Raw genomic sequence first — 72,089 nt, 5'->3', positions numbered from 1 at the left:
GAAGTGGGTTGTAGCAAATGAAGTTTAAACGCCGATTTTCATACAGGTGATTTCTAGAACGGAGTGTTTAAATTCCGGCAAGGGCTTGAAACATTTAGAGAGCATTAAGGAGCGGCTAGAACAGCTCCATCAAGAACGTCCTCGAGGCGCCGTGGTTTGAGCGCTCGGTGAAAAAATACCTCATGGGCGAGAAGCGATCAAAACGGGACTTAGCGGACTAAAAGCGATACGCACTACGGAATTAAAGAGCTGAAAGTGAATTAAAGGGCGTTAGAAGCACGGGTCACCTAGAATCTAGTGGGCGTTTCTAGCGTATACTAGGCAGCATTTTGAAGCGCAATTTCAATGACGATGGAGCTTTATTTGTGGTAAGCGTTTCGAATCGCTGCCGCAGTTACAGGAAGAAGATAGGGAAATTTGTCTCAGCCGTCCACTCTTCAGCATATCGAACGGGTACTAGACGACCTGTCAAACTCGAAAACGCCGAGACCCTATGAGATGATACACCCCATTGGGTTTCTGCGTTGTCCATTTTAAACGCGGCACGCTTTAAAAACAAAAAGAAAATAGCAAGGGCGCACTCGTCATTTTGTTGTTTACAATTCTCTTTAAGCTTATGAACGAAAGAATTACCGCCGTCTTGTATGCGAGAGCGCTCTTCGCCTTGGTATTCTTCAACAAATAGAACATATTGTAGTCACACGAAATGGCGTAACTCGTGCTATTCATAGACTTCTGCCCAAATTCTATCACGGGACCTGATGGAATCAGTACTTAACTTCCTAAACTCGCATCCCATATACCTACTTTTTTATTATCTTTAGTGTTCCAACAGCCTGTAGATGCAGGTTGCGTGCCCGACGGTTTGAAAAGTGCACATGTCATACCTATGTTTAAATCGGGGCATAACAGCCGTCCGAACAGTTATCGACCTATCTCTCCTACCTTCGTGTGTTACAAATATATAGAACATTGTATTTGTACCCATAACATGGTTCACCTAAACGCTTATAACTCACTGTTCTAGAACCAGTATGGGTTTAGTTAGAAACGCTTATGCCAAACACAATTAATTAAGTTTGTTACACCCCTCCATGGTACCATACACAAGTCCCTTTAAAACGATGCAACTATCATTGATTTCAAAAGGCCTTTGATTGAGCGCATCATAAATGCCTTCTGCAAAAAGTGTCTAACCTTCAAATCGACCATAATACTACTCGGTAGATTAATTAATTTTTATCTAACTGCTATCAATAATCTCCATTATTTATTGCATAACTAATAGCCGGCGCGTAAGTTCAGGAATTCAACGGAGGTCCGTGATTGGCCTTTGCTATTTTAATATACAGTAACGGACTGGCGACTAACAAAGTTTCGTCAATACATATTTTAGCTGACAATTGCGTTTTTACAGGCAAATAACTGACAATGACGTTATCATTTGCAGACCGATCAGACTAAGTTGTCCCAGTTGTGCAATAAGTGGAAAATGGAAATAAACGTAGATAAGACTCAACATATGCCTTTTTCTACGCTTTCAAGCACCTCAATTTACTTTTATAGGATAAGCAACAGCCTGGTCGAACGCTTATCCTCTTTCAAACATGTGGTGCCCTTTTTACTCCCGATTTCAGTTGGAACCCTTACGCAGATTACATAAGTAGGAGGGCCATAAAAATAGCTAGGTTTTCTTAAATGCTGTTTGCACCATGATAATGCAGAAAAAAGACTCCATGTGTGTACCGAATTAATCGGATCAACGTTGGAGAATGATTCAATTGAGTTGAATCCACACCAAATTAATCTAACAAGTCGTCTCAAATCAGGACAAAATAAGGCTGGACTCTTCATCTTCAGGTCCTCTTCACGCCATCAGAGGGTGTCTAAACTTAAACACTCTCTTAACGTTTCAAATCTTGACATTACAAGAAAGTTTATTCACTTTTCATCGTTTGACTCTCTTTACTACGGTGACTCATCATTCGCAGATTCTAATATTCCGTCAGCGAATCGCCTTTCTGCCCGTACTGAACATGAACCGAGGGTTTTACTAGTATTCGCCATCACATAATTCTAAGTGAAGAGCGACAAAACAAAATTGAAAAATAAACTTCTCTCCAACCTGTACCACACGAGGTATAACATTTTTAAACCAATTCATGAAAACCGAAATATCTTTTTAAGTAAATGTTAATTAAAGGAAGAGGAGAAGCGCGACCACCCCTGTAACGAGCTTGCAGCATCTGCGGTGCATTCATTGTTTTACTTTGTAACATTACATATATAGATATACACACATACGCATGTACATATTATTTTTTTTGTTAACTCCTGCTTCTTGTTTCTTCAACTGCTGTCCTTTTTTTGTTCGTTTTTTAGGTTTTCTAGATCTTCAGTTGATGATCTTTGCTGCAAGAAATCAATGGGATGGAATAGACAATGAATAACAATTTAGATATATGTTTGGGTATTCATATTTATAAAAATATTATGTAGAATGATTTTTGTTGTTTATATTTAACGAAATAGTTATTTTTTTTTACCTAACGACTATGCATTCCAGCTGCATGCGTAATATTTAAATGGAACTCCGCCGATTATTGGATTTATCTAATCGAAAGGCATGATATGAATCCGAATGGTTTCATGATTCTGAATTGATACCTCCTTTCTCGAGATTCACCCTAAATATTAAAAAAGTGATATTTTGTTTGCTGCTGAAAGCAATACACTGTTCTGTTCAGTTTTCATTTTTTTTCAGCTTGTTTGTTATCTTAAAGTGAAGTCACAGCGGCCAGCGAGGGGCGTGGCCAGCAATCGGGTACGCTCGCGTCCCCTTTCTTGCGTCAAACAGCGAAAGAAAACAGATGCGTTCGTGCTATGCAAGTTTAAAATATTTTCTAGTCGCACAAAATATGACCTTGGCCTGCGTGTCAAATTAAGATAAAGAAAAAAAAAATTATTTTGAGAAAACCGTTTTTGTAACTCGGTATACTCTGAAGCCGCCGCTCGCCAGTTTCGAAAAACCGCCAGCCAACACCCTCTCCTTTTTTTCAGGATCTGGAAATTGCGCTGGTGAAGAAAGGTCAAAAAGAAAAGCGATACATAATTTGACAAATTACCAAGCTCCACGGAGATTGCCTGAACAAACGTGACATTTGTTTCAGGTTATCTTTTGAAAAGTTACTGTTGCAGATACACTCACGCCTAACTACTCTTGTGGAATGCATTTGCTTTCTGGTGCTTAAGTAATTTAGCAAAAGATATATAGACCCCTCCAGAAAAGCGCTTCTGTTGGTGCATTTTTACCGCTCGTTCGCTAGGCGCGTACCTTGCTCACCTTTCAAAATGACGAACACACGCGTTTCGGCCTGTGACCTAACACATGAAGACTGGGATTCACGTAAGGATTTTGCTAAAATGGCAATGCGAGAAAACTTGTAACCACCAAGGCAAACATCAAGGTGTAATTAAATGCGAATAAAACCCACAAATACACTATTCATCTTCAATTAAAATATATTTGCTTGAAGATACAATAGTTAAGAAAATTTACTAAAAAAATGTTAAATATTTTTTTTTTACTGTCGGAGTAGAACGCGCTTAAACACCCGTCCATGAGTACTCATGGGAAGGGGGAAATTCATTTGATTTGTTTTGCTAAATTAAGTTTTGGTTTTGCACTGTTTTCACAAGCTGTAAATTTACATGCCTAGCTCAACGACAATTAAAGTGTCATGGTCTTAAAAATGTTAGGCCCAGTATAACGTTTCTTCGATATAGGATAAAATAAATTTGTCTTCATCACCTCTTCTTATAAGATAATATTGCACGCCACCCATTTGCCAAATCAGGCAACGGCGCTATAGCATGTTAATGCAGTTCAACGCCTCCTCCATAAACCAGAGTAATGCTAGACACGAATAGCATTGTGTCGAAAGTCATGTCTAAACTCAGACTTGAATTTTGCTTAAGCTTTTTAACTTTTAGTCTAAAACAGGTCGGCAGCATGAGTGGAACTCTGATGGTAGCCTGAGCTAGATTTAATGTTCAAGAAAGGATATAGTGTTTATTAAATAAACTCACTGAAGCAATTGTGAAAAATAAATGTGACATCGCCAAATGTCTGACTATAGTGCTAGGGTGTGCGCTAGTTTTCTAGATATTATTAGCACTCCTTTTTGGACGGATATAGGAGTGGTCAGAGTCGGCTTGAGTCCGCAATTCACGCACTTGAAGCTCTTATAGCTGCAGAGGGAAAGGCAACTCGCTGCACGCGAATATAAAGTTTTCCAAGCATAAGTGGGAGTGTTGTATGCGACACTGTAGTACGTTGCAACTCAAGACGAGCGGGAGATGAATCCCGTCTCGAGGACTAAGTCTCGAGCTGTTCTTGGGTTGGAACGGACTATAGTGCTCTCGGCGCAGAGCTCGCGCAAAAGCACTTTTACGTGGCTGGCCGCCATTGCTGACGGGAAGCGCATTTGTTTTTTCTCGCATAAAAAAGGGTAAAAAGAAAAGCTTCTCTCGGCACTGTTTACGGTCTACCGCGGAGCACAGATTGCTACGGATGGCAAAGAAACTTTCTGCCTTGAAGCTGGGAAGAAAAAATAATTTCCACCGCTGGCCCCCGGAAAGCCACGTCGCGGCTGTTCGGGTCGCTGGTCCGCTTGCCCACCGGTGGCGTACACTGGTAGAGAAAAATTGTGATTTTTTTATTATTGCTCGTTGAGAGTCGCCTCCTGGGACGCTCGTGGCCGGCGTAAATTTAAAAAAAAAAAAGCTATTAACTTCACAGAAACTATTTAAATTTTACAAAAAAATTTGGATATCAGTCGACCAATGGTTATTGATGCGGTCCACAATTTTCAGCCAAATCGAAGACTATAAAAAATCAGCGGAGTTCCATTTTTCAGCCTGAAAGGCGGCAGGACTGCTGACTTCCAGGCTGCAGTCGCCTCGCTCCTCGGAGCTGAAATTGATATGTAGCCCTCCCTCCCCCTTCCCCTCTGTCACCCTTTTCTTTTATTATAATTTTTTGCCATTTTGCTTTTGAAGCTGTATTTCAATATTAGTTTCTTGTTTTAGTTTTTTGGAGAATTGAATGTGTTTTCTGTATCATTGAATAAACTGATGTAGCACTTGTTTTAGCTCACTTTTTTGTTTCTCAATATGTTCTATGACGATTCAAAGTATTTTTGACTGTTTTTGAATGGTATTCTTGGTTTGTGATGAAATTCTCGTTCGACTGTTTTTACAGTAACCTCCTCCCCCCCCCCCCCCCCCCCCCCCTCAACCCCTCTGTATGTAACGCCACTTGGGACCTTAGGGGTTTCTGAAATAAATTTAAAAAAAAAATAAACGCTGTATTAATCCCTAAAGGTGGCAATGCCAAGAAACTTCGTAGAGTCACGGTTTGCCGCCCGATCTATCAATGTAACTCTGTTTACAAAGTTTTGTGAAAGATTAGAGCGTGGTGGTTTTCAAGTGTCGCCTGTAAGGTTATCGGTGAACACGAAACATGTACGATCCAAGGTAAAACTATCATGACAAATGTGCACGTCACGCGCCACTTGTGAGAAGCGTGTGAAGGGTGTATGGGCTATGCTACCAATGAGCGTAAGACGTTCGACCATGTCAAACTGAACGTTCTTTTTGATGTTAAAATCTTTAAACGAGGGTGATGTCATCTTGAAGGGCGTCAAAATGGCCTATGAAATGTGGTCATATATCAGAGTAGCGATGTGGGCGAGTTGGTTCATGCTTAGAAATAATGGAAACAGCGCGCAAACGACAAGGACGGGAGGAAAAGGAGTACACAGGACGAGCGCTGTTGTCAGTTCAGCGCTCGTCCTGTGTACTCCTTTTCCTCCCGTCCTTGTCGTTTGCGCGCTGTTTCCATTATTTCTAGGTCATATATCGTTAATATAGGTTCCGTTAACATGGCCGTTAACATTACGGATTAAATTTTCGCCTACCGAACTTCGCCTTGCAATTTTGCCCGATAAATATTACAATTTGCCGTCCTGACAATGGGAACCTATTTGGAGAAAGAATTGGGTAAATAAAAGAAGTTTTCTCTCGTTATTACAAACGCAAAGACCCCCCTTTTTTTGAGGTTTAAAAACTTTTTGGAGCTATCTATAAACCCAAGAGGTCACCGTGCTCACAGGCGTTCGCTGCTTGTCTTGCGAAAAGAGCGGCACATTAAAAGATGTTTGTTTTGTCTTTTCATAAATGGGTCATTACCGCTTCAGTCCTTTGTTGCTTGTATGACCTACAACTGCAAACTAAAAACGGAAGGCTTTTACATATCTCTGCAATGCGAAACCAGTGCGCAGCTTTTGAGGAGGACGAGGGGAGGGTAAGGAAAGGAGTGCATGCCCCTCCTCCTCCTTCTCTGCTCCCCTTCTCCTCCTACGTTCCTCCTCCTCTCCTCCTGCCGCTGAATTTCTTCATGGGTGACGTGACACGAAGTCGCGACGTCATTTTCCCGCTAAGTTCAGCGGGAAAACTGAAATGGTGCTGAGGTCACCTGAAGTCGAATTGCCCGCTAACTCTATCTGGAAAATTTGTCCGCTAATCTTTAGCGGCGAAATGTTTCCGAGAAATTTATGGAGAAAATTTGAGGAAATATTTTCCCGCTATATTTAGTGGAAAAAGTTCCTCGGTAACTTATGCGAGGAAACGTCTCATAATCAAGGCGCGCGGTTACGCCGACGCCGCTCAATCCGGAAAGGGGCGCCTAAGAGCTGCGCTCAGAATGAACCCTAAAGCAGCTAGGTAATCTCACTGCAGATCTTCTCACTGTTTGGGGAACGGGACAGAAGCTCTGGACTTTCCAAGCTCATTTCTCCTATAGCTTGGGGAGCGAGGGGAGAAGGCGTGCTCATTGCCGTTAAACGCAACATTCGCTGTTTCTTAGTTAAGTGCGATTGCTTTCTTGAATTGCTCTGGATTTGTCTGGAATCGGACTTCCGCCATGCTTTGATGTGTATCTGTTACCGCCCTACAAACTCAAACCCCGGAGTCTTTAACGATGATTTCTACACATGCCTTAGTAGAGTAAGAAGTGCGTACTGAAGCGATATCCTTATATTACTCAAGATTTTAATTTTACTGGAATAAACTGGGAACCAATGTAACCCTATCCTACTTTTTTTTTTTCTGCATTCGGATAATTTAGGTGGGTTTCTTTGTCGGCTGGAAATGTTTCAAATAGCACCGATCGTAAAGGTTTCTGCATGGGGCAATGGAACGCTGGATTTGTTTTGGTTTCTAACCCTTAACATGTGAATTCAACTAACGTTATCCACCTCATCAGGGATGACACCACTGTTCATGTTGAAACACAGTTTACCTTACAGCGGCTGAAACACTACACAAGCTCATTCATAATTAAACTCGCACTCATGTTGGCGCCTTGAATGCAGAACTGGCCTAGTTCTCCGACCAATACACCATGAATTGCATATATCGTTCGGTAAACGATAACTAGACTGAAATAAGAACTACAAAGCAGCTTTTTTTTTTCAGTCTACGTTCCCATATTTAAAACTATATCCAATTCACTTTTACCTTGGTTTACGACAAACTTAAAACACGCACTGAATAAAAAAAAGTATAATTGCGAAAGCGAAAAACAGCGGTGATGACAGTCAAGGGTCTCCTTGTCTCGCATTTTTGAGGCGAACTACTATCGCTGTAAAAATAGATTAGAAGGATTTTTATGGACTCAAATTATCACAACTACTTTATACAGGACCTCGTAAGTTTTGGAGGGCCATCAATTCGAGTCATGCTCGGAATGAACCTGTGCTTGGAGTCAATCAGAATCGACATATGAAAAACAAAATGAGGCATCAAATGTTATTCACTTGTTTTTTCCCTGCATTTTGACAGAGGAACACTTCCCTTTCGTTACTTAATCTGTCATCCCTGTTATTACTATCGCCCCTCCCCCCCTCCCCCCCCCCCAATGAATTAAGAGGGCATAGTACCTCCAAGCGCCTTAGAAAATATATGTAGATTTTCGACGTTTTCAAAATATTCCTACATGAGAACCGCTTTTTGTATTTGCTTGAAACGTTTACGATAAAGTGATTAATACTTAATTGTTTCATTGGCGCGGATCATATCTCTCAGTATTTAGTACAAATATATATTTTTAAATCGTGAAATCGACCTAAAACGGTAGTTTTGACACTTTTGGGTTTAATGACATTTTACATAATCTACTAATTTTTAGAAAACAGTTGTGTTCGCGCAAGTGCCTCTAAAATTTAATACGGAATCGATTGGTGCCAAAATAATTAGTTTAGGTTAATCCGTTTCGGAACTACAGCGATATTTCCGAAAACGAGTTTCTTTCTTTCGGAAAAGAAAACAAAAAAAAAATTTTGGTGTGTTTTGCATTTTGTTTTTTTTCCCGCTAGATGGCGGTCTCTGTCCGTAGTTCCTGTAAATCGGTGCACACTTTTTTTTTTTTTTTTGTATTCATACGCGATCTGCTTTCGTTCGAGCGACAGCGAACGCGGTTCAGTTCAACGCTGCGGCGCTTGGCGTTTAGTGCGTTCGAATTTTTGCTGTTCGGAAGTGTTGCATTCGCCTCTGGCGTCATGGGTCGAAAGCAGGCTTCCTACGGAAAGCGAAAGCTAAAGAAGTCCCTGATTGAGAATACTCGTAAGCGACAGTTTGTGGAAGCTTCGCACGTTGAGGTTCCTGGTGAGATCGAGCCACCGTGTTCCAGCCTGGATAGATTTGTTAGCGAGAGGAGCGAAGGTGGTCCTCAAGCCGCGACCGTGCGAGGCTCGCCGTAAAATGTTCTTCTGCGGTCGTATTCCGCGCACGTATCCTGTTTCATTGCGCACGCCGAGGCGTCAGTGTGCGTGTCTCGCTTTCCTGGTTCTCCGTGTTTTCGCACGTGGCAAATTCACCTTGGAGCTTGCGGGAATCTTCTAGCTCCGATTCTCACTAACCTTGTCTCCGGATGAATATGACACTTCAATATTTCGCTCTCGGCAAAAGGGTTTATTCACTCACTCATTGCCTTGGGGGGGGGTTTCGGGACCGGAGAACGGTCATCAGCGAGGCCGGGGGAAAGTCCGCTGCCACTGCAGCTTCTAGTGCCAGCGGTGGTCGTCCCCACCACGTCATGGGGACGTCGTCTAGGGTCGCTGTCCGGTCCGTTTGTCGAGTCCGCCACTCGACGTCTTGCCCGCAGTCTCCCCGCGCCTGCGTCCGTCTCCCACCAGATCCCGCGCCAGCGTCCTCGTCTCCTTGTCACCGCTGCACCATCCTTCCGTGTCCACCGTTCGAGAGCGCTGCCGTCCAAGAGCGGCTTCCTTTGTCCGGCTTCCCCTTTTCAAGCCTTGGGTCCATTCTTCTGGGAAGCCAGTTCCGTGACGTCAGACGGCTTAGGGCAGTGGTCCAGCCGGACCTTGTGCTGCGCGAGGCCATGGCCGGTCCCCCCGAGGCATGACGCATGTCGGAGGCATCGAGTGCGAGTTGCCGGAAATTGGGGTCCGGAGGTTTGGCGCGGGGGAGGGCAGCCAGATCTCCACAAGCTATGGGTCGAAGACAACCGTCCTATGGCAAGCGGACCGCGAGGTGTTCCACAACCTCGTGGTCCGTCAATGCGTTGTGCTTGTTCGTACTTTTTTTTTTATGACGCAAAGTTTTATTTTTGTTGTTATCTTTCACACAAACGTCCTTCCGCCTTGGGGTCGCGGAAGTCGGGTGTGAAACGCGCGCAGAGTAGATCGTTCTTTGCCTCCTTTATATTTTTCACGGACGTTCTGTGAGCTCCGTACGGTTCGTGGTCACCGCAATCTGACGCGGAGAAAAGCGGGTCGCCTGCTCTGTAGTCAGGGTATTCCTAGGGGAGGGGGATAACTCGCTGTTCTTCTGGAAATTCACAAATTGCCCAAAATGGTGACATGGGTAATAATTAGGGTATATTTTTTCGGGTGCTTATTTATGAGCAAAAAGTCGGTGCATGTTTTTCGGTGCTTATTTTTTTAAACACCAGTTTATTATAATTGAACGTCTCGTGATGACGCTAAAAGCGTTGATAACCGAGGAAGAAAAATGCGATGGAACAAAAACATTTCAAATTTCCAGTTCCATTCACATATTTCATACGCTCTTCTTGAGGGTACGTCTATCCCGACGAAAAATTCCCAAGTAATGTAGCTGTGAACGCATAATCAGTGTACAATCTTTTGGCCGAGAGAGCTATTGCACACGCTCGAACGCGCTTCTCAGCCCAGTAGACGAAGTTGGTGGCACCCAAAATGCGAGTTCTCGAATTGTCTGTAGTAGGCAAAAGAAACAAATAACAATCAACGCATCTCAGTTCCCCAAGCGAAGAGGCGCGTTTCTAAGGTCAATGGTTCCGGACGACAATAATGTTGTTGGCGTTGTCTTCCAAGAACCACACCGACCTCTGAAGAGGCGCTGGAAGGATGGAGGATTGACGAGGTAAAATGTTTCACAAACTTCTACAGAGGCGGGGTTTCGAAGAAACTAGCCGTCGCTAGGGTGCGGACAGTCACCGACTGGAGTGTTTTGGTTTTACCCAGGCCGAATATTTCCAACCACCGGAGTTTTTCGGTTGTAACCAATTTAGTATCTTCGTCACCGGTGGATGTTTATCAATTATAATAATAAAGTTTGTCCGGAAAATTATTCGTTTTTTTTTCTTTGGGAATAGAGGTGATTTGTCGAGTTCAAAACTTCGCATTATCAAAATAACAAACATCGAAACGCTGAACACCGGATAATGAAGTTGCTAAAAGGCCAAAGCACCGAAAGGCAACCCTGAACTGCAACAATATTTATTTACTTCGACTTTGAAACGTATTTCTGTAAGGCAAACTGGACGAAGGCAAGAAAGAAGGGAGAGTGAAAGGGCCGGGAAGGGGACAGGTAGTTCGGAAGAATAGAGTGAGGAGAATAGGGAGTTTCAGCAGATCGTTTCCGCAACCTGCTAAGCGCCAGTTTAGCTCTGCGTCATCCGCCACGAGACCTTGAAATATGCAGAAAAGACTGGAGGCGTGCATGCTCAGTTGCGGCGCCTTCTTTGGGGATACCAATACGGAGGAGAAAAACGGCCTGCTAAATCTCGCTATCTCCAAAGCTGACTAATAACGTCACGCAGAGGAAACGGCGGCCTTATTTTTCTTTAGGGGGGGGGGGGGGGGAGAAGGGGGGTGGTTTAGGCGCCGATTGTCTTCCTATTTTGTGACTTTTGACAGACGCACTACAAGACTGGCAGAAGAAGCGCATGATTCATTTATTTCGATGGAGGCGTTCTGTCTGTGTATGCGAACATGATTTTTTTTTGCTTTTAGTTGTTAGTTGTTATTTCCTTGACTCGGGTCCCAGTGGGTGCGTTGTCGTGGTATGTCCAATATATTTTTTTGTTTAGTTTATGTTAGTTTTTGCGCTGATGGAGTATCCAGATAGACGGAAAGAAAAAAAAAGAAATTGTGCCTCGACAAAAAAAAAACTCAGAAGTTTTTGTTGCGATTAGGAGCGTTTTCAAAGCCCGGAGCACCTCGCCTTCGTTCCCGTGACACGTCACTGGCTTTCGCGTAGCACCCCTCAATTCTGAAGGTTACTGTGTCCTTCAGGGAAGACGATTTTTGGAGCCTGCAGTGTTACCACAGGTGCAGGATTGAGAGCGGAACCCATGCACTTCAAGAGAAGGGGAAACTCTCTTCTTATCTGGACTCTCTTTTTATGGGTTTACATGTCGCGATTGTCCTACAAAATAAACTGTCACTTATTTCTCGCTTGTGGCTTCCAAGCACTGCGCGCAACTAGTGAGAGAGAATACAGTCATAGCTAATTAACACGATGCATATTTCTAACGTACAATAGTTTCGCGAAATCAAGGTTTCGCTGAAATGAATAACTCACACGTACAGTTCGACGCGCAATACCTTTGAGGTATTGACTCGCGAGAGATGCCCCCGACACGGCTGAAACTGGCGGTGTTTGAGACCTAACATCTAAATTTTGTGGCCTTACCTGTTACTATTTCGCGCGCATTTTGAGCCATATCAAAATGAAGGCGCATAATGAAATGAAAGTGACACTCGTTTTCCGCTCGATGGAAATTTCACGCCAGCTCGTTGTCTTTGCTGGTACGTTGAGCGTTTTCCAGCAATGTGGAGCGTTCATCAAGAAAAAAAAAACATACGATTTTATCCTTCGTGCACTCATTACTTCTATAACGCCGAGCCGCCTCGTATTCTTTCGTTTTTCTTTCATGGTACTAATTTCTTTCCGCGCATTATGGCTGTTACGACGCTAAGTCTGTCTGTACCTTCGAATTTCAACTTAGGCTCAGATCAGGGACGAACCAGTTTAAATCAGGAAAATATAATTAACACGGTAGCAAAGTAAATCCGCCATATCGATCGAAAATACGATATGACACACTCCATCTGAAAACATATTGTGCACAGCGAACGCAATAGCGAGTCAGCGTGCAGAACGCCGCCACATTACGCTACCATAACATCTAAGCGATTTTTGCATAGCACAGAGAAAACAGTTATTCATTCAGATAAACGAAGCAAATTTATTTAAAGCCCGTACACTCCGTACGTTCAGTCTGCTTAGGGTTATCAATAGACTCGACCATGTCATTTGTCTAAACAGATAAAAGACGTTGGCAAAAATGATTAGACCGAATAAGTGAATCTAACGCACGTATTTTACCAACCGACGGTCGCGCGCCTTCAATACCATTTCCAATTATCACTGCGCACCTTGGACACACTTTGGGGAGCAATACATATTTACATCGCCGCCCGAGGTCTTCATTGAACGTGTAGTGCTGACCAAAATAAAATGCTAACCTTAGTCTCGAACGCTCGCCGCAGAGGACGATTTCGAAGAGGCGGTGCTGTAGGTCACTTGAGATAAAAAAGAAAGCTATAGAAACGAGCGTCGTAAAAAAGGGGACCGACATTTTTATTCCTACCTTCGAACAGAAACGAGTGCCACCCACTGCATCACACAGCGCAGAGGCCAGACTCGGCCACCGCGCGTATTATCACTGACGTCCGATGCTATGCACACTGAGCTGAGCTGACTGACCACAGACCAACGTTACTAAAACACTCAGTTGGGAAACTCGCCGTCGAAACATGGGCCGCTGGCGTCCACCGAGACCGAGCTAAATGCGACAACAGCGCCACTCTTTATCGTTTGTCTGTACTGTGGTCACCTTGAGCTTTTTGAAAGCCTGTTTTTGCGTAAAAACAACCGGAAAAGACTCTTTTTGTATGAAATTTATTGGAGTTTAGTACAAAAAGAGGGTCGCGTTATGTTTTTAAAATCTTTAGATTGCAGGGTTTTGCGGCACAATTAATATTGTTTTTATACAACCATGTCTCGGCGGGGCTTTCAGGTAGCGCGTCCCGACCTAGGTGCATTTTAACTTCGGTAGTTCGACGCGGTGTGTCCGCCGGGGAGACGGGGGTGGCACCCCTGTAACCTCTTCCGCTGTATCTGTTCTTAAAGCGAAATAGAAGCCACGTGCAGTTCCTCGAGTGACCGCTGCGGGAGAAATGGTGGCGTTGTGTTCGTCATTAGCTCGGTGCTCGGAGACAGATTTGCGCCACTTTTTTAAAGCTGTCTCTATGGGAGTTTCCCAACTGAGTGTTTGAGTAACGTTGCCACAGACATACCAAGCGCGCACGAGGGAGGGCGAAGCTTCCTCCGCCGGGAGAACACAACACATTTCGGGGATCTATTTCACGCAGCGCATAACGCGGGCCTTTTCACACTTCGATACTGGTGCCATCTAGAAGTTGCACATTCAACCACGTCACGAGCCGCGCGCCATCTGGTGGCTGAAAAGGACGAATAAATAGAGGTCCCTCTTGAGGAGCGACGTTATAAAAATATTATCAGAAACGCTTCCTTCTATCAGCGCTTCGGGAAAGAATATTTTATCAGGAACATTTTGAAGTAAAAGAAAAGTTTTTTGTGAAGACCCATCTTTTCTAAACTCTTAAGAAAAGTCTTCACTCTGGAAGCGTCCCACTGGATTGGCGTTTTACCATTGCTAGCCCCGTCTTTAAATCAACTGACCCAAGAAGACTGTTTTAATATCGCCAGTTGATTTAAAGACCAGTGTATCCTGAAAATTAATGGAACCTGACATTTTTTCTAACATCATGTCACACCTGGAGCAGATCAGCTTGTTCTTTGTTCTGATGAACACGGTTTAAAAAAACAAAACGAAAAAACGGTTCTTTTTGAGTTTGACTCTGCTTTGCACAAAATACTCGTGCAGGATTACAGGACATTCTATTTCTTTTTTTTATTTTGCCAAAGCGTTTGGTGCGGAACCTCATGAAAGATTATTTTAACGCTTCCATGGCTCCAAAGCGACCAATCTGAAGTAAATTGGATTTCAGCCTTCCTCACTGACAGAACGCAATCCGTAATTATTAACAATTCAGTTTCCTCCCGGGTATCCGTGATTTTTGGTGTACACCAGGGGGGCGTGCTCGCACCGCTACTTTGTAACATTCAATCAACCATTAAACCGGAAAATTTATTCTCCAACAGATCACGTCACCTTTCAAAATGATCTGAATAAAATCAGCGAATCGTGTGTTACGAGGCAACTGAAATTTAACTCGAGTAAATGTCGAGTATTAATAGTTACAAATAAAAAAAAAGCATCACCGTTTCAGTTAATTTCAGCAAAAAGTTCTCCTGGAACGCGCACATAGATAGTACAGTAAAAATGCATCCCGCAAACTACGTTTTTTAAACAAAACATTCATTCCGCTTCTTAAGAAACGAAACTTTTTTTTTTTATCGTAAGTCAGTTATTACTCCGAAACTCGAATATGCCAGCATGGTATGGAATACTCACCAAAATTATTTAACCCTAAAGATAGAAGATTTACCAAACAAGGCTGCGTTTCACGTGCCTCGAGTACGCTCCCTTAACAAGTGTCTCAACTGAAAAGAAACCTTTACGCTAAGCTCTCTTAAAAAATTGCACGCTTATGCTTTTTACAGAAAATTTACTACAGCGAATCACTTTTCCGGGCATCTTTCTGTATACCTGCACGGTACATAACCCCCAGGTTTAATCACACATGAAAAATTGAACCAATTAAATCAATTGCTAACTTGCTCGTGTTCTCTTTCTATCATTATGTACAAAATATCGGAACTTTCTCCCTTTACAAGCAGTGGCTCAATCCGATCCTATGTTATTAAGGCAAAACTGCACTTATTTGTTTAGTTAATTTATTTGTATCCCAACGTCAATGACACCTTGGTCATTGAATATCTACTCTACCAAAGTGCTCATTGTTGTATTCCTTAGCCGACAAAATCTCTGTATTATAATTTTGAAGTTTTGAGATTTAGTAGTAAGTCATTGGTGAATATTTATTTAAATTGTCCGCTAGTTTCTTGCTTTTGCTTCTTGCTCTTGTACATGTTACTATCATGACTGTTCCTTCCTTTTTGTTCTCCCTCCTAATGAACTGCATCATCAGACGCCTTTAAAGTAAATAAATGAAATAAAATAAAAAGATCTTGCGCTTACACCAGTCTCTACGTATTAATAAGTGAACACATTAAAACTTACCATCCATCGAAAAATAAGTTAAAAAAACACTTCATACATGTCGTTTGTAAATATTTGTATTCAACATACTGACAGGTTTGAACACGAGCACATATTGTATTAGCAGCGAGAATACAGAAGGCATCTGACACCGATAACAATTTTATGTCAGAATCCATAAAGTATAACGTTTTACGAGGCGCACATTCTGTAGATTAAAAAGTTCAATTTTTTTTGGTATATTTCGTGCAAAAAGAAAAATGAAAGACGCAATAAAAAGAAACCATACATAATGATGTAGTGCGGAAAAAGTTCTTAAAGCGTTCCCTTTTTCACACAAACAAAAAAAAATCCTTCAGACAGTTATTTTAGGCGAAATCATATGTTTGAACAACAATAAATATATTTCACACCGTTCCGGAATAGATCTTCTCGATGATGAATTATCGAGCAAACCGTCCTATCATTAAGGAGAAGCTTGCAGTATTCTACGCAGAATCAAACATAACCCCCGTTGTGGTGCGTGTTTGAATAACAATAATTCAAACCTTAATCAACGACTATGCAGACGCTCACTCCATACTTGCACAAAGTTGCCACAAATGCTTGAATCGCACAGTGCATACCGTAAAGAATACCTATTCACAAAACTCGCAATAAAGCGCCCTTGTATACCATCTAAGCGCACCTTCCTCAAGAGCTCGGCCGGGGCGTGAAAGGAGTCGAAGCGAAACACAAGGAATAATATATCTTCACCTGGGGCCGGATCGGCAAAAAACGGCAACGACCGTGGCGCCGTTGTAAAAACAGAGCAACCCTCGCCCAACACGCGCGAAAGCGCCGCGACTACGGCGAGGGCAAGAACTACTTCTAAATAAATCAGTGAAGTGAGTGAGTAAGTTTATGAGTTTGTTGAGGGGCGTGAGTTTGTGAGTTGGGTGAGTTCGGTGAGGGGCGTGAGCTCGGCGAGTTCATGAGTTTGGCAAGGGGCGTGAGTTCGCGAGTTCGGTGAGTTCACGAGGTCGGTGAGTTTATGGGTTCGTGAGTGGGTAATTGAAGGTGAGTGTGGCCGTGATAGTGAACGCGAGTGAGTTTTTACTTTTATTAAATTTGATTGAGCGCTGAGTGAGTGAGTTCAGCTACAAAAGCCAACATCTTTAGGCCAGCAATAATCAGTCAAACACAGCCCCATCGAGCAACAGTGGCAGCCGCCATTAATTGGGCACAAAGCGTGAGGTTGGATAGGAGTCATCGTCGAAGGATAACGCAGCACCGTTTTGCGGATAAGACGTGCCGAGTTCACTCCAGACGGATCACGCCTCCCTCAGTCTAATACATGCTAAGAGTATGTGCTCACATCATGGTGGACTCAGACTAATTGGTGCAGCCGGCACTAGATGGCTCTTACTACCGAAAAGGGTCGATTGCGCACGGATAGTTTATTCAAGAATTGATAAGATGAGCTGGCAAATTAGGGGAGTGTCTGAGAATACAGACGACGAATGATAGCATATCGAAGAACGTTGTCCAATTCTGAAACGAACTGTTCGTCCACAAGCGAAGCTACTGTACTAGTTCTTTAAATTGGACTTTGTTTCCTGATTTTTAATTTATTAAATGGCCAAACAAAGAAATGCAATTTCGTGTTAAACAAATCCAAAGTCGCATTTCCTTATAGATAAAGTCAGATAGGCCCGTTTTTATAGATGAGATAGTTCTTCAGGTTACGACCGATGAGTTCAAGAGTTTAAGACTTTTGATTAAAGTAAAATAACTAAAATATCTGGAGTTTTGGCTACTTTTAGTGTCAAACGCATTCATTATATATATATATATATATATATATATATATATATATATATATATACATATGTATATATATATACATATATATATATATATGTATATATATATATATATATATATATATATATATATATATATATATATATATAGCATTTCGACAACATCTGCTATGATTTCTTCTTCTATCTCAAATTACCACGAGAAAGATCACAGTAAAAACATGATGCATCTTAAACTTTCGTTTATTCAACGCCATACGACAATTATATCAGCAGCTACTCATATTGGAAATCATTGTATCCAGGGGCCCCACGTTCCATTCAAGTTTTCAGGATATCCTCTGGGGTCCGTCGGCTTGTTTAGCGGAGCAATTGAGGACGAAGCGTAGCTCTGCAGTCGTTGCTTCAGAAAATCGACAAGCTGAAATTGGAACATACAACTATTTAGTTCAACCACAAACTAGCTCTTTGATACGAATAAGGAAAACGTATATGTCTAGTCTCTTCTTCGTCGTCGTCTATAAGCGCTACTATGCCCTCGACATCACAGAAACAACTAGCCCAGCATTTTGCATTGATAAGTTTCCAAGAAAAGCTTTTTTTAATAGTCGTCACGCGATCAGCATCTTAATACAAAGCCACCCAAAACAAAAAGTTAGAGTCTTAGATTTTTTTTTTTTTTAGCACTTCATGGCATCTGTTTAGTCTTCTCAGGGCAAGTGATATTTTAACCTAGAATTAAAGTGTAATGCTCCATTTCGTGCAGAAAACACAGTGCTAGAAGTCCGGATAGGTGTGATGAATGCCATAAATAGTGTTCTATGCTTTAAGTATGTATCAAAAAATCTGTGAAACTAACCCCTTAGAATGTTTGATCAAAGTCCGGGACAACTGAAAAAGTTTTCTCGGACCTTCGTGTTATTTATTTGTAATATGCACATTCAGCTAGCCCACATTATTATTTTAGTACAAAATTTCAAACTTCACGGAAATATATCCTTATGTTCAGTCGCCTTGGGACACAGTCGTTGTTCTGCGAAAAAGACAACCGATAAGAGAATACCTCTGACTCCGCGAAAATCATTAGGCCGCGGAGCCGAACGCTTTTGCGGAGATAGAAGAGCTGGACGAGCGCAGACTCTGGGTTTTTTGCCGCCATCTTTATATGAGATTGGAAGGGTTGCTGCCGCCATCAATCGTCGTGCACAGCCTTCAAGACTGCGGAGAGATTCGTTTTTGGTGTCTCGGTGAATCCGGTATCTCGGTGCGTCAGCAGCAGCCTTCTCCCCCGGCGCAGCACGAAATAGCGACATCCGGGACGGCACGACGTGCAAGCGTTCTATCGGACACAGTCTGGTCACGCATCTAGGGAAGGATTCGTTGCTGCTAGCTCGAAGCGCAATCCAAATGAAAGAGTTGAATATATTTTCCTAGTAAAGTATTTAAAGAAACCTATTGTCCCAATTTCCATCTCCTATTGCTATCGGCCAACGCAGCACCCATGTCCCTGCTGCAGGTTACGAGACGCCAATGCGAATCAATTGACGTCACAAACGCGCCTGGGCGGGTAAGTTTCTGCTTGAAGCCGACAATATGGACACCTCCGACTCCCATCCCGAGAAAAAAACAACAACAACGATTTTCCTTAAGCAGAGTTGTCGGTGGTAACGAGACAAATATACATGTATGTTCCCTGTTTGTCCCCGGAAATGGTGTGCATAATAACGGGGTCTATATAAACGACACGTGACTGTAAACCATTCGAACCTGGAATATGTGAAAGAATATAGGTGAGGCAAAGTAAGAATGTGCGACAATCACCCACTTTCCTGTACACATTCTAGCGGCGTAGAGAGGTCAAAACGACGTTCTAACGCATACTGGAAGTGACCACATTCAAGATGGCTGCGCCCTTTTGGAACACGTGTATAGACGCATTTCGCACTTCGGGTATCCGAACGCGTTTATGTTTATTTCCTGTATCAATGTGCGTTTTCCTAATTAAAGGCAGAACAGAAGTGACATTGGCTGGTTCGACACTTCTATGACTTTACCCTGATATTGAACCTATTCCGTGGTGTCAGTTGGTCGCAAACAGTATGTTTAATTTCCCCACGTTACGCTGCATGTCGTCGGTTCGCGTGTCTTCTACCAGCGAATGAAATCGCTTTCACGAGAAAGATTCAGGCAAGTTTTTAGGAGGCCCATTGGATTATTCTGATGCACTAAAGTCGCTGACAGGATGACAACGGCATGGCGTCTCTTTCGAACGCCTCCAGACGCTCGTTGCCTACTGCCGAATTTTCGCTGCCGGTGCACACGCACCGGACGCCGAGGAGTTATCGAAGCTGGCACTGAAGGCGGGACAAGCGAAATGTCGCTGTTTTACTCCTGTCAATGACTCTAATGGTTTTCACATTAGGGTAACTAGCCTAACGTGATCATTGGTTTTCAAATTCTGTGATCTTCGGTATTTGCATTTTCTCCCACAGCTTGCGAGCAAATGTGAAAACCCAAGACCACGGATATGTCAACATCATCGCAACGCAGGCAGACTGCTCGTCTGCCCTAACACTAACAGTTGATGACGTTGCTACATTCTGCTACCATTTAACGAAATGGTAGAAATTCGCCCCAGGTTTGCCGCCTATAGTTAATTTTACTTTATACATACGGAAAGTGTTAGCAGCACGGGCGTCGCTACATGGCAGGATGGTTACGGTAAGCTGATTGAAATTTTTGAAAGTTTTCAATAATACTTATAGTAAGAAAGTATTCGGGCCCTATTCGTGTCTAGTAAACCAACTGACTGTTCCATACTACGGAATGACTGAATAAAAGCGCCAAATAGGTTTAGAAATTATTAAAAAGTGATTAACTCGAGGTGTAAAATATAGAAACTATATCTGAAAGCCAAGTAGTCTTAACGTAGATAGAAAAAAACACGCGCAAGGAAAACTTCGGTGGTGGCGGACACAGCAGAAAACGCACACCTCTCACGAGAAACTGGATGTCACCTATGACTGTAAGGTCACATAATATCAAGGTGGCAGCGCCCGTGAGTAGCTGCTGTAAAGCATCGATAAGAAGACCAAGCGTCCGTTCCCAAACTGCGTTTTGCCCCGAAACTAGAATTAGTATAATTAGTCAAGAAATTTGAGTTATTTAACTAGCTAATTAAACAGCCATACAGATGACTGCGTGAACAAAGGTGGTTTCTATACTAGATTTTATGGTGTGCCTTCGGTATTTTATATCTTTATATACTAACGTTTCACAATATAATATTTCCTAACCATCTTGCCTGCTTCTCGCAATGAATCATTTTATCCTACTTCATAAAAGCTCCCAACTCTGCCTAGGGTTCAAAAATGCCTAACGCCTCATATGTTTTTTAGTTCTCATCATTATGAAAAAGAAAAACAATTCACGATAATTTTAAGGACAGGTAAGTATGTCCTGCAAAACTTACGCATTTCAGAAGAAAAAATAAAGTGCGATCGGTGTCCGATTGTGTTATAGCACCGCATCTCGTAGCACTTAAGGCGGAAGCTCGCGTTGCCCACGCAAGTAATCCTGGATCAAAACTCACCCCTACCGTTTCGATCTGGACAAACATCCTCGACTGGTCGCGTGTTCCTACTACGTGATGCACCTTAAATTCCCCAGGCTCACACTGGTATTGCACTGGCTAAGTTTCCCATTCAAAACTAAGACATCAGACGCCCACTGTGCCTGACTAACTTCCGGCTGTCTAAACATACACGCAACACGATTACGCAAAAAAACAAGAGCTGCCCAGATTCCAGTCGCCACCAGCTGAGGTGCTTGGTGGTTGGTGCAAGTTAGGGTTTGATTTGTTCCGAATAATTATATTTTCAAAACTTCAGATGCCACTTTTAACCCATATACTTGAGCACGGAGCCTTGATACGGTACCTGGAACACTTTCACGTCTGCTTTATTTGCCGTGTTCTTCAAAGTGATCGCTCTAATTATCTCTGATGACTCCATAGAGGTGTAATGATGTCTCCAGCCGCGACCTCGGAGGTGTCACATCAGTTTTAGTGGATGCGGCAGGGGCTTGTTGTTCTGAAAGTTTGCTTTTCAGCTTGACAGTCTCTTCAGCAGCCCGTGGCTGGGACACCGCAATGACAGCAACACTGGGGTTCTCTTGTACCTTTTTCCCAGTCTTCCAGCATAAACTGCCAGCATCCCGACACCCCACAGCACAACAGGTGAGCTTTTTCGAGCTCATTTGTTGCGACTTCGGGGCCAATTTCAGTTTATTGGCGGGATAGAAGGCTGGAGACACCTGTCGAATTCACGTCGTTTACTTCGTTGCACCTTGAGTCCCGACGCAGTCGACGCTACCAGCAGATGGGAACAATTAAACGGCATCAAAATTGCACCATTATAGTGGTCGTCATTTTCCTCTACGTGTTTTTTCTAGCTGAACCAATCGTAAAAACGTGACGCACCTTGCGCTTTTGAAGATGATTGATTTGTCCCATTATCTCCTAGCGTTGACTGCTTATGGATTTAACTCGAAACAAAGTTCAGGAACCGCAGCCCCACTGCCTAACGGAAACTTCCTCTTAGCCATTAGCGCTAAGCTTTAGCCAATAGGAATCTGAAACTTCGGTGGAGAGTTTAAATGGGGTTGTTCTTTAACATAGGAACAATGGTTGTGGTGCTATAAGGGTCAGCAAAATTTATATATTTAGTGGCTCCCTTTTAGGCAGAGAAAATGTCCCATGCTGTCGCCTGCCGTGGCTTTTGCGGTGGCGCAGCCGCATTGGTAAATGTGGCAGGTGCCTGTTTTACAAGAGGTTTGTCTACGGCCCGACAGTTCACTGGAGATTTAGCAGCAAGGGGTTGGGACGCCGCGATGACGGCGAAACTTGCGTTTCCCCGACGTCTTACCGGGACTTCCAAGATCAACCGCCAGAACCGCGACATCGTTCAGTGTAATACGTCAGCTTCAATGACGCCATTTGTTGTCACTCTGCGAATGCGTTTGGTATATGGGCGGCTTGGGACGCTGAATTTAGCCGGAAGGAGACAGCAATTAAAACTCTGAATTTCATATCTAGACTTCACATTGTCCGTTCGTACTCAGATGCACCCAGTTCCGCGTTGGGTTCCGCGTTGGAACCCAACGCCTTGGTTCAAGTTATGAAGTTTTTCGGACGACAATGTTAGTAAAAGCGATATATTTAATGGTCTCCAATGATGTGGAGAATGTATTTTTGTGAAACAATAATTCTATCTTTATATTACTTTACAGTTTTGCTGAAACGTGAATTAGCGCTGCATGGGTCATGGGCGTATCTGGAAGTGACTTATTCGAGCGCTCATGAAGATATAGAGTAAATTTCAGATTAAAATCATAGCATTAGCAGTAATTATAAAAAATATCTAAAGATTGACATACAATTCAATACCTACTTATTTCAATGTCAACTTCTTTATAAGTTGTTCCCTTCAATACTTCCCGACACGTAATTTTTCTTTTTCTTTGTGAAATGGGTAGTTTTCACAGGAAACGGTCTGACCCGGGTTGCTTAAAATGTGCTATACTATATATTGTCGCCAAACAATCTTACAGGTTGATTTATATTTCTTTTAAATGAGATAGTTAAGTTAGAAAAAGGCAACGCCTTTCCACGTTAGTCATCCAGGCGAAAAACGCCAAGACAGCAGGCTGTGGACGCGGCACGGAGTCTGATTTTACGCCTATGAGAGCTAAGCTGCTTGCTCACAACGTGGTCCCCCAGGAGTTGTCAAAAGATGGCAACCCGAAGAATGATGATTACATGAATGCTACATAGAAAGGTATACTATCTGGAAACTCACTCCAGCCTCTGCGTTTGCAATGTTGTTTAGTTCGCACGGATCCTTGGTTAGGTCGAACAAGTACGGAGGAGCTTGCGACACAAAGTTTTTAGGCCCGTTGTTGCTGACGCAGTTGACGGTCGCTTTCTGCCTCCAGTTACGCGGCAGCAAAAAGTTGCCCCTGTTGTAGAAACCTTTCAAGACCCTGGCGGCCTTCGACTGCGCCATGGCGATTTCCAAGTCTCCGTATGGACGAGAGCCTCCCGTCGTTCGAAATCGCTGGTCGAATTCCCCATCCTCGTACGTTCCCAGGACCAGCTTGTAATTGGTGTACCGTAGGGCCGAGTTTAAATCGGTGGGATCGATGTTGTACAGGACCTCATAGCGCGAAGAAGGCAGGTTGTAAGAGAGTTGAGTCCACATGTCGTAGCCGTCCACTTTCCCCAGGCTTACTGGGTTGCCTCCTGTAACAAAACGATTAGAAAAAAAAAAATAAAAACACAAGATAAGTTTGCGGACAGGATATCACTTTTATTGGATTTGTGCAATCGCGAAACGCGCCTTCAGATCCTCGGGGAGGACAAGTAATTGATTTCGTAAATACCTTATCAACGGTCTCTAAGTCAAACATTTGCGTAAGTCGCACGCATGTGTCATAAAGGACCTGTGCAACGATTTTAACGTTGAAAGACGTTGAATTCTCTACTTTTGACGTTGTTTATTTTGTCGCGAAGACAGAAAACGCATCCTGTTCCTTCGAAAGGTTGCGATTCCGCCGAGAAATCGCGAGGCGAAATTGGAGTATTTCCCGACCTGCAGCCGCGAGCGGCGGCCGTGACAACCACGCGGCATGACGTGAAAGGGGGACTTGCAAAAAGGAAGTTGTGAAAATACCTTTGTGTTAAAAGGTACTTTTCTATAAATCTTGTCGTTCCAACAAAGATATAAATGCGTCAGAACCTAGCATCTTCGACGAAACTTCTATTTTACGGTTGATTTATTAGCGCCATCTATCCGAGGCCAACAAAACCGTCAGCTCTGTCTGCTACGGCGAACAGCCGCCAGAAGTCGGAGGGGGACGCGATGGAGTGAGTTCTCGCCGCTCACTGATGGTTCTAGAGAGAGAACTTCGACGGAACCCCGCGCATCCCCCGTTCAGGTCACAGCGCACGTAACTCGAAAGACGGTGAAGGAGCTGAGAGGTGCCGAAAACCTCAATCTTTGTTAATCTTAAAATAAAAACTAGGACATGCCGGCAAAACTGTTGTTTTTTTTTTCTTCGCTTTAGAAATGTCGAGACACCAACTACCCAATTATATGAGCAAGGCACCGAAATTATTGCACAGCTCCTGTAAGGTCAGGGGAGGCTATACTCCATTAAGCAGCCGACATATCTGCGTTAAGATCGCAATATATGCGCTGCCGTGAGCAGGCGTTATTATTCTTGTAAGAAGATTTAACAGAAAGTAAAACTCCGATAACAATGCTCAGCTCTTAAGTTCGAAACGTAAAGAAACGAAAATGCAAATAAGCCGCACCGTTGAAAAAAACTCACGAAAAGAAATTTTTAGAACGAAATGGTGACTTATACATAGTATGTATAAGTCACCATTTCGTATAAGTCACCATAGTCCTAAAATGCATACTAAAGCGACCGCTATGACTAAATTTAGTATTGAAATTTAAACTTCAAACATTTCCGGTCTTGTCGTCTACGAAACTGAGTACGAAACACGCTAAGAATAGGCAAAGATTGATCTAGAGAAAAATCTCCTTAGGTGGTGCTTTATTGCAGATAAAAGCCTTGGTACCTAAAAACTAAAGGTAAACAAGAACTTACTAAACCTTTTGTACAGACAGCAGTAATTTCACAGTTAGGCCGCTGCGAGAGTAGCATATGTTAAAATACAAAGGACAGTCACGGTCCCTAAAGGCGACAAACTAAAAGTTGAAAAAAAAGTAAATAAACCACCGATATGATATGCAGATGAGATACTCCGACTTCGTGAGAAAACAAAAAGGGTGTGGTGCAGCACGTGAACTTTCGAGATCCCCAGTGTAGCGCCACCCACGTTACCACTGAGACCTTACAGCTGTGTTCGAGACCTTAGTTTGGTATGTGCCTGTTGAGTTAGGTGTTATCTAAATCCGCAGTCAGACTGCTCGTGCGTCATTCCAAATGCAGTCTGCAGAAGTTTCTAAGGCATGTCTCCTTTTTTGCGTACGGTCCTTTCACAGTGGTGATACAAGAACTGTCTGCACACACGTTGAAATCATGAGTGAACCAAGTGTGCTTAGAACATGCTGAAACGTGTCCGAAACACGTTCTATCACCATGTCCGCGAAGAACCCCGTGCCTTTTATATTAGGTATATTTAGCAGTGGTACCACGGCTTAAGTGTTGCGACTTGTACGGTTAGGAATGGCGACGGAAGCCAACAGCTGCGCAGATTTCTCACTGGCGCACCACAGCCTCCTCACAGCTGAGTCCCGAGCAACTCAGCCCAGTTCAGCAACACATATGTTATATGCCCGCCCAGCTTGCCTCGCACAAGTAAAAGTTACGTCCCGGAGACACCCCACTTTGACTCGCATGCTCTCCTTGCCGCTTGGGTTTAACTTCTCGTCTCGGGCTCAGCCATTGATCTCTCTCTCTCTCTAATCGCTCGGTAATTTCAGGTTTCGTTGTCCTTCACTACGTACAAACGCATCTACTTCCGCTGGCCTCATGAACCGGGTGTAATATTATGTTATCTTTTTTTACCATTATGTACGGGCGTTATCTCTGTCCGAACGTATCCGCGCAGGTGCTCAGTAGAGAGAGCTGAGGTTCCGTGTTTTGGGATTATATTTCTCTCCAAAACATAGGTTTTTCGTTTGTTTTTAGAGTAAGCTTTTTTTTCTACAGATTTTGTGTTCTTTGATAGAAATATTTTGCGTTATTCGAAATGTCGGTGTTTCTCGGTGCTTGTGTTTAAACTCAAGACCTACCGTAGCCGTGGCCTAGTGGCACGGAGCGTCCGCCTCGGCTACGGACGGTGGTCGGTTCGAAGCCCACCGTCGGACACCCACCGTCTAAATGGGTACAAACGTCCCCCGGCCCCGGCGCTCGGGTTTCCATCCAGGGGATGACGTTTAGGAGAGGTTCGCAAACCCCGCTAAGCGTAGCTGCGAACACTTAACCGCAACCGATCGTCGGTTGCGGCGGTATGCCGCCTTCGGGTGGCGTTGTTGCACTCGTGCAGACTCTCGTCCTTGGGGAACCGCTGGATCGAGCGCTGGGGCGACACAGACTCCGGCTTGGCACGCGGAGCAGCTTTTGCACACGCGTGGGCTTCTGGAGCATTCGGCGTAGAAGGTTCGGCGCGTAGAACATTCTAGCTTCGAATCAACGAAACGGTTCTCGAATTTACCGGAACATCACATTACAGTGTCACCAAAAATGTGTAGCCGCGGCCAGGAATCAAACCCATGCCTTCTGCGTGGAAGGCAAGCGCGATAACCGTTAGGCCACGGCCGCGCTGCCTAATTGGTGCGCGGCATTATGCGTCGAATTTTACAACCTTCAGTGAACACGTGCGTTGGCCCGGATACGTGGAAAACGTTCTAATATTGATAAGAAAAAGAAACGAAACATCGGGCGTGACTCCCGAATAAACAAGCAGCCTGGCGTACAATTCTGTGGTGGTCGTGTTCCAAATCATATCTAAATATATCTGCAAACGATTAACATCAGTCTCGGGTAAAGTAACCATGTATAGCGCGAGCTGGGGCCGATTACGCGTTTTATTTGCTGCGAAGTCAAGCGTTTTGTCTTCTTGGTGAGGTTAAGGTTTCATCTTTTTTTCATTTCGATAAAACGGCTTGACGTTTACATTTTGGCGTTCATCAGTGTTTTTCGAAAACATGTATCCATAAAGGTAACGCATACCGGCAGCAGAGTAGAGAGTAGGAAGCCAGTCGGTGATGTGCAGCATCTGGTCGGACACCCTCCGGTTCTGGTTGAGTAGAGGACTCCAGATGAAGGCGCTGCCTCTGGTGCCCCCTTCCCAAAGTGTCCCTTTTGCTCCACGCAAGGGGAAGTTGTAACCTCGGTTGGAGTGATCGCCGAAAGGAAGCCCGCCGTTGTCGGTGCTTAAGACGATGATGGTATTATCCAGCATGTCGGCTTCATACAGGGTCTCAAGCACTTCCCCTACTGACTGGTCAAGGGCGTCGACTGTTCCTGAGAAGCCGTCAAATGAACGTGGATCGATGACGGCAATAAAAAATGCGCCAATTTTCAGCAACAAAGGTGAGTGTGTGAGGTGATTGTGGCACATTTCAAAAACACAATTTTAACATAAATTTTTTTAAAGCATCAACAGTGAAAAATTGGTTTGAAATTTCACTGCATAGCAAGGCAGTCTTACTGTATTATAGTACATCCCAATTTCACACGAATACAAATAATGCACTGTAATTATCGTGATCAGTGATAACTTTAGCATTTGGGCTAATTACTTGATATAAATCAAGTTTTGGTCTATAGTTTGATGAGCAAACCATGCAGTAACATTTCGGCATGCACACTGGATTAAGTTTGAACAATAAATATAATAATAAAGATCGTTAACACAAAAAGTTTGCGCTTGCAAGAAACGTGTACAACCACAAAAAAGTGAAACTTGAAAGATGATGACTAACTCTTTTGTAACAGCTGTTCATTGAATGCGTAAATAGATACAATAGAAGTAATGTACAATGCAGGTGAAGATTGAAGTCATTCGGGGCGAAAGTCTTTGGGCGGGAGCAATGCGTATCTTGAAATGCTGCATACTTCAGAAACGTCATTATATTTTGTCCATGTCTTACACTACTACAAAAGTATACTGCTTCAACCTAAGTATTTGAAAAAAAAATCATACTTTGAAAAACGACTTGACAATTTACACGTACCAGCAAATATGGTTCTGTTTTCTTCTCCTATGTAGGGAAATTTCATAATGTTTTCCTCCGGCGCTTCAAGAGGTCCATGAACCGACTGATAGGCCAGGTATAAAAATAACGGCTGCGAAAACAAGATAGAAAGAGAAAATGTCAGCGACAGCAATGCGCTGTGTCAACTGACGTGTTTAGAGAGTGTGGCGTAGGAACAGACCGTGCCAAAACGGGTTGCACTTCTGCAGTACATCGCTATAGAATACGTAGACATAAAATAGTAGTCTTTTATTTTCAATAAAGGCCAAATTTTACTGATTACGTTAAAACGCATTTCATGAGTGTAGCAAGCAACAAATGGCGGCAGATTTTTTTTTTTTTTTTATTTAAGACAGATTATATGGTTCATTGATTATGTCTCTTGTCGCACCGTAGACGTTGGGACGGCATATGCCATGCCTCGTCTGAAGGCCAAACGCATCCTCTCGTTTTCGCAGAGGATTCTACAGAAATACTGTAAAAGGCTTTTTGAACTACTATGCTGGGATACATGACAAAGACAGCTAAAACACTTATACTAAAATTGTGGTAGGGATCAAAAATACATTTATAAAATAGATCAATTATCTGGAAATACAAATACAGGAAGACATCTTGCTGGGGCAGAAATACACATACTGATATATATTTTTCTACTAACGAACACAACGTTTTATCTTCTTGAACTGCGTAGAAGCTTTGTGATGGCCCGGAAATGTATATGAAGGGCAAAAAGCACGATCTATAGTGCTCTATAAGCATAACATTCTTAACGAAGTCATTTTTCAATACCAAAAAAACAATTACTCGATTTAAGATGCGGCTTGAAATCTGACCTCGACGTCTTTCACTGAAATGAAATATATAAAATTAACATTTCGCATTTTGCGTTGTAGTAAGGAAAGCTAGCTGATCTTGACTTGACAGTGGCTCGAGCGCTTTTTTTTTTTATTTATCATTTTTGTGAGGCAAAATCACAGGAACCTCTAAATCAGCTTCGTTTGCACCCAAATTACCTCGAAAAGTCATCTGGTTTTGACCAGTCTCGGCGCCTTTTTTAGCATTGATCTTAGGACATCACTAAGGAATGAAATTCCATAAAATAGTGATATTTTATTTCACAGTAAAGAGCGTCAACAGCGCCTTGAAGTATCATTATACAGAAATAATCGACAACATAAATTAAAAATCAATAATTGTATCTTTTTTTTTTTAGAATAGAAAAGGGGGAAATATAGGATCCGAGATAAAGCGTACTAGATTAAACCTGCTCTTCAGGCTCTGTGCTGAGGTGAACGATCCCGTGGTAATTTTTAGAACCAACATTTGCCCCTAATATTATCACGATGCTAGAAATACGCCTGAGAATGTATTTCGATACAGAAATACCAAATACAGCTTAAAATTTTTTTCGCGATACAGAAATACTAATACAAAATGTGTTTCTGAAATGCAGTGGCTCCTCTCCCGTCCTCCCAACCTAATCACTCGCAAGCGCGGGATAAGGTTAGGAGGTCGGAAGAGGAGCCAAGTGGGATATGCGCGAGTTGAGAAGACAATAGGAAACCAAGTCCTTTCGAGTTACACATACAAATTTTCTTGGGGCAATATGCGCCTAATAAATGAATGAATCAATCAATCAAATAATAATGAAATTATTTATTTTCTTTCACAAGAAACATTACAGCTGGGACAAAAAGTTGAGACAGGTGCAGCTTGACGAGGCCGCAGCTCCAAGATGGCGGTTAGCATTCGACGTCTGTTAAACTTGCAGTAACACAACGATAGAGGCAATATATAGATATATATACACAGAGGCGTACTTTTAGCTCAATGTACAAAGCAAAACAAAATTAATCAAATATCAAACATTCCTTTTATATGTAACATTCTTGCTACTTGAATCTGGGAACCCACAACAAATCAGGATGCCCAAATGACGCACTCTGTGCACTGCGTATGCGTAACAATTTTCACCAAATTTTCTCGCCGCTCCTGCAATATGCGTGCAGTTCGATTTCTTTAAGTTATAATCCAGTCTGGCCTCATCGCTAACTATCATCAAATGATCGAGTAAAATTTGTAGACACGTCACCCGGAAAAGTAACTTAACATTTTTTCCTTTTACTCGCTCAAACAGCACCTAAATACGTTACTTGTTACGTCAAAAACTACTTTACTTCAACATTAACGAGTCTCGCTATTATAACGACCAAAAATCAATCGACTTTTGGGTGCAAAAAAAAAAAACGTTCTAGAGAGGGTTAGCATCAGCCTTAAATGTGCTTTACATCATTATACGTCCAGCGGAATCTTGAATTGAGGTTTATCGATCGTCTCAACAAAGGAAGTGCGATGTAGTTTCGAAAAAAGCACATTCTATCTTTAAATCGACAAAGTAAAATCTGTGGGGTTTTTTTGTTGAGAGGGACCCCAACAGAGATTTTCCAACGTTTTTCTGCATGCGTAACTAGGTGAAAAAAAATTGTAACCCCAAAAAAAGAAGAAACAGTGCAAGGGCTCTAAGCTGGCAGACTCATGGCGGCCCCTGGCGGCCTTCTGGTGAATGATTCAGGAGCAAGTCAAAAACAAGCATCGATGCAGATAACACAAAGAGCGGACATTGTAAAGGTCAGTCCATTCTGACGCGTGAACTGGATATAATGGGTCCAAATAGAGTTGGCTATGAGGATTCTCAATAAAACCGGATATATATATTCTACCAATAGTTAGATATTTCTCTAGTGATTTCATTGCCCATTGAGCAATTTATTTTGAATAAATTCCAGGCGAAAAATCAACACCTTGAAGCATGGTAGTGGATGGGCGAAAATCACTGTACGACATTAGATCTCAAAAGTTCTCATATTACGTTTGATTTAGAAATACTTTCGTGCTTCTTTAGAGCAAGGCTTCACAAAACATATGATATTATCCAGTAACCAAAATAGTTGCGTTCTTTTTAATAATTGTAAACCCTACAAACTCAACCTTTGCCGCTGCATTTCAATGTCAAACTCTATTGCAGAGGAGGCGAAAAAGTAACTTGAACCATACATACCTTCGCAGCATTGCGGGACTTGATGAGGAATTTGGCTCGCTCCGTAAACAGATGAGTTGAGTAATTTCCGGTTTCATTGAACAGTGGTTCCGTGTTCAGCCAAAAGTCGAGTCCAGTGCGATTGTCCTATATTTGAGCAAGTCAGAGTTTAAAAAAGTCAAAGTGCAGTCCAAGTGTTCTGTATTAATCATGATGCTTAAACCCCGAGACTGGGAAGGAAAGTTAGAGTCAAATTAGAAGAGAGAGAGAGAGTGGGGAAACGTGACACACAAGCGTCTCAAAAGTAAGCTAACAAAGTTTATTTCATACTACGCTTATACCTCCTTCTCCGAAGGTCTTCCACAGCGTCAAAAAAGCAAACAATCTTTTTTTTTAAGTGACCCAAATTCTAAGCCAGTTCGGTCCGAACACACCAAGGCACAAAAAAATAACAAAAGTCCTTAGAAGCAACCTGAACGACAAAACTAAGTCCTTTGAAAAACAGATACACAAACGATTAAAATACGATGTCACTTGAGGCCGCGGGTTCTTTGCATACGGAAGTTGCAAACTCTTACAAAGAAAATTAATAACGTAAACTGTAACTTCAGAATCAAAACCAAGACAGCAAACCATTGAAAAAATATGAGTCATTCAATATCACCTACAATTTCAGAAACATTTTAGACTGGTTTCCGAGTTGCATTGCAGCTTAATTGGGGCAATTGCCTAACATATTTATCCGAACTCTTCCTTTCATTACGCGTTTCATGTCATTAGGCTGTCTGGAAACCAGTTATTATCTTGAAAAATATACCCTGCTGTTATTGCATCCCAGTATATCTGTGCTTTATTCTGAATTCGACATTTTGTTCTTCAAGTTAGGTTTTTGCCCTGTTTGTCTATCATTAATACCTTGACGTCTGTCAGATATTTAAACCCATGCGACACCGGTATCACATATCTCTACTCCAGTTTTGCAAGACAGTGACTATGTGCTCCCAATTTCCACTAGACCAACATCATGGCAACACACAGCAAACCGCTCGGAAGAGAACTTATGAAGGCATTGGACGTTTACGCGAAAACACAGGATTGCATGACGGCTGCTTCCATCGCGCTACATCCAAAAGAAACAATGTAGTTGAGGGAAGCACCTCGGTGCGAGAAAACAAAACAAATAAAAACCTGAAAAATGGAAACGAAGAACAAACGAATAGGGAGGCCAACGAAGTAGTAACGTTTTTAACAAAGAAATACACAATTGTGATAAGAAAGCCGCAAATGCGGAGAACGAAGTCCAACGATTTTGAAGGCCAAGAAAGAAGTCATATTCTGAATAAAAAATACAAAATGAAAATAACAAAATGACAGGACGAAGTTTCAAGTAAGAAAGAGACGAAAAACAAAAAGCGGGTAAGTACAGATGCAAGAATGAAAACAAAATAAAGAAACACTTTCACACAAGGACAGACAGCGCAGCTTTTTCATCTTGCAACGAATATTTACAGATGTCTAATTCAATTAAGACAATATACCTTCCAGCGTAATAAACTGAAGCGTAAACGGGAGAAAAACCCCCTCAAAAAAAAAATCCACCCCCCCCTAAAAACACAAAAGAAAATGAAAAATGATCTTCTTGGAAGATTATTCTTAGAAAGAAGATATGGACACAACAAAAGTTGGAGATCTTCGTCTCTATCCCCTTCCGTCGGGCATTTATTGGGTCTTAAATCAACGATCCCGAAAAAAACTAGTTCTTCCTTTTTCAAGTTCCCAAACTGGTCAAGCATAGAATGGTTTGTCTCCTGCTTTCATCTTGCCGCTCCAATTCCAGTTTTCATTTTGTTGGCTTAAGCACTGTAAAACAACTTCTGTTATCTCCGTACCATATGTGTACAACTTTGCACACAGACTGCAGGGAATAGCAGCGTCAACAATTCAGTTGTTTTTTCGTGCAAGTTGCGCCATAAAAGAACACTGCCGAAGAGTTAAGAGAAACCAAGCTTCAAAACGATGTGCCATCAAACATTCCAATCATACCGTTCCCTATAAAGAGCGGGTGGTATACTCCATCCCCTTTGAATTCGGTGACTGATACATTGGTCAGATAAAGCGTTGAATAAGCACCGCTTAAGAGACCACAACCTCGAGATTTCCCGTGCTTCAAGCAAATCTAACCCTCCAAATGTGGTGCATAAACGCCTCTGTGCGAACTGTGAAACCCGTTTCCAGGGCACCAGCATAATTAAGAAACAATAACAAGCTCGACCGCCAGATTTTAGAGGCCTACATGATAGCTGGTGGCCAACACCACATCATCGCTCGTAGTGTTGGGTAGCCCAAGTTTGAGATGAACTACCTGAAACTGGAAGTGAATCAGTCAATGGGCTTATCTATCTCAATTTAACAATGTTCTTTTTCTTTCTTCTTTTTTAATTTGTCTTCTAGCTTAGCGTTGTTTTATTGTGCGGGATTTCCTTCCCGGGCGAATGTTTTTTCGTGTATCGTTTTAAGTTTAATAAGTTGTGAGGGAGATTGTACGTATTGAAGGTGGCATCAGTTGAAAGATCTGCGAGTATGTCATTTTCCTTAAGCGTTTTTATTCATTCTTTGATTCTTGAAGTTTCATATTACGGCCCTAATGTGCGTGGAAGAAAAAGCGGTGTATCTTCAGTAAATGGTTGCTAGTCAGGTAGTTTGTTTGTCTTTATTTCTTCTCTTTGTGTATCTTCCTTCATTTCGCTGACTACTTTCGGATAATAGTGACTATACACTGTACGTTTTCAAATCCTGTGCTTGCTTTGAAATATTGTCTGTTCATTCAAGTTGAAGTCCGAAGAAAACCGCGTTAACAACGAAACTTGCAGCACAAGCCTTCAAGTTGTGTGAGATTTCATGAATATGTGCAATAACAGCTTTCCGGTTCTTGGTGGCTGTTCTCTCTTCAATTCCCTAAACTTTTTGGACATTTGCCTTTTATGGACGAATAGTGATAGGCCTCATCTTCCAGACTCTTCCATTGCCCGTGCAACGCCCGATATATTAATTGGATGCATTACCTGTTTAAAGATAGCTTTTACCAAATACTTGACGACTTTGTCTTTGGCGATCTTTGAAGGACAACTGTGTCGAGAGAATGGGGTTTTTGTGCTAATTTACCGCATTCCCCAGATAGCCCACCTCCAATCGCTAAGCCGCCCAGGCAGCACACCAATGTTGGTCCAACATTGGCCTTACATTGGCAAACACCGTCCTCAATATTGGACAATACTGGAAGCGCTACCTCATCCAACGTTGGCCCAGTCATGGGTGCCAATGTTGGGACACTGTTCAACCATCGTTCCAGCCAATGTCGGCCCATCGTTGGTGCAAATGTTGGGCCATTGATAAATTATGGTTCCAGCCAATGGTGGTCCCACATTGGCAAAGACCGGCGTAATATTGGAAAATACTGGTAGTGCGACCCGATTTAATGTTGGCCGTCATTGGTGCTGATTTTTGGCCATTGTTGAACTCGCCCAGCTGTTTGCAAGTGCACTCGCCAAGTTATTTGCAAAGAGAAAGGTAAATAGACACAAGGGATTGTTTGGAAATCTCCTAAAAGTTTATTACACACAGCCTATTCTGTAGACAAGTACAAACTAAGCAATTTGTGTTATGGGAAGAGGTACTACTCAGCTGTTATATAACTGAGAAGATTGCAAAGCAAACAACATCCGGGGTGATTGCTGGGTAGTTTCCAGTCTCCCGACACCTGGCAGAATTTTTCCCCTGAAATTATACCGGTAGTCGCCCCTCATTGGCGGTGCAATCAGTTCATCAAACGACATTTCATCGACAGATCGTTTCATCAACACGCGATGTTTCATGAAAAAAACTAAGAATAGCATTTTTTTTGCAAAGAATTGTTGCAGACTCGCCATGAAGCGGCGTGAATGAGTGGGCTGGCTCAGTGAGCATGCGCCTCAGGAATACACACACTTTAAAAAGCCCCTACAGCGTGCAATTTGCCTAACGAATGACGAGGAAACGCGCGCCTCAGAAATACACGCGCGAGCTAATGCTCTACAGCGTGCTATTCGCGTAACGAATGTTGATGAAACGTGAATGTTGACGCAACGTGTAGTCACAAAGAGGTGGCCACGAAACGTATTTTCGCGAACCGCAGGGTGAGTAAGGAAGTCAGTATTCTACCTGCAGTTGTGACATTGTTTCAGACAGATAATGGCAGGCGACTGTCGGTAAGATTGCGGGAAAATTATTCTCCCGGCGGCCAGGAGATAGGCACTGCCTAATTCTAGAGGTTATCCGGAAGAGTACCCGTAGAAGAATGGACAGTGATCACCAAGTAGGTTGCAGTGTACTTACGTAGAAAAAACCGGACTTGAAATATGTAATCCTATGTATATGTCGACTCGGGCACTGGAGACCAACCACTCAAACACCAAAACTAGAAGTGATCCGTGAATGTTCAACACAATGTAGCACACGCTGCCGTTTGCCGAACCGAACACTAAACGATTCACGAGAATGTCTTGCACTTCTTTGAAGAAATCGATACGGGTATGACTTTCCGAACGAGATACAATTTACCACAGAAGCGAAATCCACAGCAGGCCCGCAAGCCGCATCGCACGCGAAACTAGGTCCGGTCTTCGCCGGCATTGCGGGTTTGTCAACCGCTAATGCGTCATCCGTCAAATCACGTGATCACGCATCTGCCGTTTTCCGCGCACAGAGAGCGGGTTTAAGCGATAAAAAGTATACGGTTCACTGGTCCGGCGAGTACGGACCGTCTACCACGCCTTCAGCTTAGGGGGAGAGAGAAAACGAGAAAAGTAGAAAGGAAGCAGGCCAGAACGGGGGTGCGCTTACAAAGGCTGATTTTCAGGGGCATCTCAACAATGAGCAGAGCAAGAGGATTTGTCATCTGTACCCAAGGTTGATAATGCAGTGGATGCTATGCGTGGCCTTAGGCTGGCAGGTTCCGTGCTCTGGCTTATCACCAGCTTCGAGACTGTAGTCTCGTGACCCTAACCGGAGACGCGATTGGCCTAAAACACACATAGCGTCTACCCTGCTGTCAATACTGATTGAACAGGACAGCAGTTTGAAGGCCAGCTTTTGAACTTCTAAAGAAGCTGTCCAGCCCAAAAGTGATTGAAGACACTATATTTTACGTCGTACAACCCACATTATTAGTTAGAATTTAAAAACTTAGCGCGACTATTTTTTGCGCGCAATGTCGAGAAATAAATAAATATATATATATATATATATATTTCCTATTTTATCAATAAATTTAGAATTATTTGTACACTGCTAGGTTCCCGGTTTTAACCTTCAAAATTTTCCACGAACGAGTTACACATAAAAGGTACCATGGACAGCACACCGTCCGACTTTCAACACACGACGAATCGCCGAGACGCGCAGACAGATGGTTGCGATGCTGCGCGAATGGTTTCTGAAAGATGCTGCGTACGGTATACGCCGGGCGCAACGGCTGCGCGACCGTTCGAAGGGCAAAGGATTCGCGATGACAAAGTAGCATCTTGCAACTTCAGTAAGCTAACGGGGCTCGAGATCCCCACGCTCACATTTCCGCAGAGCGAGCGTGGCCGGCCAGATCAAGGCAAAGTATGCTCTCGCGTCACGATTGCTACGTCGCTGCTCTGCCTACACTGATGACATGTGCACTGGCAGCCGAACCAGCCCTCACGATACTTCATTCGAGTCCAATAGACGACTTTATAGCGCGATAGACCCTCGTAAAACTGAGAGTAGAAGTCACTTCGCTTGCGGCGTAAGCGGCGGCTTTATGTTTGTTGACACCTGTGTCGACAATGACGAAATATGCACAGAAACATTAAATATAAAAAATAGACCACGCAGAAAGAAATACAAATATGGCAGGGGCACGGACAAAGTAGAAGACGTTAACGCTACGTAATGCCTATACATACAAAATGCACTGGAAAAGACAAAATAATTAAATCTAAAAAACGGAATTAAGTTGTCAACGCCCAGGTGAGGCAATGCGAAGGGAGAGCAGCCGGAAAAAAACTCCAATAGTGCTATAGGCAGCTATGGATGTATTTGTGATCACAGATACAAAACACCGTCGACGAACGCCCCATGAAGTTGGCTAAATAAAATTCTCGCCTCGAGCGAGCGCATGAATGACTCTTTTCCACTTTCCTACCTGTGCGATGCAAAAAAGAGGGTCGCGGGTCTATAGCCTAGGCGACACACATATCGATAAGCCATTGGCTATGGCAGTACAATTTTGACCAGCCTATACCAAGACATTGCCAATATTGGAAAACTCTTGTCTTTGACAGCTTAATATTAACCAGCTTAGGACAACGTATATGCAATATTAGAAAGCCATTGGCTCTGACAGTCCATATTGTACAGGTTATGCCGGCGTATATCTAATATTGCAAAGCTATTGGCTTTGACAGTCCAACATTGGACAGCTTATGCCGGCGTAAAGCCAATATCAGAAAGCCAGTGGCTCCGACAGTCCAATATTGGACAACTTATGCCGCTGTATATCCAATATTGGAAAGCTATTGGCTTTGACAGTCCAATGGTGACCAGCGTATGCTAACGTATCACCAATATTGGAAAACCATTGGCTTTTACAGTCCATTATTATCCAATGTGATTCCAATATTGGGAAACATATGGCTCAGCTGGGCCATTGTTGGGCCGTTCTTTGCCACATCAAATCCAATGTTGGCCCAATACTGTGTTCTGGCTGGGGTGCGTCCAAGAACTGTAGCATTCCTTGCACTGCCTTTTATACAGCGAACTGAAATTCCGGGGCCGCCAATCTTAACCACTTTTCACAGAATCCCATAAGCCATCTTCAAACTTGCTTTATTGGTATCTTCAACATACCTTCTGACAAACCCGGCATTTGGCTCCAATGCGCTCATCTTACCATACACTATGTAGTCTAACCTCTTCAGATAAATATAAGTTAAAATCGGCTTATTGTCTAGTCAATATAAATGCTGCTAGTGTTGCTAATAAGGTTGAAAACGTAGCACAAATGTTAATGGTACATTCTCCTGGCGTGCTGATTGTTAGAGAGACGTGGGTAAATCCCAATATGCTCGGTTCTAAAAGGTGCCCTTCGTAAAATTGTTTTTTTTTTAAGGGGGAATATACAATCCAGGGCAGGAGGAGTAGCGATATATTTTTTCGATGGGAGGTGCTTTGTAAGCAGCTTGGTGACATGCCTAACTTGTTGTCTCTGTTGTGCAATGTATTACTACTCGGTGTGTCGTGCGCCATTTGTGCATGTTATTGACATCCGTACTCTTTGCTGCAGGTAATGAAAGTCTTTGGTGGTTATCAATTCAAGTACATAAATTTGAATAAAGCATCACACTAACTTGAGATTTCAATGTACCAACACGTAAACTGTTCTTTTCTAATCAAAGGTAATGTTGGTGGTTTTGTAGGGGGGATTTTTTTTATCTCACCTTTGCTCATAATTTCAACAGAATTGTTAAAGGTTTTACAAAGAGTAATAACGATAACATTTCAATACTTGATTTTGTATTTAGTAAATAACGAGCTTCGTCATGTTTTGTATTCTTGCAGCATTCATTCGACATTATTAATCACAATATACTGCAGGTGATGATTATTATTAAAATTGTGAAGACCTTCAGAGTTAAACATATTACTGTTCCGAAATACAAAGAAAAACAAAAAAAAACATGATGTTAGCGTTATGAAAAATTTGAAATTGTCTTTTGATAAGCTAAGGCGCCTTCCTGGTGTCTATTGAACAAAACGAACCCTGGGCAATGTGAGCGTCCTTTGTGGATATTGCGAACAGCAGTGTTGAGGTTTTTGTGCTCTTAAAAAGAAGAAAACGAACGCGAAAATACGTCGATTAATAAAACTATACTTCACCTAGAGAGAAACGTTGCCTGGGTGAGAAAAAGTGCTCGTAAGTGTGCTTCAGGAGCTTCCGATAAAGGAGTGACCATAAGATATACAAACTGAAGCAAATGCTGGTAGAGTCCAACAGCCATTTTTAATGTAACGCTTTGCTCATTTTTATCTAGAGCACTGCAAAAATGTTGGTGGTATGACTCACCTACTAATCGCCGACCATTGTTAACAAGGGTTACTCGAGAAAAAAGTTAGCACTTTCTTGAAATTAGTATTTACGTCGGATGACGGTTCACACCCACGGATTGTAGCACACTTCTCACTTTGTATTAAGGATATAGTAGTTTCAGAGAAAGGCACAATTTAAGTTAGTAAATGATATAGACCCTAAAACGTGTCGCGGTCATGATTTTTTAATTAATGAGTTTTTGAAACGTTACGCAGAGTGAACAGCTCAGTATTTTTGACGTAATTTTCAATCCGTTTCTTCGTTACGGAGCCTTGCCGGATATTGTAAATTTGGGAAACGCGTTCATATTCATAAATATGGAGATAGAAAAATCTAGCAATTTACAAACCAGCGTTCGTGACTGATGTGTGTTTCAAATCTGTGGAGCATATACTACTTTCTCGTATAATTTAATAAATAAAAACCAATAACCTTTTTAACAATTTCAGCACGGTTCTATGGGATAATTTTCAACGAGCACACAGTTGGTTGAGATGATACATGACTTGTCAGACAAAATCAATATTTGGTAACAAACAAATATAATTTTTCTTCAGCTTTCAAAGGCATTCGACATCGTATATCACCCTCCATATCGCTTAAAGCGTTTTACTGTCTTAATAATTATCAGTTGGTAAGCTGGATAGGGATTTTCCTGTCTAATAGAAGCCAACATGTATGTTTTAGTGAAGAGATTTCTACATCACTTTTATTAACTTCTGGAGTGCTCCAAGGCTGAGTGCCTGGGCCTCTTTGGTTTTTCACTTGCATTGATGCTATTATTAAGGATATTAGAATGTCAGCTATCGTATTTGAGGATGACTGTATCATTTACTTGGAAATTAAATATTTTAAGGATCAGTAAAGCTCAATAGAATTTCTGCGAAAAATTGAAACTGGCAAAAGCAAATTAACCAGCATAAAATGTTGCATTGACGAATACCTTCAAAAAATCCTTTAGAATATAGTTATTCTATCTATTCAAACATCATGAGATATCTTAATCAGTATTATTAGCTTAAAGTGAATATTACAAGCAAGCTTAGCTGGAACTAGCATTTATATGGCATTGTTAAGAGGGCCGGCGGAATAACTATTACCCTAAGGCGGAAATTAAAATGTGCAGAGAATGAAACAAAAATAAGTGCGATTACTACACTGATGAGACATATTTTTATAATGCGGGAATACTGCAAGGTATCCGCATACAGCCGTCGAAATAAATAAACTAAAAAGGGTGCAAAAACTTGGGGCGCCATTGATGTGCAATGATTTCAGATTTAACTCTTCAGCATCGTTTTAATTTAGAAGCTAATGTTCCGCAGCTAGAGAAACGACTGTAGGTAAATAGACAAAGTCATCTAAATTATTTTATGGCTAAAATTGATGATTGTTAACATGAAAAGGTATATGAAATTTTCAACAATCGGTTCTTCCTGAAATATCATATCCCGGCATTAAAACAATACAAATTGAACGCGGATGTTTTCAAGTAAAATCTCTTCCTCGGGCAATTGACAAACGAAACAACCTTGTAAATGAAATTGTGACCATACCGTCCTTCGCCCCATTTGTAGATGCAATGATGTCTATCGCGAGAAAGTATTCGTGATTGTAATATAGCAAAATACAACGCAATATGCGGCTTTTTATATTCCCATCCCCGCTATGGCCCAAAGATTTGAGCAGCAGTATCCTTTAAAAAAATAATAATTAGGATCGCTAAACTCCCTGAAGCGTAGCGTTGTATATATTTCTTTTTTTCTTTATTGGAACTCAAATACCCTCATCCAGTTTATTCAGCCGGAGATGTTAGTGCCCCTTAACCGAAAACAAAGTGATCATCTAGGAACGCGAAACCTCACTTTACAGCATAGGCAGTGATCTCACTCTCCCCGTCGTTCCTCACACACGTCAAGGCCCTCCCTCGCTTTCGCCTCCCTTCTCCCTGTAGGCCACTGCTGTTCTTGCTCCAGCGAAGCCCTCCCTTCGCCCCCCCCCCCCCCGCCCTCTACGGTAGCCGCAGTTGCGAAATACGCACGTGGACGCGTTGTGCGGACATGCTTCCACGCCTTCCCACTGCCGGTACACAAGTTCCGTTCTCGTGTACTCTCCGCGCGACTACAGAACAGCTCAGGTACGTACACCCGCCGGCAATATGAAGGTGAACACCCCTACCTGGTTTCTTGCCTCTTTTACGGCTCCCTAAAGCTATGTTAACTCTCAACGTCTCAAATGGTACGTGAATTGGGGTCTAAACTTTGAGTTCTAGCCCTCTCCTGGAACAGAGCTTGTTTCAAAACTTGCGGGAGCGTTAAAAACAGGAAGAGGGCTGTTCACCTTCATTTCGCTCACGAGTGTACATTCGATTCTTCCGTCACAGGCGCGGTCACGGGGCCGCTCCTTTAGAAACGATTAGGCAAAAAAAAAAAAGCATGCATCTTTGTCTTTCTCTACCCGATGTAACATCCCCGACAATCGTTTCACCAGAGCACACAATTCACGTTTAATACATCAATTCCACTGAAAGCAAAAAATGCATTGCAAACATTATACACCACACTGGCTAAGGGCATAACTTCAATATGCTTTTTTACAACGCAGGAGCTGCAGCTCTTAATTGCTTAATTGTAGTACATATTTTATGTTCTTTTGAAAATTTTAACGGATAACTCGTTTCTGGTTGAGTGTATTCTGAAAAAAACATGCAACGTCACACATGATCTTAGAGCAAGTGATTTACGTTTCAGGTATCACGATAACGGACCATCACCGGGGACACGTTACACGCCATATGATCGCCACGTGAAGTGGCGCCATAGGATATGGTCCCGCGACCACGTGACAACTATGAAGAAAATCTCCAACAACATCTAACAGTTTAGTGGGAATGAAAAAAAAAACGATCTACAACATTTTGGTGGTAGCGTCGGGATTAGACTCATAGTACCCCCACAATAGACAGCAAGCCCAATCTGGTGAGCCTAGACCTCCTCCCAATTACACCGACGGCACTGAAGGTTTAATTGCCTTTGCTCAGCTGTCAACTCTCTTCGCGAACAAAGACCGGACTTTGAAGACTCGGTGGCAGGTACACTCCAACCCCAGCTGCAACCCGTGACGTCTGCGAAAGAGGATCTCCGACAAAGAATCATCGTACTGGAGGGAATGGGAGGCCTGGGAATATCAGATCTGCTCGGCGACGGTACACTCATGTTCAAATTCCTTTCATCTGAAACTAAACCTTTACATGGTAGTGAGCCACTTGACCTCTACCTCGGGCAAGTTTACATCGTTGCTCAAGCAAATCAAACGTCGAAAAACGGTAGAGCTCCCGCACCCACCGCGGAACAGGGACCAGCCATAGCGGTATTAGCCCCGAGAATTTCACGTGACGCCCCCTTACGGCAAACCGGGGTGACGTCACGGCGGGGAGAGAATTTTCCCCGACTGGCCCCACTCGCCCTGTGGAGGCTGTGACGACGCTAGCTGTCGGCGCGCTCGTTTCTATTTAATTTTTTTTGTGTGTTTTTCGCAGCAAGTGTACATTTTTATACGCTCTAAAAATAGTCTGTGCGTATACTTTCCCGCATATCACTCGGAGAGCTAAGCACCGCAACTCACGGAGGCAGCTCAGCAAATGACGATGCCAAAACATATTTTTACACCAAAAAACGTAGTCTGAGTTGCGACATTAAGCAATGCAAGCGTGACGTTTTGCATTGCTTAATGTCACAACTCAGACTGCGTTTTTTGGTCTAAACATATATTTCGGCATCGTCATTTGCTGAGCTGCCTCTGTGAGTTGCTGGGATTGGGTCTCCAAGTGCTGTGCGTGATGGTATACGCACAGACGTTTCTTAGACTGTATGTGGCTTATTGAGGTATGGCCTGTAGCTACAGGCGAAACTTCAACCAACATTTTATGCAATGCATGAATCGCAGCTGGGGTTGGCCACAATTGCAGTAGCATCACTATAGATTTATAGCTCGCACAACAAATGCTGGTGATGGTCTGAATGAATTGGCAGGTTATGTATACTATTTTTTTATCTGTTTTTTTGAACAAGATTGCCGAAGCTGAAAAGCTGCATGCTGCTCGAGTAACATGCTAAATACAGTCTGGGCCATAGGGAGAGAATCTCAACTGAGACAGCCCAAGTCCAGGGTCAAAGTAAAAAAACAAGGAACATTTAATATATACACTGCTCGCATTTGACCTTTGCTGCATTCGGATAGTATTTCAATGGACTACATGGGTGGTATCTGTGGACTTGTTTATATCAACCTTCAAGTAATGTATAACAAAAGTAAGCCATGGCGTCTAGCTCGTTATTAGTCCCTAAAGCCCTAAAATTGAGATTTTACTTAAATCGAATTGTCCTGAAGCTATAATACCAGAAGCTTTTCTCCCGCAGACTGTCGCTCTTCACAGGTTTTATATTTTCTGCTACAAGTGCTGCGTCTACAGCTGGACAGACGTTCGAATGCTTGCTTTTACTCCTGTTTTTCTTTGTTGTCAAAGAGTCCAGCTGTAGGGAGTTTGGAGGCTGAGGAAGCTTTTGGAGACCTGCAGCAGTGTCTCTTTTAATTGGAAATTGCAATTCAGACTAAACGGTGTATTTTCCGAATACGCAAGGCTGGAATAAAAATGCCAGCAAAAGGTATAAACATTCCAAATTACAGCACTATTGCTGTGCATATTTAGGGCAGGTTAAACATATCATACAGGCAACTGGGGGCAATCCGGCCGTTTTTGCTGCTACCATACAAACTAATATTCAGTAATTGTGCATCGTCATCGCCTGCATACGTGTATAAACTATATAATTATTTCACTAAGACGCAACATTTACGTAAAACAACCCTGCTCCACGAGCACTTCAAAGATAATTAGACACAGGGCCTTTAAAACATCTGCGAACCAGCGCATGCAGAGTGGCAGCGCAAAATCGGGGTCGCGAGCTAATTTGCCGACCACCCAAAGGCCCATGATATAAATGCCACTTCAAATGCCTTGAAAGCGAGATCTAATATCGTCCTAAATCATGAACATGCAAGGAACAAAATTCCAGTGTCTGAAACACTTGCACCACCGCTTCACCGATTCCTCGCAAAATTGCCTTGGGTCGTGTGGACGGACAGGGAGGTTCATCGACGGAATTGCCTCCGCCGATAGCTTTCGGGATCTGTAACCCAATTTTAAAGGTAAAAAGAACAAGCGGGCTTATAAAATGTACAGAAGCACGTCAATATCGGCCTAACTCAACGTCTTTATACCGGGTATACGAAGTCCAGCTCCTCGAAGAGCTTGCGCCACATAACGCCAAACCAGGAAACCGGTGCTGGGAAGCGAGCCGATGCGAGATCGCGTAGCGGAGTCATCCCCCTGACGTCACGGTACACCTCACCCAATCAGGGCGCGGCGACCGCAGCGACGCTTGTGTTTGCTCTCGGGGCTAATTGATCCAATATCAAGCCAGAGCTCTAACCTGCCAAGCTTTGATACCTACACTCGAAGATAGCTTTGATCATTGTAGTGAATTACGCTGTCGTCGAGCACAGCCGGAGAAAACACACCGACCACGGGCAACAGAAGTCGAGTGCCTGCCCCATTAAACGTTTGTGGGAGTTACTGTGGACACTTTTCATCTTCTCAGACCTCCTGCTGGTGGCTTGGTCGATGCCATTGCGGGCACTGAAGTTCAAAAGCTTGGTCGAGTTTGAGAACTGTCGACCGCTTGAGAGGCTCTGGCGAATGGTGTTAGAGATGTCAGCAATCAAAAAGCGACGGCACAAGCCCAAACTTTTCGTTTGGCACTATTAAAGCACACTGCCCATCTGAGGATGCCCGGAGCAAGTCAGCGATCTGAAGGCTACCACCGAGTTTACAATAACACGCAATGTTTCCGATGGAGACGAGAAGGACCCGTGTGTACGGAGTGTAGCAGCTCGTCGGAAAGCGGATTTCCCAGTCCACAGGGGCAGGATCGGAAATAGCAGCACAAGTCCCCCTCGCTTATTCTTCAAGACATGTTACCGATCTTACAACTTCAGAAGTCGATATTCGGGGTTTGGGATGGAAAAAAACATTTTTGACACCGGGGAAGTGGTCAGCATAATCGACGCAAGGGTTGCGCCGGCTGAATGTATCGTGTCCCAAGAAGCACTTTAACTTTTCACAGCTAACGGCGCCAAGGTTTTCACCGGGGGACAAGTGAAGTTGCCCGTCAATGCCTTTGGTAAGACGACGTCAGTGGACTGCGTCATATTGTTTAATTCTGTATCTACAATCTTTTCTGGTTATGATGGTGCCCAAAAACGGAGTTTTCGGGTGTAACCCCAAACAAAACAAAGCCGATTAAACTCAGCGCATGGCTCTGGAAACATCAGCTGCCAGTATTTTGCCATGCAAGTATCTTCGTGTGGCTTGGGTACCTCATTCGCTGCATTCTCCTCGTCGCAGTAGAAGCGTGCCATTTATTTCTACAGCTTTTTTGATTATAGCAGCACCAGATGCACTGAATTTTAACTGCCCGATTACTTAAAGGCATGTGTGATAGAATTGTAACCATACCTGCTTAGCCTGCTTTATAAGTGCTTCTGATGACATACAACAATTAAGTTAACTCTGAAGCTCTTTGCGATTCGCGGCTCTGTGCTAAGGCAGGAAAAAAGCTAGCTTCAGCTTGTACCCTTGTTTTCTGTACTAAAGGAATATTATTTGCACTCGTCAACAACCTAAGTACCAACGACATCACACTTAATCCGGGGAAGCGGGAAGGGATGCTCCAATAATTGACAAAGGACGAGACTTAGATATTTGTTAGTGCTTCTTTAGTGCCAGATAACAAGTGCAATTCTTGTATTTCGAAGATTGGACACCGTGGGAACAATATTACTTCGGGTCAAACTCGATTAGTCAACAAGGAACTCCAATCAAAAGGGTATTAGTGTCACATCGACATTGCATTGCCCTCGGCCCGGACAAAATTGGATCCACACGGTATGAAACCCTAACATCTCCACCCGAGATAGCCGACCAATGTATCAACCATCACAACGCCTAGCCCCAGTGGAGCGTGAAGACTTCTAATCGCAAGAGTTTGAGATGCTCGAAAACGGAGTGGTAAGTAAAACAAGGAGCTCGTGGCCGTCCCCAGTGGTGTTAGCGCGAAACAAATATGGCCCTGTGAGGTTTTGCGTGTACCATAGGAAACTGAATAGTACGACCAAGGTTGACGCCTACACACTTACACGTCCTAATGACCTCCTTGGTCGACTGCAAGGAGAGGAATACTTCACAACGCTAGATTTGTTGTGGGGATATTGGCAAGTGACAATCGATAAAAAGGAGGCTCAGAAGTCAGCCGTCATCAAACTAGATGGTCTCAACCGCTTTAACCGCCTCCACTTTGGCCGTTGCAATGCACCCGAAACAGTTCAAAGAATTATGAACAGGGGTTCGGAAACTGAAGTGGGCAAATGGCGCTAGTGCATTAAGGCGACATCGGTACCTACGCGAAGACGTTTAAATGACATCTACGAAGGTTGTCACTTGTTCACGCCCATAGTGATGTTAATGTTCGCCTGAAGCCGAAGAAGTGATTTGTCGGCTTCATAGATATCACACACTTGGGGCATAAGATCAAGAAGAACGGTATGAAGCCTGATTTTTCTCAGCTTGAGGTGTTTGTTGAGTATCTCTCGCCAATTACTATGAAAGAAGTACCCAGTTTCTTACGGTTTGCATCATATTTCCGCCATTATATTACTAACTTTGCTGCAAGTTATGCCCCTTGAATGCTTTATTCGCGAAGAGCGGTCTGTGGCGTTGGGGCAACGGTGAACGGTCCTTGTTTCAAGACATAAAAGTGGCTCTTCTTAACGCCGCCGGGCTTGCTCACGTCGACACATCCTTGTCGAAGGCAATCCTCCACACAGATAGCAGTGGATAAGAACTTGGCGCTTTGTCACTCCAAGAAGTCCCAAACGGAACTTAAGGAGTTATTTCGTATGCTAGCCTTTCGCCGTACAGATCAAGAAGAAAAATATCATTCATCCGAATTGGAATTTTTGGCCATTGCCTGGTCGGCCCAGAAAGTTTCGAGTAAACGTTATGGTCGCCATTTTATTCTTGTGACAGATAAGTGAGCGTTGATCTGGCTTCATAGGAAAAGTGACTTAACAGCAAAGCTGGCACGTTAGGCCATTCTCCTGCAAGAGTACGATTTCAAAGTTATACATCCTAGCGGGCGCAGTCATGATGAAACATACCATATGTCCTGCAAACCGCTAGAAAAGACCCCTCAAGCTCCGGAGTATGCCACTTACCTTTGCGGAGCCAGTTTCGATCTACATCACAGCCAAAATCAAGATAACAAATTTCAAGCTATTGTACAGCGCCTTCAGAATTCGTCTCTCAGGCGTTTCACGGCAGCTGCGTCGACCTTATTGAGCAGAAACTGGCATATGATGTCACAGCAACACCGGTCATTGACAATGAAACAGGTGACTCCAGATTCTTTGAAGACGACCGTCCTGAAACTCTGTCATGATGGCCCTAGGACAGGTTACCTTGTTCGAGATAAGATTGTAGCGAAACTCTCCGAACGATGTTGGCGGCGCGTATTCCGGGCTGACGTTTACAGGTAGGACGGATATGCGGATCGTATCAAAGAAGAAAATTTCCCAATATTTCAAATCTCACCGATATTCATTCTTCTCCACCGCCACAAGCTGCTTTCTTACTCATTGGGCACAATTACTTATGGCCATTTTCGAAATCGCAAATAAATGAAATCTTTATTATCGTTGCTGTCGGCCAGGTCGCATAGACTGAGCTGCGTGCCCTGCTTACAACCACAGCGAATCACGCCTTGGAGTTCCTGCGCGAGCAAAGAGTACTCTAACAAGGCGCAACCCGACCTGCACTCACCTCACCGCGGAACTCCATTTAACTCGAGTCTTTTCAAACACAAGATAGCGGCTTATGGGCACACCATGGCAGGCAGCTTCACACCGACCCCAAACAAACGGGCTCGTCGAGTGGGCTAGTCGCACCACTGCTGATATATTGTACGCATGCGTTAATACTTCACGCGGCTCTTTGACTGTGTATGTGCCATGCGCATCGTTTGCTTCGAACACGTCACAACAGGCGAGTGATGCGACGACCCCATTTAATCCGGTGTATTGTAGAACTCCGGTTTTTCTTAAGCGTCAGAAAGTATCCCCCATGTGGACCCAGAGATGGCAAGAGATGAGTGCCCATTTTGAGCACCGACTTGACGAGGCCCGACGCCATGTTCGCGTCGCGATACCCAGAGCCCAGCAGCGGAACTGATCAAGCACCATCCGGAGGGTCGAATGTCTCCCTGAGCACCCGACGACCTCGTTCTCGCACGTTATTCGGTCACAAGGAAAAAAAGAGCGACGAAGGTACTTCCAAAATGTAAGAAACCCTGCGAAGTGCTTCGGCAGACAGGGCCCATGAGCTACTGGCAACGAAATATCAATGCAGCTCGAAACCCATCCATGCCTCTTCAGGCGCACTGTAGTCAACTAAAGTTTTATGTGTCGAGGTACACACGTAATCAAGACTAGCATGTGACCTGCCGAGGACGGACTGTAGGTCAGGAGTGAGAAAGTGCAGCAAAAGAAAGCGAAAGGCTCTACGAGCTAAAGTGAGTAAATGTGGGGCTAGAAAAAAAGGGAAAAAGAACCTGGGTGAAAAACAAAGGTCCGAAGGAAGTAGAGCAACAGAAAAACGAACGGTAACTGTATATTTCTGAGTAGCGATGTGGGCGAGTTGGTTCATGCTTAGAAATAATGGAAACAGCGCGCAAACGACAAGGACGGGAGGAAAAGGAGTACACAGGACGAGCGCTGAAAACAAGTAAAAGGGCCCACCGTAGAAGAGATGAACTGAATCAGAGTAGCGATGTGGGCGAGTTGGTTCATGCTTAGAAATAATGGAAACAGCGCGCAAACGACAAGGACGGGAGGAAAAGGAGTACACAGGACGAGCGCTGAAAACAAGTAAAAGGGTGATAGACGCTCTAAGCATCCCAACAAACACAAAACCACAAACGTGCGTAGCTTATTTCCTCGTTAAAGACGTGTTCAAAAATCGCGACACGCCCTTTTTGAGAAGAATTTTCTGCTCACTGAAGTAGCCGACCAAGGGCGCATTTCGGCGTGTTGCAAGCGATGGCTTCGCCCGCGGATAAAAGAGGAGTGTTATTCGAATGTCTACCTATGAGACTCTCTTCAAAACCAGTCATAATATAATCATTCGGAGTCTGCGCGTATTGCGGACTACATTGTTTACACAATGTAGTCTGCTTTTAAGCATCTTGAGATTGTCCTTTTGTGGTGATAGACGCTCTAAGCATCCCAACAAACACAAAACCACAAACGTGCGTAGCTTATTTCCTCGTTAAAGACGTGTTCAAAAATCGCGACACAAAAATCAAGGTAACTGAACTTAACTTCCAGAAAGGTAAGAAGAAAAGTGGATAAAACTATTTTGCGATACCTCTGGCGCTAGAAATTCCAGCTGTAGTGTCGATAACGAAAACCAGGGCTCTGAAACATTGTCTGGGACATTCTTGATCTTAAATGCTTCTATTATTTCTCGCGCATACTAGTCCTTCTGTGACGCAAGCACTGTAGTATTTTCATAGCTAGGGTGTGCAATCATGGCAGGTGCAAACGTGCACAACAATTGGATGGTACGAGTCGGGTGATGCCTTGTTCACTTCGAGAAAGTGTTCCCTAAGGCGAAACTTCAGGCTTCGTCCCGTCTGGCCGATGTATTGACTGCCACAGCTGAGTGGAATAAATTGGCTTCACTTGGCCCTTAACGCATTCGTTGAAGTGATTGATGCCCATTCTGGTAGAAGACTTTCGTTATTCACACGTTGGCATTTGTTTTAGCTTCCTCTTACATGTGAAGACCACCTTGGTATCGAACCCAGCAGCGAGACGCTTCAGCCCGTGGGCAGTACTATGCACTATGAATTGCAAGGCGGCCGTGTGTGGCTGTGTCCTTTGTTGTTAGATGAAGGACGGTCGGGGTCTGTGATGAGACGCTGGAGGGTAGTACGTAGGAGGTCTGCCGGCTATTCGGCTTAGAGAAGTCGGTCATGTTGACGTTGGACGTTGGCGAATGAGAGGTGGGGACAGGAGTTTGAAGGAGAAGAGGTAATTAGCGTTCAAATAATTCCAAGCTTTAACAACTTACAGTGGTTGCGGCGAAAAAAGAGAACCGGTTTTTTGAACCGTTTCTTAAGGATGAAGATGAAGTCTTAAATCCAGATACTTTAATGTTTCAATATTTGTTTCTTCAATCGTAAACTTAGGACCCGACGAGCAGAAATCGAATGCTTCATAAATGCCCCGTGAAGAGTTATAGGACGGATGAATAACAAGATAATCATCTACGTATCGATACACGCGGCATTCGGGGGAGAAAATATCCAGTCGGGATTTATCTGATCGGTCTACGTACATAGGAACTACACTGAGTACGGGGGCTAGGCAGGAGTCTATACAAACACCTTTCTTTTGCCTCAATATTTTGTCGTTGTATTCAACGAGAGTTGACTGAAGGTACAGGGCAAGGAGATCTCAGAAGTTCTTTGCGGTGGTCTCTGAGGTGTTTTGTGAAACTTAAAAACACCGTGCTTACAGATTGCATCAGATACGTAAATCAAGAAAAATAGGAGATCAGGACTGTAGTTAAACTCTTTTATATACAAAGAAAACATAGGGTGCGGCTAGGTAGTGGAGTGTAGGGAAGTAAAGTGCAGGATGATTTCTGTGGAGTTTTAAATCCTAAAGGGCTGGAGGAGTGTCATCGTGGAGAAATGATTCTGTAGAAATATGGCCAAATGTTTCTACTAGCAACCTCTTACAGGTGCAATGCTCCGAAGCGTAATGCCTTCTCTAGCTGTAAAAAATACGGTACAATATTGTTTACAGGTGATCCGTAAAGTATTGTTTTGCAGGTGATCCCTCGGAGAAATATTTTCGTGCAGGTGTTTTGCATGTGGTCCGTAAAGGACTTCACAGACGTACTTGCCTAGTGCCTTAAGTCAACTATCGTTGAATACAACGGCAAAAATAGTAAGGCAAAAAAGTTGTTTATACAGGCTCGTTCCTAGCTGCGGTACTCAGTAAAGTTTTTCTCATGCTCTTAGGCCAAACAGTTAAATCCTGACTGAATGTTTTCGCCCCCGAATGCCGCGTGTATCCATACGTAGATGATTGCCTTGTTATTCATCCGACCTCCATCTCTTCACGGCCGATTTTGAAGCATTTCATTCCGGCTCGTTGTGTCTTACGTTTACGATAGAAGAACCAACAGTCCAGGGATAACAGTTCCCGCATTTAAGATTTCATCTTCATTCTCAAGGCACATGCTAGGTTTTCCAGCAATAATAAAAAAAAATCGGCTCTACCTTTTTGCAGCAACCACTCTAAGTCGGTAAAACTTGGAAATATTCGAACACTGTTCGCCTCTTCGCGTTGAAAATCGTGTCCCCACCTCTAATCAGCAAGCGCCCAACGCCAGCATGAACGACTTCTCCAAACTGGGTACCCAGCAAACCTCCACCGTACTACTCTTCAGCGTCTCATCAGATACCAACTGTCCTTAATCTAACAACAAAGGACACAGGCACACACGCCCGGCTTGCGTTCCATACGTACGTAATACTGCTCACAGACTTAAATGTCTCACTGCTCGGTTCGATGTGAACTTGGTCTTACATGTGAGATGAAGCCCAGTATAATCCACCACAGAGTGAATGACGAAAGTCGCCCACCAGAATGCACCATAAATCACCCCAACAAATTCGTTACATGCCCAAAAAATCCATTTTATTCTATTTCGCTTAGTTGTCGCACCCAATCAATTGGCCAAACGGGCGATGCCTGAACATTCGCCTCGGGCAACACTTTCTCGAAGTGAACGTGTCACTAGACACTTACGATCCAATTGTTGAGCACGCCGCACCTATCATGATAGCACCCCTAACTATAAAAATACTACAGAGCTTGGCTCACACAAGGACAAGTATGCGCAAGAAATAATCGAAGCATTTAAGATCAAGAATGCCACAGACAATATTTTAGAGCCCTCGTTGTCGCTATCGACATTAGCAGCTGCAACTAATAGCGCCAGAGTCCTCATAAAAAAGTATTTTCCAATTTTTTTCCTTTTCTTTCTTTTCAGGAAGTCATATTCGGCCATCTCTTTATTTTTTTCTAGCATATTTTTTTAGTATTTTTGTTTGCCCTTAATTTTTTGTGACCAAAGTGTTTTTTTGCAGTGTGATCGGCATCATATATATGTCGTTGCTCATTGAAAGAACTGTGAGTGTCTGTCCCTCGTCTATTTTCAGTCTTTTTTTATTATTTCTATGTGGACTGTACAGAAAGACTTCTCACCAAGCTCGAGAGACCGGTAAATTTTAAATTCTCCTTTTGGTAGCAGCTTCATTTGGATTTTTCTTGATAGCTATTTAGAATTTTAAAAAAAAATTGGCATACCGAAGGAATATAATCTGGGGATACCGATAATCTGTTCAGTTTTGTTAGCTCGAAAAACAGCAGAAAAGCTCTTCTTTAAAATGAGGTTTAAGTAAAATTTTGAAGAAAGGGGCTTACATAATATGCGCTCCTATAGGCCAATGTAAAATTCGCGCTTTCTAAACTCGCACGCTTCCTCTTTCGTCGAACCTTCGTCTCCGGAGCCCGTTCTCATCGAATGCGATATTTTCCCCTGAGTGCGAAGGGCGTATATGTTCGTGTTTTCGGTCTTAGTATTTTGTTTTCGGATCCCAACTACCCATGCACGAGATACAAGGTCGTGTCAAATACTGCTTAAATGATCAACTTACATTAGTAATCGAATGATTGTAGTAATCTTCTCCGCCATTGTAGTAACCATAGAAGCTGTCAAATCCTCTGTACGTAGGCGTATATTCCTTTCTGAAATAGCCAAGGTGCCACTGAAAGATAAATTAATATATTTTGTTTTGTACTATACTCAAATGGAAATCAGTTTAAGGGTAAATATCAGCCACGAGAACAAATTACAACGACAGTGATTATTAAAGTGCGTAAAACTACAGAACGGGATGGTCCGCAAATTGGGCAGTTTGTTTAGAATATTAAAAGGCGAAAATAATCTTTACTACTAGGGTGTTTAATCTAAATCCATCCAAGACTTAAAATTGCTGCTGCAGCCTAGGCATACAGTAGAGTTCCCAGCACCCCCCCCCCTCCCCCCCCCCCTCCCCCCCCCCCCTTGTTGAGCAATAATATATATATTTCGGCATACCACATTCGCCAATTGACAAATATTAACTAGATTAACTTTTTTATACATATTGGTGCACCCACCTTCCAATAAAAGTTTATAGAGCATATCGAAAACAACCCTTCATCTTGTTTTCATGGTGGCAGTCTTTTTATGCCGATTGTTTATGAGCTTTCAACAAAATTTGAATACCTCGCTTGAAGTTCCAAATTCCAACGTGACTACTCGCAAGAGAACGGCAACGTTAGTGCCATTGGTCGCTCGATGTTTTTTTTTTCGTTTTTTTGTCGCGCGCATTCTTTAAAATATAAAAACAAAAATAGAAACGCGAATGCAACAGTGAACAAAAAAACGCTAGGTGATGTTTGTCAACAAGCTCTATACCTTTTTGAATTGAAGGTTTTAAGCGAAAATTAATATTTAGAATATTAGAGAATTAATCAGTGTTAATTATTTAGTTTGGCCCATTGCAAATATCGTATTGAATTGCTGAATAGGACTTTGCTGTGCTGGAAGTAATATGTTGAGGTAACGCCATTACTGGGCACGAGATGGGCTTGTTTAGTTACGATTTAACGCACTTGTTAGAATTATAAAACTGGCTAAGAAGTAAAGTCATTTCGTTAATATTTAGCAGTGCTGGGCAAATACACTTTAAAAAGTATTCCAGAATACAAGCACTGTGATACAAGTATTTTAAAATCAGAATGCACCTACTTAGATACATTCGTCTTTACATAACGGGATATGCCTCCGTGATGAACATGTAAAACAACGGCCAAAATTTTGACCGTAGTAGAAATACAATTTTTCCCGAACGGCGGTAAACGCGGAGAGGTTCAGTTCCCGACATGTTCAAATAATACACGCTATAGTCTTCTGTTCTTGTTTCTTTATGAGCCTCCCCTTACTTTGAACGCTTTATATATCCATAACAACCATCCCAAACGCGGCTCAAGACAATCATTATCGCCTTTCGTGAACCCCGTTTCTACTGGAAGTAGACGACTACTTCCCATGTTTGACGAAAGAAGTTTACACAAAATGAGGGCCGTTTCGCCGGCAGGGTGACAGGCCCTGCAGGGAAAACACTCTTCATTTTGGGCATCATCGCCCTTAGGGTTCCCGAGTGAACCAGTTTCGGGGGAATGAACGACGATGTCGGACCTGTCTGTGCTCTTTGCCACTCAACCTAGTCTGCATGGAACCTGCCGCTTCATAAGAGAAATTAGGCCCCGCCAAAAAGTCCTTAACTCTCTATGATTTGTAGTTTCCGACTCGCCACTCGCGTTCTTTACAGCGTTCACCGCGCTGAAACGTAAAAGAGTAAGGGTCTCATGGGAGGAGCTTAGCTTGGCATTTATTCAGTGAATTTTCCCTATATCACTTGTGGGTGTTTTTTTTTTCTTTAATTATTATCAGCTTTTGGGCTTGCTCCTGTAAAGAGGGATATGTTGCGGATTTATGATATAAAGTTCGCGATCCCTCGCGCTGAAAACGTGGTTTTGAGATTTCCGTAAACCTGGACAGTTCATTATCAATAATAATAATACAAAACGATACATAAGCCAAGCAGGTTATCACGATACAAGCCATTCATTGCAAATGTATTTCGCTACATATACTCCCGAGCATCTCTAAGATGTTATCGCGATACATTTGTCTCGTGACACTGCCGTCCTATTCACAGTATTGTATATAATATTACGTTAGCCGTTACTCTCTACTTCCAATAAAAAATTAGTCAGGTTGTTGTGCTTTCAAAGGGCCAACGCGCAATCCTGAGTTCGCTGTGTTCTACAAATTTCGGTAATTAAAAATATTATAAGATTGCTTTTAAAAAGGTTGCTTGCTGTCAAAGTTCGTAACCGCAGCCTATCGCTGCCAATTATGAAGTGTAAAGCAAAACAAAACCAACTTTCGTTACATTCGGAAGTAGCGGCGACTATTTCGTTCTATTTGCAGGAAAGAAGCGAGTATCATTAGCGCACCTTTTTTTTACGAAAAAAATAGTAACTCTATTTGTTACTCAACGTAAGTAGCATAAAAACACGGACATTGGCAGCGGTCAGCTCAAACACACTGTATAGGCATTTACCCTGTAAGATATTGAGCGAGTGCCAACTAAAAACAAAACATAGTTAAGTAACGAAATTTTGTTTTGCTACGTGCCTCTGTAAAAATAGGTAACCACGATCAACTTCTCCGCTTATGGGTTATCGAATAAAGTCTTCGCAGGGCTCAAATATGGTTGCGTTTGTCCATTGCGCTCGAAAATTTTCGGGCTTTCCCTAGTGGTGAGCGCGCGCTGGCCGGACTGTGATCTGACAAGTGCGGGCTGTGAATTGCAATGGGATGGAGGCTTCCTGTTTAAAATGTCTGGCCAGTCTTTCGGCAGGTATAGTTTCGAAATTCAATGAAGCCAGCATGTAGAATAATTTTGGTAATGAGCTAAAATCTTAGATGCATAACCGTCTCCACGTAGGATATTGACATTTTGATAGTAACTATATTGGGATGGGCTTTCCGCTGCCCTTTATTTTTATAGTGGGGAAAGTGTTGGCAGGACTAACCAGATTATTTTTCGACAAGACAAATATGATCATGCTAATTATTAAAATGATAATGCCAACAGCAAAGGTAAGACGCATTGATTTATCTGAACACTAGAGGCTAAGAGTAGCTAAGTTTTTACAGCGTTATACATATTTATGTATTTCACAAACCACCTGAAAGGTATATCGTGTTTCATAGGCCTTACATAATCTTTGAAAGAAGATTGATTTCTGGGCTAAAAAGACAAATCATTTGGCTCTCAAATGTGACAGTACGATCTGCCGACCCCAATGATAATAAAATTCGTTTCTCTTCATTTTTTTTTTGTTCTGACGCATGTAGCTTCAGGTTGCTATTTTCTTCTTTTATGAGCGAGCATAAGCCCGAATGGCTAGGCCTTTGTAATGCGGTTTCGGATATTATAGCCTTTTAAAGTACCCTGCGAAATTTTGCAGTGCATTTCTGAATTGAATTGACATGCCTTATTTGTGTTGCAATCAATAAAAGAGCTGTAATAGCTGTAACGTTGGGGTAACACACCCGCTTCACAAGTAGCGGACCTGGGATCAAAGCCTGAGGATACAGCGTCGGCGGGTGATCTATGTCAAGTGTTTGAAGATATCGATAACGCTGGCGACTGGATAAAACGACTACAGAAGTTATGTGCAGTGGTGGGAAGAGAATGTAAAAACTATCGCTGCGATGAAAAAAAAAAAAAAAAGAAGCTGTACACGGCAGATTTGTTTAATCTACGAGGTTTAGGGCAAAGAAAATGGGTACGTTTTAGCTCAACATGAATGGAAGCTTCACGAGACTTCTGTTTATTCGAATTTTCTGCTGCTTTTGAGAGCTTCTAGGCGAGTTTCTCTTTGTACCGAGAAGGATTGCCACTCTCTGTTTATGTTAAAGTATTTAAAGTCACCTTTCCAATCATGTGTGTCTCGTAGCCCATGTCTTTGAAGAACTGTGGCATAACTTTCAGGTACAGCGGCAGTCCATATGGCTGGGCAACATTAGGCACAAAATCTTGAAGCCCTGAAAAAACATATTTAAATAGCGAGCTTATTAAGATTTGGGTCGCTCGTATCTGCCAACATACCTGGGGCTCTAATCACGTCCAACGCAAAGTTGGAGTCGAAAGTTCGCGGAGCGTGCCGAATGGATGCCGGCGACAAAAGTGCGAAATCATCGTCGCTATAGTCCAATCAGTTCGCTCCATGAACTTCGGCCATACTTTCTGTTGGACGAGTTCAGAGCCTCGGGTATTTGAGCGAAGATTTTAATAAATCTCTCCCCCTTCCCCCCCATACACAGAAAAAGATTAGGTTTTCGGTAACAAACTGCGAGCCACGGTAAATGGCAGATATTGGAAAAAGCATATCAATTAACTAAACCACCTGTCACATTACTAATGAATTTCTAATAGTTGAAAATTAAGAGCTGGCCCTAACTGGAAATGTGATGGACATTTTTTTTTCTTTTTAGAAAGCAAAAATTTAGGCAATTGTAAAACGATTTAGGGAACGTGCTTCTTTTCTCTGGGTTCCGAAAAGGCATCCAATTTCAACACGCCAGGGCCGTTTTCGTTTCTTCCGGGTTTTCGCGCCGCCAACCTTGCACCTGTGACACAAGTGTTAAATATGGCTCACCGCCACACTTTGCATGGGCTCAAGGTCCTTTTTAAATGGGCACTGACAGCCCGAAATTCGTATTTTGTTTTGTCGTCTGGAACGATGCAAGTTGTAGTCATAGGCACCCACAAAAATACCACAACGCGAAGCTTCCCTCACGCGCACGCGCACACGCCTCTTTTATTTTTGGCGGTTTCCTCCCTCACTTCGAAACCTCCTTGCTTCCTTTTATTTGTGATGTCAAGAAATATAGGATTGCAAAGCTTTTTAAGCGGCTTTCCTATAAATTTAATAACGGCATTTGTCAAACATATTTTTTCAACGTAATTGCTAAAGCACTACAGCCCTTTCTTTTGAAATACCGAAAATCGGAGTCCGGAGTGATTTCACCATCCTGTTTTGTTTTTACTCCCTCGGAAAACATGCCGGTGCCGCGGCGCATGCATATGTAGCACTGAGGAAAATCGCTGAGTCCGGGAATCGGACGAAGTTCTCTTTTCTTCAGGCGCCCGATGACCTTCTACTTCGAAAAGGAGATCGTCAAAAGGTTAAAACAACAGGGTTTGGTGCCTGTGAACCGTAGTTTTCGTTGCGACTCTTCTGGGGCAGTCTTTCACGCACAACTACAAAACGTGGCCCCTAACGTCCCACACAAGAGTCTACTAGGCGTTTTTTTGACCTCACACCGGTTTGAAAGACTTTTAGTTCGCCCTGAAAGGTTCCTAAAATAACTTTAAACTCGAAAGTGAAGCGTCGTCTGCTCGCAGCCATAGGCGGCCCACACGGAGGACAGCGGTTCTTTTAGGAACGCAGAATAACTACACTCAGTGTGAACGGTTCGAAGCCATGAGAGAAACTCGAGTTGCAGGACGACTCAATGTTTGCCGTCACTGCACTGGCGGGGATAGCGCGGCAACTTCAAATTCAAATTTTTAAAAAGGTTTTTTTTACTTCACAAATACTGAGTTTCGAATTTTGATGGCAATGTCCAGGCATCGTTTTTAATCGTTCCGCACAATAAAAAGATTATGATTTTGACCTGTAAGGGCCCTTTAAATATACTGCATACTGTTTCGGTGGTCTTCATTGAGGCTCAGCACGTTTCTAAGTATTATCATTAGCACAAATTTTATTTGTAAGTTGTAGTGAACTAGTTAGGTAATTCCCCTGTTTTTGTTGTTTTTTTTGTTTTGTTTTTGGTTTTACAATCACTCACGTCTTACGTAGAAGGCAGTCTGTTCTCGAAAAGTGATTTTTGTTCTCAACCATCTATATTTATAGATAGTTCCATGTCTTCGCTGAAACACCAGGTATAGCGCGTCTCTAAAGTTGTTTCAGCTATGAAATTTCAAAAGCGACAAATAATTCTGTTGAACTAAGCCAGCCGCAATTTCCTTGAAATACGTTTCATAGTGATGGGCTCAGGCACAGAAAAATTCAAAACAATGCGTATTCAGTCTAAGCAATACGAAAACAACTCGAAGAAAAACTATGTTTTGATCATTTTGTTCTTAGCCCGAGACTGAGGCAGGAAAAGAGGAAAGTTTCAAAGTAGAAGAAAAATGAACAGTCGAGGACACGTGTCTAACACAGCCTGTGTTAGAGACGTGTCCTCGACTGTTCATTTTTCTTCTACTTTGAAACTTTCCTCTTTTCCTGCTTCAGTCTCGGGCTAAGAACAAAATGGTTAACATCCACCAGCTCGCCTGCGCAATCACTACATTATTATGTTTTGATCCTAGAAAATCTAGCATCGCAGAGTCAACGTTGAATTCCAAGCTCTTTTCCATAAATATCCCGTGACAAACAGCGTTTTAGATCAATTGTTTTTATGTCAATTACTGGTCTATGATATAGTGCTACTCAATTAATGTAGATATATACGATGCAGCGTGGTTACAGGACACCTGCATATGAGCCCAAACCACATTCGGAACGTAAAGCTCCCGCGGGTTTTTGAGGAATCTCGAAAACTTGGTTAGAAAAGCACAGAAGTTAAAGCCTGCATAATCTAGAATTCAGCACGTAAAGATAACCGCGAGTGTAAAATGAGAACGCCCTTGCATTTAACAAATTTTTCTGAGCTATGAGTTTTGCCCATGCTAATTTCTTAATTGAACCACAACGTTCAATTTTTTTAGGCCGACAGATTTTATATTTGGTAAACATATATAAAAGAAGTGCGCTGTTCACGAACATAAAAAAATACCTGCGTTGAAGAAATCCCGGTGTTTCAAATTAGCCATTGAAATAAAGTATATTTTGCTCCGAGATAGCCTTTACACGGCTATCTCAGACCGTAGTTTTCCAGAGAGCTGGTCTATTCTCCGAAACGTCTATGTCGACCAATTCATGATAAACGTAGCCCGCCATCAGTAATTTACCGTGCTCTACCTTACTTTGTTAGCTGTAACAAGCAACTTGTTTGTTATATGTGCACCGCGAAGCAGCTACTTCCTAAACCAACGTGCTTTCCCGGTAAGGCGGGCAGCGCTATTTCAAAATGTATTCGCACTCCCTTAGTATCGGGGATACAGCGACATCGCCGCCTACTCTGATTGGCCAGCTCCGCACCGGTGACCAATTGCAGAAGTCGGCGATTTCCAGGCCCTTTGGTCCCTCTTCGTCCCGCCGGGCAGTTCAGGGCCCTGGAGAGTTTGTTTTTCTGACCAGGCAGAACTAAACGCCGATCTTGTTTGTATTATAATTTACATTCCAACACAAATAATGTATATTAACTAGATTAAAAGCTAGTGCGTTTAAAGTCTTTGAAGTGTAGAGCATCGTTCTATGTTTGATCACGCGATATCACCCGCAGGAGTTACTGGCATCTACTGAAGCAGGGTTGGAAGTTCAGCCAACCTCACGTAGAGAAACGGTGACATGGGAAAGAGCCTTAAAAGAAACGTAGTGCTGTATTTTGTGCAAGGCAACTCGAGAGGCTAGCCTGAGGCTCACATCCGACACCAGTTTTGCGGCAGCGTTCACGTAGGGCTCGTGTCAAATCAGTGAGGATGCGAGCGCTGTTTCCGCGTTTGAATGACACTCCTGTTCAGTCAATGAGGACAAGAGTTCCCGAGGGACTCTGACGCAGCACTCGTATTTTCGTACAAAGAGAGCGCCAAATGTGAAACGGTTAGTTTCCAGCCGTATTGTGCATTGCATGTTAAAATTCTAGTCCAGAGAAGGGACGTGACATGTCGATGTGCAAGAGCTCTGGCCTTGAACGATGAACGATGATGAGGGTCGACTCTGCGAGGCAAAGGCAGCGAATTATGCAGGGCGAAGAAGGCAACGTCACGGGGTCTATCATATTTTTGTACGTGCGCTATGACCTGGTAAGTGAATCAATCACAGTGAATACGCAGTGACGTCGGGTTAGTAGCCGCGTGTGTCCGTTCCGTGTTTGTATAGGCTTTGGCCTGTGCTTTCACGCACGATGAAAAAAAGTGAAGCAAGTGAAGCACTGTAGTAAGTGGGATGCCTCTGAATACTCTGTGCCAGTTTTGAGTAAAATGTCCGCAGAGCTTAAGTAATAGTATGTTTTTTTTTAATCTTCTATACTCACTGGGGGTGTACAAGCAAGACATTTGGTATTGTATACCTATATCAAAAATCGACGGAGCCGTGAGCAGACAACCAGCTAGATATGCGTTAATACGCGTTTGACAGATACACTTTACCTATATTGTACTTTAGCTAATTAATGGCTAAGCGATTTCCTGAAAACACAGCAGAGATGCTCGTTTGGTACGGCGGCCTAATAAAGTGAAGCTCTTTAGGAAGAGGAATAAAATGTAGACACATTGCAAGAATTCGAAATTTTACCATTGTGGATTGGATACAGTCCTGTCATAAGCGCGGCCCTTGATGGTGTGCAGAGATGCTGAACATAGTAGTTGTTGAGGATGACGCCGTCTCCAGCAAGGACGTCCATGTTGGGAGTAGGAATTTGGGGGGATCCGTGGAAGCTAACATCGTCCCATCCCTGAAAGGGTACCGAAACGTCGTAAGAAATGAACAACTCGACTCGAAGTCAGCACAAAGATTAGAATAACAATGTTGTTGCTAGGTACGTTTTCGTCAACGTTTATCGTTTTCCTGCGGGGGAAAAAGTGTCCTAAACTGCGTCGATAATCAGCGCGAATTCGATTTGTGTTTTAGGAAGCAGATTTTGTGTTTCTTCTATAGATGGCTTGCACGCAACAAAATTGCATTTTGCTGATGATAATATTTAATTGATCCCTACGAAAACAACAAACGAAATGACCCATAAGTTCATAACGTAAATTGCAGAAGGTGTGGTCAACAGAATGGCCCCCCACAAGGGCCGCTGAAGGTACGTAAGTACAAGCCATATAAAAAGAAAATTTTGCGCATTAGAGAATAACACCGAAAAAAATGACCATACGTCTATGTGGGGTAGAGGGGCTACATCACTTTTAAGAATATGGTGCACACTCATCAAAGGGTATTACTATTAAGCATTATGTCATGCAGAAAGCCATTTAATTTTCCGATTTTTGTGACCAGAATATTGGGTAGTACTGGCGTTGATAATACGTTTTATCAATACATACTGATAGAGTGTATCTTGAAATATTATTGCAAACGTTTGCGTGCACTGGCTCACGCTTACGCTTCTGCATTCAATGCAGTAATTTAGTTTTCGACTGATGTATAAAATCAAATCAGATATACTCGGCCAGCACAACAGCAGCCATACCAGCCGCTTACACCATCCCACATTGTCCATTTTCTGTGACAAAAAAAAAATGAAAACAAAAGTTGCCTGTGCAAGAAGTGCTCAGAACTCAGAACGATTATTTTCCCCAAGTTTTAAAGATATATTATAATTATTCGCCATATATCTCACGTTTATCACTTTTTAAAGACACTTTCAATGTGCAATAAAGGAACAAGACACATATTACCTAAGATCCAGAAAGGTCACCAGGCATGTAATTTTGTTTTGCCCTGTCTATAGTACAGTTTTTTATGTGTCACTTTCTTATATGTGCACCCAAAGTGTCCACTGTGTCTTCAGTTCGCTAAAGACACGCAATTTACCAAAACGACACGCTAAAGAATTAGAAAAAAAACGCAGGTTATAGTTATCTGATGGTCCGCATCATTTTATTGCGAAACTCAACGCGCTAAGATCAGCCTGTTTTTATCATGATCATGGCCCATGCCACTTAAATTCCGAATAGGCAGGCGTTGGTCATTTCACAAAAGTCCTCAAAATCTAAGATTAAAAAAGAAAAAAAAATCGATCCAGTCACTGCTAGCGTATAAAGGCAGAGGAAGGCGGCGCTTCCTGCTTCGTGATTCGTTCTTTGGCGTTCTCATCGGCTGAGGCCGCAGCCTTATTGACTGTGCAGTTAAAATAAAGCGCTCGTGACTCGCCACGTTGGAGGGATCGGGGAACGCTAACGGTCTGTGCCCCTTACACCGGCCGGTAGCTTTCGCCACTTAGCCAAGAAACCAAAACGAACCAAACGCATGATTCCTTTCCTCGCCTTCTGCGTCCTGTGTTCCTTAAACAATCGGCTAATGCAACCCACGAACCATAAGTGGCGAGCGCATTCATCGTCTGCAGGGAGCGTGAATATGCCCGCTGCATTCGGCCTCCGAGACTGAGAGTGCAGGACCACGCTGTGCGGACTTTTCCCCTCATATTGACCGCGATAGTAGAAAAATGCGGTGTAAAATGAGACGTTTTAAGTTTTGCATCATCTGTAAGCGAATCCCAAAATGGAAGTATCTTGCCACTTTAACGACTACTGTCAGAGCATGTCCGCTTTACTTCATATTAAATCTGCCATTGGTGGAAACATGCGAATGTAAACAAATGCGCGGCTATCGTTTTTGTGTCGACGAGCCGCCAAGATATGAGTTTGACATGCGTGCAGTTGAGTTTGAAAGGCCTTCTGTTCCAAGATATGCTCTAACTTCATTTGCCTGTTTTGTTTGCTAACCGTGGATGAAACTCTTCTGCCTCAGGTTTTACGGTTACGATGATATAATTGTTTAAATACGAGTATAAGAAAGGTGCAAAAAATGAAAATATCAATAGCGACTCGAGTAAACTTTTTTTTTTTAATCTGACGTTTGCTCCAGAGCTATATTTCTTTTTTATCTTTTAATATTTAAAATGGTCCAGAGATAAAAAAAAACGAAAAACAGCTAAGGTTTCTTTGGTGTATTCGATCTATTCGCACTGCAATCAAAACCTTTTAGATACATAATGATACACTTTACAGACGGGAAGGAAACTCACCAAATGTAAAGGGAAAAAGCTTTATAACGGTCAATTAGTATTCCAACCACTGGTTATTTCCCAAGAGCTGGAAAAGAACTCATCCAGCATATACTGTGTATGCAGAAAACTCTTTTTGGGCTAACGTAGAGCGATGTCCAAAGTATAGTTTACAATTACTTGAAATTAAACCGTGCGGAAAGATTATCCAGAGTGAAGGAAATTATGCGCTGACTTTTTGTTCCGTGAATTAGCCGGTAAAGGGGAAACGCTCTGCAAACCGCGCGACAGGTACCAAACATGACTCGCAATGCCTGGTGCGCGAAAAAAAGAGAATGAAGAAAAGCACCGCCCGGTTCTGTGTGTATCCAGTGCATGGCGTGCGACGAGTTGGCTCACGAAAATTTTTAATGATTCCACAGGGCATACTTCAAATGTTCAGGGTGCAAGCAAAAAGCTTTCCTATTTTTTTCCCCAGCGGGTGTAACATTTTGCCCCGCAGCTGTATTGTTTTGTTCCGGGGTCGAGAAAAAATTACAGCGAAGCTGTTTATGGCTTGAGTTCCGTGGATTTTTCGTGTGCAATGACAAAACGGTACGCTCGCGCCGCCGCACGCGCCGCACGTGGACGCCTTCTCCGTGTGATAGTTTCCTCTATACTGACAAAGCATGGCAGATTGTCACGAGAGGCGGCCGCCGAAATAGAAAAGCAGGAGCGGCAGACAACGAATAAGGGGATAGCCACGTGACTGGCGCCCCGCTGCGGCAAGACACCGAAGCGCACTTCTCCTGAGCAGACAAGTGTTTTTCGGGTCCTCGCCGCAGCAAAGGTTGTGCGCTGACGTCCAGGTTCTTCAAGAAATGATTATTTGATGTTCTGTGCTAGAAGATTCTCCAGCTCCAAATCTGCGACCGAGCAGCCTATGGCTCCGTCGCCAGGCTTTGTGAGTATAGGGGAGCATGCGCCAGTATGAAATAAAGTAAATAGCCAAAATAAAGCGTTGACAAACGCGCGTGCAAGATGCCGTTTGTTTTATGCTTTTGCTATAGAACAGTTACAGCTGTAGACGCCGGCACGTGCGATATGTGTAATACAGCATTTTCCTTGATGCTTCGGTAACTTAGCAATAGGTCTATTCAGTAGATTAATTATGAATGGGCACCATCTTCAGTTATGTCATAAAGGTTTCGCAAAGATTTCCCGCTTTGCGAACCTCGTCGGCCCCGGCTACGCTCACACCGCCCTATATTAACTGCCGCTTCAAGCGGTTACGCGCATAGTTTACTTCCGTTCACCCGGGGTGGCGGTCCCGTCGCACGTCTATACTTTCCGCCTGGTCGCGCTACCGTCGCGCGTGTCTAATTTCCTTCGGGTCCGGGGGGGGGGGGGGATTGTGCGTCGTGAGCTAAAGAGCTTCGCTGGTCATTCACCTTCACAGAACGGCATGGCTCATGATGTTTTATTTTGAATGAATACATTGTAATTCTACTATCAGGAGTCTCATAATTTTAACTGGCCGCAATGTCAAGACGTCAAAAAAGCTTTCCTATTTTTTCTGGATTTTCTATAAAAAGAAAAAAAACACTGATTTAAACATTTTCGTTTCATTTTATTCGCCTTACCGTATAACATTTCTAGAATTTTTAGAGCACGGTCCTTTCTAGAGTATCCTCACATGTGGTTTTTAAATTAAGTATAAGCAGTTGCTTCTATATATTCGCCAACTCATTTTTGATAAGCAGGAAGGATCACGCGAAAACTGTTGGCACTTAGAAGGCTACGTCTGTTTCCCCATATAGGGGCTGTGTTCCAGTATTTACTCCGTCTTACACTCCGTCTTACATGTATGGTGGGGGCCATGTAGTATGGTGGGGGCCTGAGATTTACGTGTGAAGAGCCAAAGGAAAGGGCTCAACAGTTCTTTGATTTGACGACGTACCCGGGTGATAACACTATATGTTGGTCGCTTTGCCCGTGCTCCAAAAAGGCGATACTGGATTTTAAATCTTCCCATTCGACGGTGGTTAAGACGTCCTAGCGGTGTCATGCCTTGGGTCAGCCCGCAAAAAATCATGTGTCCACAAGATAACCGACAGTTTTAGAAAACAAATTAGTAGATTGAAGAAATCGGGGTTCCTGTCGACTCTCTTGGCGGAAGTAGCCAGTTCACTTCTTAAGAAAGCTAAGGGGGTGGAGAGGTCGAGGCCGGAAAGAGAAAAGAAGCGTGTGGTAGTTGTCCCTACCTCCACCGCGTTTCCCATAACTTAAAACAAGTTGGTGGCAGATATGGAATTCCGGTAGTGTTTTCGGCGCCCAAAAAAATAGGCCAGATGTGTTCCAGGATTAGTGCAGGGATAGTTGGGCGTTCCAGCGCGAAGTGCACCAAGGCGCACAGAAAGGATTTTGTCCCTTGTGTTTCGTGTGTGGTATATAAAATACCTTTGTCGTGTAATAGGTGCTACGTGGGGCAAACAGGAAGATGTCTGAATGATAGATTACGTGAGCACTCATATTCGCTCGGAGCTACGGTAGGGGGGGCTTTTGCCCGTTCATTGCAGAGATTGCCAGTGTCGGCCCGACTTTGGCACAGTCACCGTTCTGGGAGCGCACAAGGATAGGGTGACAAGAGAGATCATTGAGGCCTTCCACATTCTGTGTCATGGTCATTCGTGTGTAAGTGAACCGTCATTGACGCTGTCAGCCAAAGAAATTTCGTTCCTGCGGCAAAACATGAGTCACGTAGTGAACGGGTAGGTTATTGACAAGCTTCACGGTTGGCGAGAGTGGTCCTTTGTTTTTGTGCAATCTTTTAAGATACTGTGTATGGTTTTTCTGTCTTTGTTTCCTTTATTAAAATTCTTCAGTTGCGAGTACAGCATTGTCCTGTCGTGTTTGTTCCTCTTCGTAGTCCATGTTTTCTGAGCTGTTTTCCCCATCATGTATAACGTCAACCAACTGGCCCAGTTCTCCACCTTATTTGAAACGATTGTTCGAGGTTCGATGACACTGAAGGAAAGAGCTCACTTACCAGATCATCCACCAGCATGAAAATAATGTTCGGAGGCTTCTTCGACGCTGATACGCCCAGCGCGAGGAAGATCAGCAGGAAAACCATTCCAGTCAACTCTTGATGGGCGCATAAAGGTGATATAAGAATATATAAGCGTGTGATATATCGGGGGGGGGGGGGGGGGCGGTTTGTGTAAGTTTCCAGCACTGAGGCACACTTTTATTTTTATGTTTATATCAAACGTAGTTATGTTCTAGCACCAAGCGTTAGAATAGCAAGTATATTACTTAGAATGTCTATATATATATATGCGTGTGCCTTGGAAAATCTAAATGTTAACACGAAAATACGAAAAGAACGAAGCGCCTAAGAGAAAGGCTAACTTCGAGACGTAGGGAACGTGATCACGGCAATCAAATATATGTAGAACGGGTGAAACACTGCCGCAAATCAGGGTATAGTTACAAAATAAAGGCTATTTGAAGCACATTACAGAACGGTAACTTTGCAGTTTAAAGAAGAAAAAGAAAAACGAACACCAAGCTCCTCTCACAGAGTCTGCTACTCTTGCGACCTTCGCAGCACCAGCGCTGGGGAGGATTCCACTCGCTTCCTGTTCAGCTCTCGCTCTGCTGAGGTATATGGAGTGGGAGACTCTAAAAGGAGCTTGCCGTGCTTTCCTTATCGTGCACCAGGATATTGAAAACATCTTAAAGGAATCCTGGCACGTCCCTTCGATTTTCCACGGTCTTCTCGGCTAATGGCGCAACCGGATTGACGGACGAGCGAGAAAGCTGTTCGGGACTCGCCATGCCCGGTGTTTCTTAAGCTGACTATAGGAAAGCAATTTATCGTAATGCTCGACGATTTCTGGGACTACTATCCGAATTCGAATGGTTATTCTAAACGGAACATGTACATAATTTTAAACATCACACGAGGTGCCACATAAGACATTTAAATCCATGGTTCGTGGTCCTGTTTTGATGGGATAATGGCTTGGAAATTAAATGCACATTTTACATTCGAGCTACAAAATCCAGGAAAGCCATTTCTCGAGTAGTTTTGAGGTGCACTTCGTCAACTTATACCACCTCCAAGTTACCTTCTATGCGAGCGATCTAAAACCGGTCTTATCATTTTATTCTTGAGCAGTAAACTCGTGTACACGTTAATACCTTGCGAAGAGCGTCCCGAAGAGTACAAGAATGCTTGGTCACGAACAATCTCTAGCAAAATATTAATATGTTAAAATTACCCAAACTGTAAGCTTTTAATATTAAAAATATAACTTTTTAGTTACAATTATTTTGTAATAAGCCTTAAATATCTAAATTGCGCATTATTTATCCTTTTAGCATGTGTTTTGCTTTAGTAGTGACTTATGTACATGTATGACTTGAGTGAGTATGCGAATAGGAAACTCAAACATTTAACTTAAACATACTTTCTCAAGTTCACGTCGCTATTAAATGCACAACTAATATACTTTTAGTCGACTTGTTTCTCAAGTACCCACAGCAAAGGAAACTATGCTTTCTAAGTTTATTGGTCACTATATATCGAAATTATATTTCGAAGCTTACACTTTAACTATATCACCACGCAACGAGCAAACTAATTCAGTAATGCCTTTCTGCGAGGTATGCAGCATCGTGCTAAGCACTAGCAAAACACAGGTGTGTGACGCGGTTATCCAATGATTGCGATTTCCGCGGGATTTTCAGCAAACACAAAAGCAAAGTTTAAGGTCCTTCCTGCGCACGTTTGTTTTATGCAGTAGATTATACTTCTAAATCTATATACAAGCGCTTTCAGCTGCGCGTTAAGCTAACAATTTCAGCGTTCGGCAATTAGATTTGAAAGCGGTATTTGCAGACTCAGTACAACTGCCTCAAAACTACACTAGGTAAAATTTATGCCCAAATTCATCTTTGATACAAGCTTTAGCTGGAAAACTTTGCTGATTGGTTATGTGGCTTAGTTTGTAATATTTACAGATAGTTGTGCCACTCACTATTTATTCGGCTATATATTTTACAAGTACAAAACACCACGGATAATTGAGTAACCTCTCAATCTAGTATAAAATAAATAAAAGCAGAGCTTTTTGTTGAATTGAGGAAACGGAGTTACTAAAGAGATATTTCAAGCGCTTCCCAGTGCCTTCAAAATCTGCGTAAAGACTTTGCCCGTAGCAAATTAAAACGGACATATTGTTAATATGATTGAGATAAGATGACATGAATCATTTCCGTTTAACTTCGAGCGTTTAAAAAAGCACAGCGCAAGTAGATCACGACTGTCTGTCGCTGAATCCTAAATCCAAAATGAGATAAGATGACATGAGTCATTTCCGTTAACTTCGAGCGTTTAAAAAAACACAGCGCAAGTAGATCACGACTGACTGCCGCTGAATCCTAAATCCAAAATTTGGGGCATAAAAATGGGCAAACCAATGTCGGGGATTGCAAACCCCATAACATAAAGCATTAAGTCCAAACATTCAGAGGCACACAAAATTCATGTAAAAGCTTACGTATTTGCTTCCTTACACTTCAGCGAGATGCGTCTCCTAAGCACTTGTGCACATATGAGAACCGCTCGATATATTTAATCTGAATACCGTTTACGAAAAAAAAATGCCAAGACCTACTTAATAATTTGGCGCCAATGCATGCTATAAATTTGAGGCAGACATGTCAAAAAAGATCGCACACGAACACGCTAGACGTTTTCGCATGCGACCTCTTTACCGCGGGCACAGCTGCTATTGTTTCAATCCCACTGTTGAGGTTAAGGTCCAAACCGCATAACCTATTATGTAGCATCACCGTTCTACATAGAAAAAAAAAGCAGGGCGCCAACCACCTGATAGTTTTCTGTACTGGTGAAGGAGGACTACGCTAGGATTTCAACTTAAGCACACATGAATAAAGGTCATCTTGTCAACTCTCAAGAGCAATGCTATCCGAAGACAACTGAGCATAATTCAAGCAAATTTCAATTCACTCTCTTCTTAATATAACATCCGCCACTCAATTAAAGGAAAGATGGACGTTTTTTTCTAACTTTTTCTACTATATTTATTGAAAACCTCAAAAATGACGGTGCAAGGTGTATGCCGAGCATGTTATTAACATTGCGCACTCAGTGGAACTGCAACATTTGGAAATAAGAACGGCGAAGAACGCATCTTGATGCAACAATCTCAAATATTATAACTAGAGCACTGTGTTTCTTAAACAATCAGCGATTATAGCTACGTTCGTGCCAAGCAAAGAAACCAGGAAAACGAGAGAAAATCTGAGAAAAGTAGCTTTCTAGAAGCTATCGCTTGTGAACATATCCTCCAGTTCATGTGCATTGTAAAAGGCTGCTCCACGCACCAAGGCGATTCAATGGCAGATCCCTCCACAATAACCCACACATCATGGACGTTCATTTTTTAGAATGTCAGTGACAGCATCTTTTTATGGCTTTCTCTGCTCCTCTATCCCAGTTCTTTTCTGGCTGAAATCTTATGCTCGGGGTGCATTTGAACCAGCTGTGTTTGCCAGCAAAATGGGAGTGGAAAAAGGTTATGGGTAGAACCTGAAGTTCACTCGCATAATAAAAAACAATACCGAAAAAAATTAAAATTAGTTTTATTTATTAAAGTTTTAAATATGGTATTTATAGTTTATAAATGTTCCATATAAATATTTATTCAAGTTTATATGATTCCTACCGGTCACTTCTGCTATGGTAGCCTAATTTCAATATAAAGATTACAACGAACAGAAACTACATTTGTTTTAGATAAAAGCCTAAAACGTTCGATACTTCTAATAGGTGACAGATGAAGAGTTCAGGGTGAGGGAAATGAAGGGCAGAATTCGCCTGCTTAGCAGTGTAAGCGGGTAATAGGGCCACCTCAGGCAGAATCGATCTGCCTTTATCTCTGTTACACTAGACCTAGTGTTTAAAAAATAAACAAAACCTAAACCTAAGAAGAAGAAGTCAGGCAGAATTCTGGAGGAAGGGGGACGTTTCCGCCTCTCCTTGTGGTAGATGAACTGCGCCGCCTTCTTGAGTTTTGGCTGAGCAGCACCTGCTTCCGCTTTCAAACGGATATCTCCATCCAAAAAAGCGGAATCGCAATGAAAGCGTTCATCTCGGTCGTTAATCTAACAAGGGAAGCCGTTGAACCGAGGGCACTACAGTCATTTGCCAGAAGCCCCAAAGTGTTCGTGCACTACACGCATGATTGCTTCAGTATCGTCAAAACGACAGAAGTTAGCAACTTTCTGGAACATCTAAACTCCTTCGAATCGGCCGTTCAGTTCACAGCAGAACGCGAAAAAGACCACAGCTTACCGTTCCTAGATGTGCTTGTCAAGTGACACGAAGAGCATCTGACGTTCGCAGTATACAAAGAACCGAACTATACTGGACGTTACCTCTATTTTGACTCATAACCCACTACAAGTCCCAAACTGTTGATGGCTACTACCCTCCTGTCCAGAAACAAAAACATCTGCTCTACAAAGAGAGAGAGAAAAAAAAACGAAGAGGAAAGTGTCATCGCCGACCTAAAAAAAGAACGGCTGAGCTTGATCTGTTGCGTGAGCCAAAGTCAAAATAGTGGTCGTAGGAACCAGCAGCCTCAAAATAGTACGCAGTCCCGCCGGAACATCCGCATCTGTGTTCCTTACATAAAGGGGACAAGCGAGGTATTGGCGCGTATGCTGGCAAACGAAGGTATTCAGGTGGCTCACAAGCCGGTATCGAAGCTTGAGCTCCTGATGCCACGACACAAAGACCGACCTCCTAAAAAAAAAATGCACAAGGGGCTGTATACCATGTTCCGCGCTTTGAATCCTCCGACACTTACATCGGCGAGA

At 42.9% G+C, this 72,089-nt stretch overlaps 1 protein-coding gene across 1 annotated transcript; it reads right to left on the bottom strand.

Annotated features, from left to right (window-relative positions):
• Positions 1 to 17,716: 17,716 nt before the first annotated feature.
• On the bottom strand, positions 17,717 to 67,308 carry LOC8033538 (arylsulfatase B). Its single transcript, XM_040211274.3, has 9 exons — positions 67,222 to 67,308; positions 61,760 to 61,919; positions 57,223 to 57,335; positions 53,323 to 53,433; positions 31,282 to 31,407; positions 28,200 to 28,311; positions 27,193 to 27,486; positions 23,283 to 23,725; positions 17,717 to 17,845 (listed from the first exon to the last, which is right to left on the bottom strand). The coding sequence occupies exons 1-9, from the start codon at positions 67,306 to 67,308 to the stop codon at positions 17,717 to 17,719; spliced, it is 1,575 nt and encodes a 524-aa protein (XP_040067208.2).
• Positions 67,309 to 72,089: the final 4,781 nt, after the last annotated feature.

The sequence above is a fragment of the Ixodes scapularis genome, unplaced genomic scaffold, assembly GCF_016920785.2.
Source record: "Ixodes scapularis isolate PalLabHiFi unplaced genomic scaffold, ASM1692078v2 PGA_scaffold4__175_contigs__length_147842914, whole genome shotgun sequence".
NCBI classification, from domain to species: Eukaryota; Metazoa; Arthropoda; class Arachnida; order Ixodida; family Ixodidae; genus Ixodes; species Ixodes scapularis.
The sequence above is the reverse complement of the archived record's forward strand: the minus strand, read 5'-3'. Positions and strand labels throughout refer to the sequence as shown.

Excerpts from the sequence above, each read along its gene's own strand:
- LOC8033538 (XM_040211274.3), bottom strand. The coding sequence starts at position 67,308 with ATGGTTTTCCTGCTGATCTTCCTCGCGCTGGGCGTATCAGCGTCGAAG. Across the intron at positions 31,408-53,322 it reads ACAATCATTCGATTACTAAT|GACAATCGCACTGGACTCGA; the intron begins GTAAGTTGATCA and ends GCTCAAATATAG. Across the intron at positions 23,726-27,192 it reads TACTCTCTACTCTGCTGCCG|GAGGCAACCCAGTAAGCCTG; the intron begins GTATGCGTTACC and ends GTTTTGTTACAG.